At 44.2% G+C, this 72089-nt stretch overlaps 2 protein-coding genes, 2 long non-coding RNA genes and 1 other non-coding gene across 5 annotated transcripts; 4 read left to right on the forward strand and 1 right to left on the reverse strand.

Moving 5' to 3' along the window:
* The first annotated feature begins 3376 nt into the window (after positions 1-3376).
* Positions 3377-12221, forward strand: LOC121046027. Its single transcript, XR_006077936.1, has 3 exons — positions 3377-3452; positions 6123-6403; positions 11806-12221. It is a non-coding gene; the product is annotated as an uncharacterized LOC121046027 (long non-coding RNA).
* Positions 12222-23738: 11517 nt separating this feature from the next.
* Positions 23739-31087, reverse strand: LOC115333151. Its single transcript, XR_005714916.2, has 4 exons — positions 31039-31087; positions 29179-29347; positions 24405-24591; positions 23739-23824 (listed from the first exon to the last, which is right to left on the reverse strand). It is a non-coding gene; the product is annotated as an uncharacterized LOC115333151 (transcript).
* A 1682-nt stretch (positions 31088-32769) lies between these two features.
* Positions 32770-44766, forward strand: LOC115333136. Its single transcript, XR_006077937.1, has 4 exons — positions 32770-33264; positions 39342-39495; positions 42206-42320; positions 44699-44766. It is a non-coding gene; the product is annotated as an uncharacterized LOC115333136 (long non-coding RNA).
* A 5710-nt stretch (positions 44767-50476) lies between these two features.
* Positions 50477-50920, forward strand: LOC121836333 (TATA-binding protein-associated factor 2N-like). Its single transcript, XM_042291210.1, has one exon. It carries the CDS (start codon positions 50477-50479, stop codon positions 50918-50920), a length of 444 nt encoding a protein of 147 aa, XP_042147144.1.
* A 12447-nt stretch (positions 50921-63367) lies between these two features.
* On the forward strand, positions 63368-64408 carry LOC115333135. The gene is made up of 2 exons (XM_040206931.2): positions 63368-63386; positions 63536-64408. Exons 1-2 carry the CDS (start codon positions 63368-63370, stop codon positions 64159-64161), a joined length of 645 nt encoding a protein of 214 aa, XP_040062865.2. The 3' UTR covers positions 64162-64408.
* The last annotated feature ends 7681 nt before the right edge of the window (positions 64409-72089 follow it).

Below are 72089 nucleotides of genomic sequence, written 5' to 3' on the forward strand. Positions count from 1 at the left end.
TGAATCACCCTGTATAATTTAGCCACGTGCCCTATTTGATTGCCCATCATCACCAGTCAAAACATTTCTATTCAACTGTTTAGAAAGAAAAAAAAGACAGTATAATAAAGTGGAAGAAAAACTGCAGTGCTAATGTTTCCGTAAAACAACATGCATCCTTTTGATATTTTAAAGAGTGGTTACCTCGATGGCTGAGCACAGTCGTCGACTGCGATAAGAGGTATGTGAATACTCGAATTCTAGTACGTGAATACTCGAATTCGAGTATGTGAATACTCGAATTTTCAAATAGTAGTTTCGAATAACACGCTATTCGATATTCGCTTCAAGGTGAACTGTAAATTTTCGTAGTTTCCGAGGTATTCGCCGCAGGTTAGCCCCGCTGAGCGCGCTTCTTGACCGAGCACAGGAGCACTGCAAAGAAGCAACACCCGCGGAGCTCTTTTCCACGGGTATTTCTTCGCAGAGCTCCGGTGCTCGGTGATAAGCCCACTCGACGTCGTTACCCCGCCACGGCCAACACTTCAACAAATACAAACATCGCAGCCTCGCGGGCGCCTGGTGCATTTATAAAGAAACGAGAATGTTGTGAATGTTAATTGATATCTACATTGCAGTAAAGTATTTAAAAAGTAAATTGTGACTAATATGCGCCAGTATATGTTAAGCAGAGATGCTCTTGACAATCTGTGCTAATCATTCGTGATCGTATTACTTTTAAATTCTAGATTGAAGGAAAGATATGTGCATATAGCAAGAATATGTATAAATCCCCTCGATTAGGTTTATCTGCTGGAACTTCGATATGTTTAATTTTATGTCAAACCCGTCGTCTACTTGCATCCCGATGAAGGCATTGGACTTTCCGAGGCTAGAGCTTCGAAATATAGGTAGAATAAAATTAACTTGGCCTAGAAATGAACAAGTGGAAGATTGCAAACAACCTTCACGAGTTTAGCTGGGTTTCCTTTTAAGCATGGTGCAAAACTGAAGGGCTTAGGGAATTTATACGGTATTCAAAAATATTTGTTCAAAACCGCTATTCGCTTCGAACTTGGACTCCACCATTCGAGCATGTAAAAGGGCAATGTCCCCCTCTCTCATGCCCCTCCACGCCTTCCCTCCATCACCACCTCCCCGTTTTTGCTCTTGAGCAGAATGCTGGTGTAAATTAATCACTCTACATACTTACACTTCTCTAAGCAATAAGTGTCTATTACAGGGTGTACATAATTTACGTTATGTTCTGACAGTGAAACAAGTTCGCTAGACTCAATCTCGCTATCAAAGAAGTGGATACTAATAAGCAAAGATAACAACGATCGTAATCCAACCTATTGATATTTGTTCGCCTGGGGGTGAAAAACGGAATATGTTCTCAACAAATTAAATGTTAACATGAAACGTTCTTTGGTTATGTGTTCGCCCAGATAAAAGCGTTTCCGCGAGGCTTAAGCTAGACTGATTGGTTTTGCGTGGGGGGAAAAGGGGGGGGGGGGAGGGGGGGGGAGGCAATCGCAGTAAAAAAAAAGCGTTTGCGCCAGGCGGGAATAATCGAACCTAGACCATTTAGATTATTTCGCGGTGTCTTTCCAGCATGTCACGACAACTCTTTTTTTTTCTTTGTTGCATGTTACGACACAGCGCCGTGAGTTGAGGCGCTATTTGGCGGGAAACGCCGGCGGGGCATCCGCTCTGCGTCCGTCAGATAGCAACTTGACACCCGGTCACACGTCCTAACGGGAAACGTTCTTGGGCTAGGTATTCGGCATTCGGTGAAGTCTAGATAAAAGCGAGGCTCGACACCGATTGGTTGACGGGTGGGAGAGGAGGAGTGAGGTGCTCGACGCTGATTGGTTAACGGGAAGGTCATGTGACCAGAGGTGTAGGCGAGGAGGAGCGCGACCACCTGTGCGCAGTGATGTAGAGGAGCTAGAGGGTATGGAAGATCGCCAGCTTTATCATCCCGACTAGCGGTATATAGTATCGCTTCATTTTCGGAACAACTATCAAGTGTGCACATGCCACGCGTTAAATTACTCGATGAAGAGCGCCGTGAACGTAGGCCTCTGGCGTCGCTAAACGTTTGTGGCAAGAGCGTTTCACGTATCCAACGCAAGTGCCTGAAAATTTGCCATAAACTTTTTGTTTTAGATTTTTGTTACAATAATCGATGAAGATCGGCAAAAATTGCTACTGGTTCACTCGTATACGCGTAGGAACTGAGGGAGAGAAGGAGGCGAGAGGGTGGGGGGACATTAGAACCTACGGAAGGAATGTTAAGTCCCCGTTCGAAAGCGAATGCCGGACGCCGGCGTTCGGCGTTCGAACGCGTTCGAACAGTGAGCACAGACAAAGGCTAAGCTTTGCGTCTACCCGCATTATCATTTCAACCAGAGCCGGGTGCTCCGATGTCGCCCCACGCTCTCGCCTCCTCCTCTTCCTCAGGTTGTATCCGTTATGCGGCGGAACAAAGTTTGAATTTGTACAGAAGTGAATATCGAACGAAACGTGCCAAACCAGCCATAGCAAAAAAAAAAAAAAAAAAAAAAAAGTTAAAAATTATATATTTTTGGAAGCGTCACTTTGTGAGGTTAACTCACGATAAGCACTTCTATAGGCGTACGTCGTGCAGAAAATAACAAAGACCTACACGAGACTTCATCGGGAAACAACAAGAATATAATTCGGTATTCACAACATGACAGAATCTCTGGGTAGAATAAAAAAATGTCTTGCAGTGTTGGGTTTTTTTAATGTCGAAAATTCCCTATCACGCCTCTCTCTTGTCGTATTTTGTGTTACTCCGTTGTACGTGCTTACCTTTACTGCGGCCTGCCGAATCACCGCGATCTCACTATAGGCGGTTGCTTGTCGGGTTTTTTCGGTACTCTACACCCAACACCGGAAGAATATTGCGAGGTGTCCGGACTCCGCATCCCGTCTCGTGAAAACATCTCCGGCGACGTCACCGACGCATCGCCGAGTCCTGGCAAGTGAAGACGTCGGTTGCCCTTCCCCTCCCCGTTCCATACCACCTCAATAACCAGGTGCAAACCGAACCAGCAAGCATCGCTTACCAGAACGGACAGGCCGCGGCCACCGAACAGCGTCTTCGTAACCTCAGCCGTAAGTTGGCGTCACGTTCATTGTCCTCCCTCTAGACGGAAACACCCTGGTCGTGTGTCGCTACGCGATATGGCTGGAAGAAGTTAGCCTTGAAACGTAAGCGCTCTCTAAACAGCGCCTCCCGACTCGAACAGAATGCGTGAGTCTGTGCTCCGCGTGTTTCAGATGCGAGTGATCGCGACTCGTAGCGAGCTGCTTTCGGCCTTGTCGTCCGTGCTTGACTCTGTGTGTTCTCTAGGCTCATCTCGAAGGACGACGCTTGCCCTCCTTGCTAGATCACGGGAGTGACGAAAAGCTACTCAAGGACAAGGAGGGTTCGCGAGGTGAGCCGATTCGCTACGCTTTCTATATAAACTTTATGCGGGTTTGTTTATACAACCGCGCCCGTTTTAGTACGCAGAGAAACGTCCGAACGCTAGGAACCTCCTACAGCCTGTTTTGTTCTTAAGGATTCGATGAAATTCAAAATGTTAACAAGTCTGTTTTTCTTCCTTGTGTCCGCGTGCGCGTTTTGAAGTGTCCTTCGGAATGGCAAAGCAGGCTCTCCGATCACGTTTCGTTCTCGATACTAATCTCATTGTAAGTGAACATGACCTATAACGAACGTCACTCACTCTCATTGTGCTGATGAAGTTACTAGCAGGTCTAGATAAGCGCAGTACTGTAAAATGGATGTTACTGCCGAGCTCAAAAACCCCTACAAATATGGTATTTAATAAAAAGAAAGAAAAAGAAACTCCTTTCGCGAACAAATCGCCAGTCACGGCGGACGTCAGGGATACCAGAAGACACGCTAATTAGCAAATTAATTACCTAAAGTTTATTAATTAACTTATTTCAATACGTGAAAATTAACATGTGGTTCCTGTCGGAAACAGGCTGAGCGTCATCCGAAACCCCGAAAGCAGTCAGTTTTAGGACTTGAAGCACGGGGGTGCGCTAAAGTTCGCCCTCGTGCAGCAGGCGCGAAGCCTCGTTTTCGCATCGCCAGCCTTTCGCTGTGTTGCACGCACTTTATTGCACCCCCGCGCTTTCCACGCGCTTCAAGTCCTAAAACTGACCGCTTAAAGGGGCGGTGAAACGATATTCAATAGGAATATTTTTCACTTTACACGAGCTTACTGGCACTATAGTGCCAGTAAGCTCGTGTAAAGTGAAAATGGCGTTGCGTGCGAGTATCCTTGAGTCCCACTATAGTGGGACTCAAGGATACTCGCACGCAACGCCATTGACAAGAAACTTCTTTGTTGCGCTGTAATTTCGAGGACAAAACCGAGTGTTTTCATTCAATCTCTCCTTCGCAAAACCTGATGACGTAGCTCGGCGGTAGCAGTACCGCCCAGTGACGATATTTGAATGCGGCTCATAGATTGGACCCGAGCATTGCGTCGGCACTCGATTTGGGCTCGTGATAATCGCTAGCTCGAGAAGCATTCGGGTGGTGTCCTGTGTCCAATCGCTGCAATGACGGCAACAGTCGAACCATAACAATGTCTAGAACTCAGCGCGTGTCCTGCCAACCTTAGCGCATGGCTATGATCAACATTGGCGCCATATAATCGGCTGCCGATCACGTGGCCGCTTGTTCTGGCTGCGAGTTGAGGGGGTGAACTCTGCTCGGTTTTTCTTAATTTTTTCTGCGACTTCGATTGCGTGTGGTAAAAACCAACGGGTATTTCACAGGTGATTAACGTCAGGGATCCGTCCTAAGCGGTATTTGCGCAAAATACAAAAATCGTTGCATCGCCCCTTTAAGGGGTTTTCCATGATGCGTATACCAAGTTTCCAATTAAAACCATACGTTTATTTTAACTAATAAATAATTTAACCGTAAAATTTTAGGTAATTAATTTGTCAATCAGTGCGTTTTTGCTACCCCCGATGTCCGCCGTGACCTGCAATCGATTCTCGAAAAGAGTTTTTTTTTTTTTTTTTTCTATTACCTTTTTTGTAGAGAATTTGGAAAGTCTTTGCAGTTTGTAGCTGCGGTGTCGCAACTCAGAAACCTACGAGACTGCCGCACGCACGATCACCGATCGATATATGTATGCGTGTGCTCGGCGGAAACTGGTACAGCGTGTTCCTGTTTGATAAGTACTTGAACACTCACTCGACGGATGCAGTCTGCAACGTTTAAAACACGAAGAAGCGAGCCCTAATGGTGTATACAGCTAGCTCACCGTACGTAGTCCGCGCCTTTCAAAATTAGCTTCTTCTGATTTCGCAGTCTTCAAAACTCATCAATCAAAAAATGATAATAATAATAATAATTTTAAAATTTAGTTTAACGCAGAACCTCGTTTTTTTTTTTGTTTGTTTTTTCTATTTTTTTACTTTTTCTGTGAAGGGCGAACGTCGATTTTAAAGAACTACGTGCCTATAGTAACCAACACTGTTGGAGCGTCGCGTCGCGTCGAGCTTTTGGTACGAACTATACCAACGCCCCTTATCTAAAAGTATCGCTTCCTTGCTCAGTAGAATTTCTACATTTGCATGTTTCAGCGAGAAAAGAGGGTGAAGGGTGAGTTCACCCCACATCTGAAGCGCTGCGACCTCGAAGAAGCCAACAAACGGCGCGTATACCGCGTGGCATCTGTCGCTCGACCACCAACTCGTTGTCACACCAAGAAAAAAAAAAAAAATTTTGCGCATTACTTAAGCGTTGCGCGAAATAGTTCTCACGAGATTTGGTTGTCAAAGTAAGAAACGATGCCTTTTAACCTTTGACACGTGTACTTCTCGTGAAGATAAAACAAAACTGACCTGAAATGCACCGATATGTACATTAATTTGTAACATAAAGAAAGTACGCTTCCGTGAAAAACGTACTTTCTCTTTTTATTTTTTTTTTACTACCGTTTTTTAGGTGAGCACGAATATAGACTGCTTGTGTTTCAATTCCTGTTGACTGCGCTGTAAAAGAGAGTATAATTTAGGGCGCCCCGTCACGGTCCGTGCTGGTATCACATTCCTTCGCTGTCTCTGGATTCTAGCATTCGCCGACGTGCAGCCATTCTCTCGTGGACCAGATGTCATGACCCATTCCGAAGTCTTCCTCGACCCGATCCAGCCTCCCCAGCTGCCCCGGGAAACTGTTGCAATGTAGAATAGCGATGGACTACAACGTGCAAGTCGCCATCATTGTGAGCTGCGTTCTTCTGCTCCTGGCGATCCTCGTGGGCACGTTGTGTTACTTCTGCCGGCGCACTTCAGTCGGAGTGCCCTTGGTCGAAGTCTCCAGCAGCATCTTGGAGGTCTTAACGAGTATAACCCAGTGAGAAGCCATTCTTCCCGGTAGGACCAAGGCAGCATTTCTTCTCGTATCTGGGGCCCTAATCGGGACATTTGGCGAAAAAGTCGGCGAGAAATCTGGCGGGCCATGATTGGCCGGCGCCAAGGTCAATTGCGGCGTTGGCCAATCACGGCCGACAGATTTCTTTCCGACTTCTTCGCCGAGTGTCCAGATTGGGGCCCCCTTCCTAGCCTGCCGCCATCTTTGTTCATCGTGAGAAACCGATTTTCCTCGCGAACTGTCCTATCACAGCAGTCCCCAAAGACCAAACAAATGAAAACAAAAATATGTGTCATCATGGTGTTTGTCATCTTTCTGTAGATGTTCTATCACCGCTGAACCAATCATAAACAGGAAAGGCCTAATGAGTTGCGCTTTGAATGCTGTTTGATTGGTCCGGGGTGCCGGAGGGGTCTAAATGCATATGTATATCAAAGGGGAGCTCAAGCGGTTCTGTATTTGAGTAAAATCACTTTATTCGTCTTCATTTGGCCTCGAGGATCACGAATATCGAGATTGTTTTTAAATTCGGTGCACGGAGGCTGCAGATAATTATTTTCAAGGTACGGCGGAAGCCCCTTCTTGCCGAAACGTGACATCGTAATAGGAGATTTCGTAATGTCTGCTCTCGCGCATCTTCAGCGCCTATCAAAGCTTTCCGGGCACACTAATGATAAAAAAAAAAAAAAAAATCAGAAAAAGACGTCACATTTGGTGTCAGTGCGAAGGAATAAAATTGCGGTGGCTGAGCTCGGCCATGCCAGGATATACGTATAGCTTATGCGCACAAAATGAAAGGCGCTATCAAGCGGCTCCGGTGCAGCGTCAGACTTGGCTACTGCGCAACGGAGGCGCACAGCTGGGCACGCGGCAGCGCCAGTGCGTCTGCTGCGGCTATGACGTCACTCTTCTGGAATGCGCAGACCGTCGAGGCGCGCGCGGCGGCGGCTCCGGCGCGCCGGCTGTGCGCCGTGAGACGTCACTGCTCCTCGCGCATGCGCAGCACGGCTCATTATGCGAGCCACGCGAAACTGCTCAACCTCGGCCAGTGTAGCGCACGCTACAATACCTGTAAAGCTTGCAGTCGCACGCGCTGCCCACACGAGCGTCACGAGCTTGGCAGCCGAAAGATCCCGTCAAACTCTTGACACGATGTAACGACTGGTCGGAGGTTTTTCGTGTTTTCTCGCGTTTTATTACACATTCGGGCAAAACGAAAGTGATATTCAGATTCACGGGACAAAAATACTCTAAATACCACCTCTCACTCATGCTTTTTTTTTTTTTTTTTTTTTTTTATTCAGCTTCCATTAAGAGGTATATGGTTTCGTGTTTTCAGTCAATACCGATGAACCCCGATAAATAACCCCCGAAGTGGTTTTCTCGGAGTTTCTTTTTTTCTTTTTTCTTTTTTGCAAAAAAAGATTTTTTTTTTTTTTTTTTTTTTAACTTGAGGTTTGAAAACATTTTGAACTGTCCTTGAGGTTGCTATTTCCTTTGGGAACCACGTCCCTTGTCCCGTCTCCTTGTGTTCTCGATACCGGGATGACGTTTTCAAGCATTTGGCTCACAGGCGTAAGTGCCATGGACTCTAGAAGAAAAGAAGACACCGCGGGGTCATTTAAGGTCACGCATTTATAGATATACAGCCGTTTTAAAACATGAACCCTAATACCCCCCCCCCCCCCCCCCCCCCCTCCCCGTTTCGGGGCACTTAAAATAAACAGCGAAAAACACGAATTTTAAGAGAAATAAACCCGGAAAACACAATAATATATATATATATTTTTTTTTTCTTGGGGGGGGGGGGGGGGGGGGGGGGAGGGGGGGGGAGGGTCTCAAGCCCCAAAGGCTCCCATAACGATGTGCACAGGACTGGTGTCCGAAGAGCCTTGCTAAGAGGGTGAGGGAGTCCTATTTTTTTTTTTTTTTTTTCAAATGGGGGCAACAATTCTGGGGCGTAGCACTCGAATCCCAAATGAGGGTGCAACTATGGCGGCTATATAGTGCAACTGCACCGCCCATGCACCGAAAGCCCTTTCATGTTCCAAAAGTAGCACAAGGGGCGTCGATGCACGTCCAACGTGCAGCCCTTGGGAAGATTATGGCGGCACAGCGCACCACTCAGCTAGATTTCAGACGCTATGTTCTTCCCAGAAGTGGCGCGCGGCACGTGTCTCGAGCACTTCCAAAACAATGGATGGCGCCACTTTTCCCAGGATAGAGGGGCTTTACGTGCAATTCGCTCCGGGCGCCATCTTAAGCAGACAATTAGCTTTCCCGATGCGATCAAGGTTGCTATGTTCTTGACGCTCTAATGACCGTCTAGAACTCGAACCTTCGCTTTCCTATTCGTTTCTATCCCATTTTCATTACACGTACGGGGCCTACAGTTGTCAAAGGCATTTTCGCCACTAGGTGGTCGCCGTGATCAGGGAGAGCACGCTCCATGGCAGGTGTATCTGAATCCAGACTCCCCTATAAAAATGATTTCTGGCTTTTTATTGAAAACCTGTTGACTTCTTGTTGACTCTGACTTTCTTTTGACTTTCACTTTCTGTTGACATGGCACTACTGCGTGGTGCACGTTAAAGACCCCAGGCTAGCGGTTGTACTGCACTGGCTAAATTGCTCATCTACAGCGTGTGACTCGTCGCAAATTTAATGGCTGACCAACTACACGCTGTATAAATATCCCCATAACCCAATTTTTTTTCAACAGAAAGTTTGTTAACTTACTGTTGAAACTTTTCTGATAATTTTCTTCAGCCTGATTCAAAAGATAAGCTGTTGACTTTCTATAACTTTTTGTTGATTTTTTTTTTTTCTGTTGAATTTCTGTTGATATGGTCAGCAGAAAGTTTGTTGATTTTCAGTTGCAAACTTTTCTGATAAGTTTTATTAGCCTGTGTCAAAAGAAAAACCGTTGACTTTTTATTAAGTTTATGTTGATTTTTTTTCTGATGACAGTGTCATCAGAATGACTGCAAACGTTTTGTATACTTCGATTTGAAAAATTTCAATTGACTCTCTGTAGCCAGTGTCAATAGGAAAGCTACAGGCTTTCTGTTGACTTTTTATTGAACATTGTAAACCCCGACTAGATGTCAAAAGTTGGTAAGTTTCTCAATGACAAGCTGAGAACGGGAAGCAGCTTCAGTTGTCCCGCCTCCTGCACGAGCCTACTACACTTGACAACGCTTCGGCGTTCGTGCACCTCGAGCTTGCGCGTGCAGTGAAAGCACGACGGAAGACATAAAGCGCGTGCTGGAGTCCAGGCGTGCGAAAGGCATGCCCTACCGTTCTGACGTTGAAAGTGACTTTAATGACCACATGAAATAGTTAACCAGTAAAGAAAATCAGAATAACTATTTGAAATAACTATTTGAAAGTGAAGAAACTGCCTTTACTCGCTTCGTCCCGAGTCGTGATATGCAGAGAAGCGATAATACTTCTCCCAGGAGCAGTTTTTTTATGTGGTTTAGCATCTGCGCCGTATTATTATTAGTTGTATACCAATGAATTTTAGTAAGAGATATCGTCCACGAACTTAGAAACACTGTTTTCCCTTTGACAGAATCCCGAGTAGAAGATCAAATACTTGAAACCTTAATAAGTGCTGAGGTGATCACCGGCCAAATGATTACCTTCAATATGTATGCTATATAAGGCTCTGGAGCAGTTAATTTGAGTGTGATTCAGGTGTTCAGTGCTTCATGGTGTTTGTGTTCGTTTCTAATATGTAGTTGTGTGATACGTGTGCCTTAAATACCACAGTATTTACTAACATTTACTAATTTAGAAACATACTAACAAAATATGTAAAAAATCGCGTTTTTGTACGTTACTTTGCTGCAGCCAATTTGGAGGAAAGTGGAAAGCCACGCTTTCGAAACTTTGTTGAATGAATAGCTATGCTGTAAAGCATTTTTTTTTCCTTTTAATCCTTTTTCAATTGGAAAGCTGCAGAAGAAGCATCTGGGAGGCTACAGAAAGTCTGTTGACTGTCCTATTACAAAGTGCGCCAATATTCAAAAGAAGTCAACTGAAACGCTAGAGAAAGTCAGATGAAAAACTGCTGACATTTTATATCCTCTGATAATTTTTTTTTTTCAACAGCCTTTCAACAGATAAGCATCACAGTTTCTTGTAAGGGCTGGCTCTTTGGACGCTTTCTGTACAACGGGCGGCGGGATTGGCATGGCGTTCTGGCTTTCGAGCTAAAGCTACAATTTGCATAGTGCGTATTCAAGCTGGGACAAAATCGTTGAGTGGTTCAGAATTGTGAGTTTACATTCCATTCCTTATGCGTTCGTCAAACATAGCGAAAGGCGCAGTAATTTGGTTATTTGGTGGTTAAATAACATTCTCTAAAGAACTTACTGAGATCAGACTATTGAGGCTACTGAGGCCTAAAGCCCCTGCATGGTGCATAAGAATAAAGCGATTCATTCTTCATAATTTTTCTCCTCACCGGCACTTTTGCTCAAAAATGACGTCGTGCACCCATGGTGAGATGCTGGTGAGAGCGAAGCGCGCCAGACAATCACGGCGTCACGTGAGAGCACGTCGTTTTGTTAGGCTGGGGTTCCTTTTCCGCCTAAAAAAACTGTCCAAACAGGACGCTTTCTGGAGTTCACAGCATTTGCTGCACCGGAAGTGGAGGTTTTCCTCCGGTTCCAAATTGCTTTAAAGACGAGGAGAACAGCCGCACGTTTTTCATGGTTGACGTCCTCACTGAAAACGTATCGTACGCGCCGCAACGTTCACGTTCTTTTTGTTGTTGTTTTTATTTGCAGTGCACGAACATTTGTTGTGTGGGCTGTCCACACATATCACGCTTTCTGCTGTGCACAGCATTTGCTGGATGGAAGCGGAGGTTCTGCCTCCGCTTCTGGCGCTATAGCGTCGTTGGGCAGAGCCTTGGAGCATGCTCATGACGCAGGACGTGGCTATTCACATGTACACTCTGCTGGCTGTCGTCAAGGCTTCCGCTGTTATTGTCAGTCCCCAATTTCCCGAAAGCAAAAAAAGGGGAGGGGACGACAGCGAGGAGGTAAGAAGGAAAACCGTACCAAATACTTTACTGGGACCGTGCTGTTTTCGTGGTTGAAGCCCTCATTGAAAACATACGCGCACTCCACGCTTATCAATAGCGTTCAGACTGTTTTTGCCTTGCACAGCAGAAAGCGTTTCCCCTGTCACGTTCAAAACCCATTCCGTACGTTCAGTGCATGTGGGTGGAGGGAGTGGAGCCCGGACTCGCCAACTGTTAATTATTTCTTTGTTTTATATTTCATTGAGCTAGGTGGCTACATGGATGCAGTGGCGACAATAACGTTAGCGCTTGTCGTAACATTATTTCTGTTATACCGTCCTTCCAGGTAGCCATTTCACATCACCCGTCACAGCTTCGCGCCATGCAGATGCTCTGGGCCTGGTCCCTGATTGTGTCGATAGCCACCGTGGTCGCGTTCATTCTCTTCTGCTACGTCTGCTGGACTGTTTGCGGGAACGGGAAGACGCACCAGAGCCCCGAAAAGCAGTGTGACAAGAACTTCATCAAGCATGGTTTCAGGAGCCTTCCAGGGGGCTGGACATCGGACGCTGAAAGTGGTTGAAGTGTTGGTAACAGAGGTGCGTCGAACACAGACCTTGGGAACCACCTTGGAAGGTAACGTTTCGACAGTGGACGATAGTGTGTTGGAGTTTAGTAACAGCAACAGTTGCGGAGATTTTCGCAGTCGCGCGATTGTGAAAACTCCCGGTTTGCAACGAATAAAGATCACAGTGCACTCTACCACTCGGAGTTTCAACTTGCCTTCCTAGCCAGTGATCAGAATGGGAGCAGCGAAAATAGCGAGCGTATTTTATGTATCTACTGTTTAGAATTCTCTTCTGCAGTGCTATGTCGATCTTCGCAAAGGTCTTGCATGAAACATCTATTACGTAAATCGTCGTTGTACGGAGTATTTACGTTATTTGTATGTATACGAGAAACTAACGTCTGGCTTGACGCTAGACAAAAAAAAACAAAAAAAAAAAAAAAAAAAATCCGTCCAAAGGGAATATGTTCACGTCTGTCCGTGCCTCTCCTGATTTCCCCTCTTGGACCACACGGAGGCAAGGCTTGTGTTTTAAGCCGGGGTCACACTGCTCATACCATCGTATACAAAAGACAGTCTACAAACACGAGTCACCGCAATATCCGTGGTTCGAATGCCGCGTGCCGAGTTTCTCTTTGAACTCATTGCCATGCGGCATTCGAAGCACAGATCCTGTTTTTTCTGTTTGTCTTAAATGTTCATCTTTCGTTATCGTAAACTCGCGGTGACTCGCGTTCGAATTTGTAAGCAGACTGTCTTTTAAACTTCGGCTTTACGCGTTCCCCGCAAAAAAAAAAAAAAAAGCAACTAAACACCGTTACTTGTTGCTTAATCATAAAATAGCTGAACATTTTTCATCTTTGCAAAGGTGCGAGGTCGCTACTACGTTACCAGAAGGGTAAGGAGCACTTACACGTATATGCGTCGCCAAGGGCAGATGCAGGAATTTCCTAAGGGGGGGTCAGGCGTTGGTCAGCGTACCACATGTTTAGAAACCCCCTCCCCCTCTCCCATGTTTCACGCCCTAAATTTCACACATGCAAAAACCAAGAGGGGGTCAAGACATCCGGACCCCCCCCCCCCCCCCCCCCCTCTCTAAATCTGCCCCTGTGCATCTCATATACGGTTTCATTCGGGCCCTGGGTTCTCGACCGAAGCAGGTCTTCGGCTGTCTCTCGTCGATGCTGACTAGAAAGTGTCCGTCGGAGACCCTTTTTGAGAAGTTCCCGGAAGGTCATCGTCGTTTCGTGGCTTTTATACCAGTGCCGCGCCATTCCTTCAAGGGAAAAACAGACTTTCTGCAGGTACTGCTCTAGCGTCCATCCATTATGACGAGCCACTCCTTCACACCGTTGGATCCAGTCGTCGACGCCTTTGCAGATATCGCCGCCGAATGGAGCAGATGTCCGAGGGGCAACGGGCAGGTAGGTAGACAATGGGGGCACCGGCAGGGGCCTGCAGCGGTTGGTGGCTCATCGTCGGTTTCGTCGAAGGGTGGGGCTTCTCCGACAGTAGACTGAATTCCGGGGGCAAACCTTGAACACGGCAGCTTCCTCGGGCCTCGTTCGTTTCCATGAAGGGTCTTCGTCAGTTGGGGTGTGGACTTGCGCTGCGAGGCGTCGGAGGGGTATGCTTCGTGGGCTGCGTTACCCCACACCTCCATGAAAAATGTCACGAATGAATAGAGCAGAAGAGGCGAAAGTCCCGTTTCAAACTTGTGCCGAACAAAATAGAGGACGAGTGTCGAGACAGCACAAAAGCGAGCGGCGTAAGAGCAAGCGAGAGCGAGACTGACTCGACAAGGTCACGTGCAGCTCCTTATCTAGTGTGAGTCAGCATCTCGATAATTCGGCCCAGATTCCAGAAGGTTCGAGTGTCGAGCGTTCAGGGTGAGAATGAACAGGAACTTTCGAGAACAAGAAAGTGGGACGTAATGATAGAAGTTACGTCCCGAGTAAAGCCTGGTTCAGACAGTTGCGTTTGACTGCGTTTGACTGCGTTGCGGCAGCGAGAAACCAGGACATCCCTGCTACTTATATCGCGTGCCAAGATGATTTCTTGGATTGGATTCCATGCTTCATACGAAGCACAGATGTGCCGGTGACTAGCTTTCCGCACTCGACGCAACGCAGTCAAACGCACTCAAACGCAAGTGTCTGAACCGGCCTTAAGGATAAACAAGAATCTTCTAGAAGCCCGTGACCAAGCGTTGCTTGATCGGCCCCGCGCGGAGCAATATCCGGTATGGGCGACGAGAAAATAATAAAACATTTCAACCTGCAAATAGTAAAAGATTAGAGAGGAGACAAAACGATAATGGGCGACGGTTACGCTTATACCCTAAATGTATTGTATTGGCGTGGTGACGGCACGCTATGTCAAAGCATGGAGTGGCTCTGTTAGTTCGCTTCTATGCCGATTAAAAACGGTTTATTTATTAAAGAAACACGTATGACGTTTTCTGTGAGTGATCTAGGAATAACAGCGCCTCGAAGTTGCTCTTTCTAGCTGTGCACGCGCGCACAGTTGTGTCGCAAAGCGCCGCACACTTCTTTTAGCCACATTGAGCTTGCCTATACCGACTCTTCTACTCAAGTGTGACTCGACAGTTGCTGACGCTTAACTCCTTTCGCATCGAATACGTGGCAAAGAAGTTCATCACATCGCGACTGCTCGAAAGAAAAGCAGTCATTTTCATAAATTCTTAAATTGTCGGAAATGGCGCGGCAAATTCAGGCAAATGATTAATTTGCTCTATCAAAATTTTTACCAAGAACAGTTTACAAATTTAAAACTAGGGATGCCGCGAACTTTTTTCGAACCGAAGTTTCGACTATCGATTCAAGCGGTTCGAAAGATTTCGAATTTCCGAACTTTCTATATTGTAAAATTCGACGGAAGTCGAATATGTTCAACTAAGTTCGACGCGTTTCGAACCGTCGAACTTATGACGCTAAAAAATTCGATCCTTTTCGAACTTATTACGCTGCAAAATTCGATGCTTGTCGAATTTTCGAACTTGATATACCAAAAAATTCGATGACTTAAGCACTTTCGAACTTCTTGCACTAAAAAATTCGAAGCTTTTCGAACTTTCGATTTTCTACGCTAAGGAATTCGATAATTTTCGAACTTATTTATCAAGAAAAATCGAAGTTTCGAATCCTGACATGTCAAAAGTTCGATTAACTTCGAACTTTTAGGGTAAACCGGCGGACGGTTTCATTTGAATTCAAATGGTGAGGTACATTCGTAATTCTTTTTTTCTCGAATTTTTACACGCGGTGCTGCGTTCCTTACGAAAGACAATGCCGTTTATTTCACTGTTCTAGCAGGCTTAGTTTTAAAGAAATAAATTACCGAAGGGGCGAGGAAGGACGACAGTTTTTTACGATTGTCGTTTGTGCCATATTTGAAGCGCGCTATAGCCGAAGCTATTTATGGTAGAGATGTTAAACTTTTTAAGAATGATCTATGTATAGCCTAAGTAAGAGTGGTCTTAAGATGTGATTATTGTTATTTAAGATAAGTTTCGAAGAAATGTCCAAACATGTATCTACGGGTAATTATGCACTAAATTTGGTATTTTGTTTTGGTCTAAGTTGTTTGAGGTATTGGATTTAAATTAACACTACAGACAGTACATATCATTGCCATCTGCAGAATACAAAATGTATTGTTTTTTCACGTTCAGGAATAAATTAACTCATGGGAGAAGATATATAATATTCTTCAAGTTCAGCACGTCATTAAAAAATAAACATTTGTTTTTTCGCTTCACGTTCTTGGGACGTGTTTCTTTTAGCCTGCACACATTTCGGTAGGAGAAACTTGTTTCGAAGTTCTGAGCTTCTGAATATGCAGGAATACAACACTTCCGGCGAATTCTTGATAGTTTTTTTTTTTCTCCAGCTTTTTATCCCCGCATTTACTGTTATGTTTATTTTTTTTTTTATTTTTTTTTTTTTTTTATTAATGGCAAAGTTATTCAGGTCGAAAAGACAGCTGTGAACTTCCGAACCACTAAACATGTGACAAGTAGTGCCTTCTGACAACGAGTTTTCAAGAATGACCATCTACTCGATCTTTTATGCAGTGAAGAGCGACAGTAGCTGTCGTATATGCATAAATAATTTATAACTTATATGCATATAAACAAATAAAAATAACTTATATGCATAAATAATTTCAGATTAAAATAACCTCAACCACGCCCTCTTTCCCCGTATTGTTTTCTTTAACAGACCGGAATATCTGGAAGGGGGAAAAGGGGCTGCAGCCCCCCTTCCTTCCCCCCCCCCCCCCCCTCCCGTTTTTCTTCTTCCGACGCCACTTGTATGGTAGAACGCTCCTCGACCTCGAGTTGTGTCGGCTTCTGTGCTTTTTGCGAGGCGTTTCCTCCGTCCCGGAAAATAAACCTCCAGGACAATTACAAACTTAATTTACTATATGTCAGCGTCACTCGGGCGGTGTTCGATCGGATTACTACCAGCGTGCAAGGGGTAGGGAGGTAGTTTGCCACGTCGCTTCAAGGTTTTTCTGAGCTTCAACCTCCTGCCCGCCCCTAGATTTTTGAACTGGATGAGTATCGTAAAACAGTGCGTTTGTGTGATCACTATTGTGTGATGCACGCTAAACCCCCCCCCCCCCCCCCCCCCCCCCCCCCGCGGGGCTGGCGGTCGCAATTACTGATCTATTGTCACACGTCACTCTGCATCTGCACTAGCAAATATTCCAGCACATCCGGGACACTCGTCGTCTCATTTAATTGCCTGGCCGAACTTCGCGGAGTCTAAATATCACACCCTAGCTTTTCTAAACCTGATTTCATGAAAAACAGTGAGTCGTGAAAACATTATTTGAAACTGAAACTGTGGAGGAACATGAACACCGGACTTCGAACTTTGAAAACTTGGACCTAAAAGAAATTCGAAATCTTCGAGAATTTTTTTTTTCTTTTTTTAGTTTAGCGTTAAAAGAGAATCGAAACCTTTGAAATTTTAGAACTTTATGCAGAAAGAAGGTCGAAATATTCGAATTTTCGAACTTTATATTTATACAAATGCAAAGCGTCAGAATATTTCGAATTTTATATCCAAAAAAATTCGAAAATCTTCGAAATTTTCGATTTTCAGATTCGCGGAAATTCGAAATTTTCGAATATCTCGAATTTCAAGGTAGGAAAGTTCCAAAACTTCGATCTATCGAACCTCAAGTAAAAAATTATTCATACATTCGAACCCGAAGTTTTATAAACCATGAAAGCTTCGAACTTTTCGAATTCGAAACTCCACTGTGATCGAAAGTTGCGAATTTTTTCAAATTCGAACCTTGGTCGGTACGAAAATATCGATATTTTTCGAATTCGAACCTCAGTTCGCTTCGAAACCTTTCGATATCGCACCTAGGCTGGTTCGCGACATCCCTATTTAAAACCGCACGCTGAAAAGCGCGTCACGCATTATGCGCCATTTGGGTCCGCAGAATTAAACATACGAACGGTAGTGATTCATGTCAGCTGTATGCATCATCTTTAGGGACGCTGAAGTGCCACCGACTTAATAAGATTTAAGACGGGGATCGCGAAGGGGGCTCGCACGTTTCGCGTCAACCGGGTGAATATCAGATATTTATATACAAGGACACGCTTACACTAAAGTGTTTACTACACACGCGAGTGGTTCTCAAATTTTGCTTTCCTATTTTCAATTTGGTGAGACATTCCTTTCTGAGTTTTATTTTGTCCGAATCATAATAAAAATACACCCTATTCGCCGCAGTAAATAGGTAAAGCACTGGATATTCTATTTTCATCATCCAGCTTTTTGAATACTGTAGTAGAGAACAACACACCACCATCCCAGCGCCTTACTATTTGCGCTGGGCGTAGTCGTGCGTTGTTAGCACGACTACGCGTGCCACGCTTTCAAGCTTTAATAAAATGTCCCACTACAAATATCACTTCACTAAATAAACACAACGCGTGAAACAGACTTTGCCGCGCGTCACCCGCATGAAGTGAGCTGACGAGCCGAGGGATCCAAAATCTGCGGGATTTGACCCAGTCCGTCCTACCCGTGACGTCTAAAACGATGATGATGATAGCTAGATAAGCGCCCTCTGTAGTTCGCGCACGCCGCCAATATATTTAGTGATGTTGAATAAGTTATCATTAATCTTCTATCTTCGGAACCCGTTCTGTAGCTCTCCTAGAATGTTTTCTGTACATTCTTCCATTCTGCTTTTTACTACCTGCAACGATGAGACATGAGGCGAAAGCCCTATGTATCATCGTTCAGTCCACCTTCAAAGTCCTTGAGCGAAAACACGTCGAAGACACGAAAGGTACCAAAACGTCGTCGACACGAAACGTACCAAAAGCCACGGTTCGTCACTGGATCACGAGATGGCGTTACTCGTGCCAGAATCGGCAGAGGCGCGCGCGCGGCAAAAACCCAGCGGGAGAGGACACTGAGGACACTCTCGCTCGGGCAGCAATGAAGAGCGGGCGTGCGACATGTCGTGAGATTAGGGAGTTATAGTAGACCGCGTTTACTCCTCCGCTACCCGGAACTCTACAACAAAGGCCATCGGCACGCAGGCGCAGTGGCGGTTTCTTTGTTGCGGAGGCTTAGCGGAGGGGGAAACACGGTGTAGAGAGCGTGCTGTCTTCGGCACCGGGATCGACCGTTTCGGCTTTCGCCTTCAAGTCGTGTTAGGGATAACGTAAGAGACCCTGTGGATTTTCCCTTTGCCATTATATAGTAATCTCATTCTGCTTAGTTTCCAAGTGTTAAGTAGCTCCCCCCCCCCCCCCCCCCCCCCCATTATTTGGTCAGTTGCCTGTCTTAACTTTAATTTGCTTTTTGTTCCTAGTGAGATTAAAATTGAGACCCCGCAACGTACAGTGCATCTGGGAGTTGGACGATTCAAATTAGAGGGGAAGGAACCGTATGCTTGGCGGCAAAATACGAGGTTCAGAAAATCGGTGCCTGCGGGCATTTGGGGCGACAATCACCAAGAACTGTCCACCGCGAAAAGCATTTGCTTCCTCCACCGGACGAAAAGAGAAACACTTTAGAGATGCCGCGCTTTGTTAGATCTGCGTGTCGGGTTCGTACACAAACGTCCCCATCATCCCAGTTGGCGAAACCACTTAGCGAAGCAGGGTCACCCCAAAATTTAGTTTCTTTTTATTATTCTCTCGAGCTCCAGACGGTTTCTGCAGCAGTTTTTGCTTTGCCCTTCCCGTATCAGGACTTCGGACTCCCTCACGAGTTGCGAGACGATTTGGCGGTCGTGTTTGCAATATTTTTGCACATAAATCTGAGAAGTAACTGTACTGACGTTACTCTTTACAGTTACGTTCGAGAAATGGTAACCCTGTTACAGTTACAAGTCATTTTCACTAAGCAGTAACGAGTTACAGTTACTGAAAGAAGTAACTAGTTTCTGGTGACGGGTTACTAGAAACTAGTTGCTGCCCAAGACTGGAAAGCCGCCCGAGTGCATAATAGGGTACCCGCTTGAACATAGCAGGCTGGCTCGCCAAGAACCAAATGGTGTGTCGAAAACCAGACACAGATCGAAATACAGGCGCAAATGCCGCGATTCTTTAATGTCTTCGACGACCACTTCAACACAGACTGCAGTGCGATCTCTCCCTTGAAAAAAACTGTCGCCTGCTAAGGCCTCCCCTTTCCTTGGGAGTTGGGATACTTTATTCATTCAGCTTGCTACATCCGTAGGCAGTGCCTCGTTCAAGAAAGGCTTTCGTCTCGCGCAGACCATCTCCTTGCCTCGCGCTTCGGCTCTCCCCACGGAAGCAATTACACGACCCTCGTGGTTACTCAAACCGCCAAAACAACAACAACAAAAAAACAAATGCTAGAAGAATCTTTTTAGGTTTTTTGGGAAACGTCATTGCTCAAAATATAAGCAAAACGAAGACGGCTGGGTGGGCGGACAAAAACAATGCGCTGCCGCGTTCCCCCGCATGGCCAAGCCGCGAGTGCCGTATGGGAGAGCCCCAGGAAAATGACCGAGGACGGGAAGATAAGAGGTCACCCCGACTGCTATGCAAACCGCAAGCGCCGGCTTTTTTTTTTTTTTTTTTTTTTTTAAAAAGGTGTTGCGTTGTTTGCGGTTTACTGACACTTCGCTTTACTTTGTAATTTCTTTTTGTAATTTCGCGGGTGAGGGTTTAACCGCGATTTGGTGAATAACCAGCCGTAACAAAAACAGCCACATGGAGCTGAGCAACAACGGGAACACGGAGGGAAGGGGGGAGGGGCAGGTGTGCTGGCATTGTTCAGTTGGTGTGGAGCCAAACGCACGGGGGCTCAGCATACTGTCCAGCATTCCTGGAAAATGTCAGTGGGTACTCAAGCCTCCGTTGCCCCCCGGTTCCGGGGTCCCTGCTTCATTTGTGCATTCCTAAGCAAGCTCCAGTGCCTGATACCACATGCTTGTTCATGTGCATATAGTGCATTAATTTAAATTTGCTTTTCTTAACGTTGCAGTTGTGCTTAAAATAAATTGATAATATTGTTGTTTTATTGATTTCATAACGCTTCTGTGATCTATTTCAAGCCAAAATAAAGACATTTTTAGCTACTTCACTGAGCCCCTGAGAATGCTACATGGGACGGCTGGGGTTGGGCTGGAGTGCAAAGACCACTGTGAAAACTTCACTGCCCAGCTACTCAGCTTCTTTATAGAAATGCGTATGCACTTCTACGCGAGACCCAATCGAAAGTCAGAGATGACGGAGAAGTTGGCAGTAGCAAATAAGAAAGTCTGGCTCCTGTGATTGTCAACTACAGGTATTTTTAGTCTTGGTATTTTGCATTCTGGGTGCTATTTTTTCGTGGAAAAAAAGAAATAAACATTGCACAGTGTTTATCTACAATTTTAGCCTTGCCAAAGATTTGTTGTTGCAACAAATAAGAGGCAAAAATGTTTTCTTGTGACAAATAAGTGAGGGCGTTTATCGAGAACTGGATACGGTGCTGAGAGTGCATGCTAGCTCCTAATTGTGGATGCTGGTCATAGACGAATATGAGAGACATCAGCTATGAGGTAGATAGCATTTTACTTTAATATTTCATGAGCAGAAAATCGCGCTCGGATGCTCGACCCAAAGCTAGGCACCAACGGTCCCATCCATTCCACATACCGTCTAAATATTGAAGAAATCGTAAGCGTGCATATTTACAATCATGTGGCCACAGCAAAATCTACTTGCAGAGCCAATTTCTGAAAAAGAAGTGCGCAAGGGCCATTGACGTGCCATCAACCACCTGATTTTGCAATGAAAAACCAGCGTCCCAAGCTTGCCCAAAGCTTGGCCAGCCTTGAGGATCGGACAGGCTGCGACGACGGCTAATGCGCAGCTTGTCAACTGAGCCGATCTAGTAACGTTTGGGTCAGAGAGAGTTGAATAATTGATGGTGCCTAGTTTTCCCAATCCGAGATTTGTAGACAGCTACCAAGTCTACCTCGGAAGGTCTAGGTTGCACCCTGGCAATCATGGGTGGAGAAGGGCGAGGAGTTGACAACTAGGAAGCGGCCTCCCTGAAAGACGGCAGAAGCTCGGGACGTTCCAGCACGTTGGTCATCAATGTACTGACATACTCTGCAAAGAGAAGATTTCAGTGGTATTGGTGACCATACCTCGGCAAACCTCACTCATGAGGGCCCTCACTCACCCTCACTCACCCTCATCTTCACAGGTGAGGTGAGGGTGAGTGACTTTCTGAACCAAGAAAATTCATGAGTGTGAGGGTGAGTGAGGGCCGTGAGGGCGGTGAGGGCCATAAGGGCGGTGAGGGCCGCGAAGGCGGTGGGGGCCGTGAGGGCCGTGAGGGCGGTGAGGGCTGTGAGGGCGGTGAGGGCCGTGAGGGCGGTGAGGGCGGTGAGGGCGGTGAGGGCGGTGAGGGCGGTGAGGGCGGTGAGGGCCGTGAGGGCCATGAGTGCGTGAGGGGCGTGAGGGCGGTGAGTGGCGTGAGGGTCATGAGTGCGTGAGTGGTGTGAGGGCGGTGAGTGCTTGAGGGGTGTGAGGGCCATGAGTGCGCGAGGGCAGTGAGTGGCATGAGAGGCGTGAGGGCCGTGAGGGCCGTGACGGCAGTGAGTGCGTGAGGCCTCCTTCAGATCGAGCATCTTTCTCAGCAATTTTGGTGTTTATGGCGGATTGTTCTCTAGCTTTCCCTAGATCGACACGAATTGCTGAGATTGGGTCCGGCTCGAAATAAGCAAGCAACTCGGAGCAATTCGAATACGTTTGAAGCGGCTGCATCCAATCAGGGACGCAAAATTTTCACGTGATACATCGTGCCGGTGATGATGACACCGAAAGACTTGGTTCTGGTTTGAAATCGATCGTTTTTTTTGGAAATAAACTGTTTCAGAAAGGTGCATTAGTATTCTTAACGAGGTTTAAATGCATCAAAACACGTTTATAACGCGTAATTATGTCTGAATAGTGCAAGAAAAATAAAATTTTTATGATGACGATGGCAAATTGCAGTAATTGGTTGCTGCGTGTGATCGCGGGCGGCCTGTGTTGCTGGTGTTGCGACGTAAAGTTTCTGGGCAAAATTGCCCCATCTGAAGCTGGCCTGAGTGGCGTGAGGGCCATCAGTGCGTGAGGGGCGTGAGGGGTGTGAGGGCCGCAAGGGCGGTGAGGGGCGTGAGTGCGGTGAGTGGCGTGAGGGCGGTGAGTGATGTGAGGGCGGTGAGTGGCGTGAGGGCCGTGAGGGGCGTGAGGGCTATGAGTGCGTGAGGGCCGTGAGGGCGGTGAGGACCGTGAGGACCGTGAGGGCGGTGAGGGCCGTGAGGGACGTGAGGGCCGTGAGGGGCGTGAGGGGCGTGAGGGCGGTGAGAGCGTGAGGGCAATGAGGTTCAGTGAGGGTGAGTGAAGGGCTGAAGGTGAGTGTGACTGTGAGGGTGAGTGAGGGGCTGAAGGTGAGTGTAGCTGTGAGGGTGAGGGTGAATGAGGGGCTTAGGTGAGTGTGGCTGTGAGGGTGAGGGTGAGTGAGGGCGACCTAAAATGCCGACCTCTGTTGGTGACACAATGAGTGAAAGCGAGATTCTGTGCACGTTTACCGAATTTCGTCCCTTCTCCCATTTGGAATGCCGTCAGGTGGTCCCTTCCTTGATGTCGAAGCTTTCACCTTATACCTGTCCTGGTTGTTCTTGATTGTGGTCAGCAGGTGTTCTGCATTTGCATTAAAATGGAGCACATCCAGTAAGGTTCTGGAAGATTTATAGACAGTCAGATCAGTGCTTAGATGAGCAATGTGGTGTAGCATACCGGGCACGCATCCAGTAGCACGTGATTATGACAGACTTCTGTGAGAATCCGATCAGCACACTGTGAAATGCCTCCAAGCTGTACATTTGAAAGGAAGGCAAAAGCTGCCTTATGTCTCGAAGCAGCAGTGGGGCGACTGGAACCTTCAGGAAAGCCTGATACGCTGTTGAGTCTTTCGTATATTCACCAAGAAAAGAAAAACGACATCTGTTAGTTGTCATCTCAGCTTCTGAACAGTTTCTAGAAAGAACCCACCTGCGTTGAGCCACGACTTGTGTAACAGTCCATGCACACATCTTGAGAGGGAGACCTCGTGCTCATCATGAATGCTGAATATGTGGCACACGATTGTCTTCCACGAATCAACCACCACTTGACCATTACCATTCCCAATCATCAGTACAAATCATTCGTCACTTTTTGTATCCTTTTTTTAGATCTTTGTTTTGAGGGCGGCGTTTGCTCGCTGCTTGTTTGTGATGCCTGTAATGGATGGACATATTGAAGAAACGCTATAAATTTTGTCTGTTTGGAACTAAGGAGTTGTATTCTTATGTGCCTTTTTATGCTTTCGAGCAAGGACAATAAGATATTATGCAAGAGGCAACATCCAGAATACAACAGGGTAGACTGAAACAATGAGAAATGTAATTAGAACTCCAAGTAGTATCTGACTGGTGAGCTTTTCCCTGCACGAGGGTAAAGTAAATGCCATGCTTGTAAGGCCCTACCAAATTTTTCTTTTTGAAAATAGTATTTCCCTGAATATTGGTAACTCTAACAGCCCCCCCTGCTTCTTTATCCAACCTGCTATGTAGAACATTTTTTTATACATTTTAAACTTGACAGGCACTTTTGGTTCACACTCAATTGCACATACAGGCTTTCCCCAAGAAGACACATCTTATGATATCAGTTTTACGAAGATACCATCCAGCCCTCAACTGCAACACCCCAATTATCCACATCTGATGTGCTAGCAACAAAGTTTATTATATACCAGCATCCACCAGTTTTATTTTCTGTGGTAGCTGCAGGTGTTCAGAGCTCTGCTATCTCATACCCTTTGCGAAGTGCCACACATTGAAGTAGTGGTTGACATCTGGGTGATTAGATGCCATCCCTTTCATGATGGACACATGCCGATCTGTGGTGAATGATAACACATCTATGTTGTTTACTTACAGGTAAGTGAAGCCTCTTGCGAAGCCAACCTTCTCCATGTGCGAGCTTGTCTGCACTGCGTCATTCTAGTAAAGAAAGCAAAAAAAGCAAAAGAGCTGAACACAAGTGGCAAGGACCTCTCCTAATGTGCACCCCAGTTGAAAACGAAACCAAAATAAATGACTGGTATCGCTTTGGTAGCACGAAATATGATATCAGCGGAAATATTACGTCGAAGTCAAGCCGCGTTCTCCACTAAAACTGATTTTAAAGATGCGACCAGCTGCTCTTTAGCAGGCAGCAAGCGGGTTAGCTTTTAGTCAAGGAACACTGGTGCAGCACCCTTGTGACAGCAAATCGCGGTGGAGCTGCAGTCGATTGGTTGTGCAGGTTGTACGGCATACTGCAGCACCTTTGTGACGTCACGTCGCAACTGGATGGATGGATGAATGATATTGGCTGTAACTGGCAATAGCTTGCGCCACCTAGCCTGAGAAAATGCTTTCCTCCCCCCCTTAAGTACCCAATTTTTTTCTCTCTACATCCCTGCAACTATCACCGGGCCGGAAGAATGAACCACCAGGCTGACCTTTGGGAGATCGGGCAAATACAAAATAAAAAGAAAAAAGGAAAACGCACCCCCGCCTTCTCTCTCTGGCGAGGGAGTCGCCAATCTTCCTCTGGTCAACCCTGTTGGGGCTCTTTCCAAAACCCAGACCCACTGAAACACAGGGTTGAGACTTTGGGCCGGAGTCACGCGGGAGGGAGTCCCAATTTTCCTCTGTCCCCCCTGTCTCCAGTTGTGCTAGTTGCTTTTACCAATTTCAGTTTTCCCTAGTCTCCTTCCACCAATGCTCTAACCTCCTTTTCCTTACCTCAAGCCTTTTATAATCCACCTTTCCATCTTCTCCACCCAAACCCAGGGCCTCCTCTACGTCTGTTCTCCCCTCAGGGAGGGCAGGTTTAAGCTTCTTGCACCTCAAAACCTGGCGTTCCATAGTTTCGCTCTCTATTCCACATGATGTTCCATTCCAGTTTCACTCTCCAATCGAACACTGATCAGTGTTGCCATTTTTCTAGCAGATAGTTTCGGTTTTGCTGTAGACGCCCGAAACCAAACTTTGAGCCGTGATATTTATAAAACTCCACGCAATATTGAAAAAGAAAATAAAAAAAATAATATACCTTGTAATGTAGGGACACCGCCTTAGCTGAAAACATTTGTAATCCCAAATTAAAATATATTGATCGTAGTTGCCCTTTTTTTAACCCATTTGTTACCGCATGCAGCGTGCACGGCTGGGCCCTCCGTACGACAAGCTATACCACCTAGAACTGAGCTACTCTTTGCACAAATCTTTTGCTTCTATAACATGCTTTTCAGCAAGCATAAATGAAAAGAAAACAAAATAAGGAAATGTGTTTATTACAACCTAGACCACTTGGCTCATTCCTCGTCTAGTGACTCTTCCGACGATGACGCGTTACAGTTATGAGTACTATCTTTCGGTAACTCTGACTTGCAAGTCCTTTCGAAGTCTATTTTCTTGTTGGCAGAATTCTCCAAAAAGTCGCTATCATCACGAGGCTTCCCATCGTCGTTGTTTTTAAAAAGGAATGTCTAGGTCTTTATGATTTCATCGTTGGGAAGACTATGCCGGCTGCTCGTCGCTGCAATCTCTTCTTGTAATAAACAACAAACCACCCAAAAAACACGCAGACTGTTGATATCAGAACAAAACGTAAGGGTGCAAGTAAGGTGGTGACATCAGTCGGTACACTACAAGTTTCTGTAAAATGCAACCTATTTAGGTTTAGAAAAACGGTGAGTCGATCGTATCAACTGCCCCATTACACAAGAATGCATCATTCGTAACATTTTGGTAGACAGCTATGTCTCATTAACATTGACACCTTGTTATATCAACATTTTCCGGGGACTGCTCTAAACCCACAAAGTTCTGTCCCATTAAAAGGTTTGGGAGCTGGGTTGATAGCTGCATTTTCGTCTCGTTATTGTAGACACTGGTTCTCTAAAAGCGTTCACAAAGGTCAGAAGACAAAAAGTACTAGTGAAAGCCCCAGCACACAGAGTATATCCACAGCTTTAGCATTGCCCATCTTGTCATGAAAGTGCGTAACACGGTAGGCTCGTTTTGGTTCCTTTTGGCACGATGCGCAGGCAGAGTGGAAGGATAGAGCAGGTGTCTCAATTACATGGGCTCGCAACGGAGCGAGCCTGGCGAAGGTGTGCTCGCATGTCCTTCACGCACCATGAGATGGCGCAGCAGTTCTCGGGTCCGTACGGGCTGGCAGCGTTGAAGGGCCATGCGGAAAAGTCCGCCGGCCCAGCTCGCAGACCGGGCTCGGACTTCAGAACTGCAATTTGAAAGGCACAGGCTGGGCTGGCCTTTGCATTTGTGCCTACAAGGCAGGCCTGGTATTGCATGAATGCCTTGCAAAACTGTTCAAAACAAGAGAAGCAAAAAAAGAAAAAAGAAAAAGGGTTGTGCTAAAAAGAGTTTTTTTTTTTTTTTTGCTTCTTTTTTCCCCTTTCTTTTTTTTTTTTTTTTTTTTAAAGATGGTGTGTTTACGGGCAGGAGGCTTTTAGAAGCGTGTGTATCGTCGAGCGACACAATGGTCATTTTTGTTGCTGGTGGTGCCGCCATTGTGTAGCAAAAGCTTCTTTCACAAGCACAAATGCACAAAGGCACACCTTCGGATGGAAACACTATCCGCGCACATGAGTGCGAGCGCATCTGCATTATGGGCAAAGAGATTCCACTTTATTGTCTTCAAGACCACTTTCTTTCAAAGCATGGTTCTCGTCAACCCCGACAAAACGGGCTTGAGCGAATTCGTAAAAATTAGCGTCGAGCGGGCAGTGTGCTAGATCGACCGTCGAAAATGGACAGCGGACTGCGGGCGGGGGGGGGGGGGGGGGGGGGGCAAAGTGACAGCGGGTCTGTCTGGACCGGGCTGTTTACTATTGGCATGTTCACACCCCTAGGCTGTGAGGAGCGTTTGTTGCACCGGAAGCATGGGTCGGGGGCCACAAAACTATCTTCTGTGCCGTGTTTTGCTGCCAAGATGAGCATATGTGCCGAGTTCCTTTCGGGATGATTCTTCGTTAGGTTTGGTAACAGGGAAGAAGTGTTTTGTACCCCGGTGCTCAACAGCAGTGTACAGGTTCTGCCACGAAAAGTTTTCGCTGTTTTTTGTGCCTAAAGATAGGAACGGCTGTTCCTATGCGACAAAATGCTATTCCAATCGGGTTGTGTCCTACATGTGTCGGACTAGGTCTGCGAGGCATTTGAAGCCTAATCTTGTTTCTAAAACCTGGACGATGGCATACAGTGTAAATGTCCCGATCAGGGTTTTTATGTTTGAAATAAATTATATAATAAGTACCACAAGTTATCTGTTCAAGATGTAGATATCGGGAATCAATAACCTATGGTCCACACTCTCATATTAGCCCTCTCAAGGGTTACCTACGAATTATACACCAGAATTACAAAATAAACAAAACGAATGCAAAAATAGATGCACAAAACCTACAATGCTTTGCATAATTTAAAGCAAAACTTGTGTCCGACTCTTGCAAAGGAGTGGGCAAAAAGCTATCGAGGTGCGCCCAGTTTTTCGGCAGCCGCCAGCACGGACAGGTATATTTGAAGTTTCCACATCACAAATTACCAGACGCTAATAATAGACTTCTTGCCACATGTGGTATTGCATAAAAAAGGCTCCAATATCTCGCCTTTGCACAAGAGTTGAGTGCAAGTGAACCACTGGTTTCGGTGAATAGTGCTTCTCATGTAGCACATTCAATTAAGGCAAAAGGAAAAAAAAAGTAATTTGGTTAATTGTGAGAAAGTTTTGAAATGGGCCCCCCAAAACAAAACCAAGCAATTATACTTGTGTAACATGCGCATTTGGGGTATGTTAATGTTGGAGCTCTGATACGCCAGCACGTATACGAAGCCCCTTGTGCCGAGAGAAGTGCGCAAAGAACTGCAACTGTCAATGCCACCTGCCGGGAGATGCGCAAAGCGCGAGCATAAGTTTGCTGCCGTGGAGCACTTCTTTCCGACAAACCGCGTCTATTCTTCCACCGTATGCACGGACATTGGTTACCGTAGCAACCTGTACCTGTAACTCGTTGCAAGCAGCTGTAACCGGTCGTATCACAGTCCGTTGTAACAAAATGAAAATTTGTGAACCTGCCTTTCTTAGCTGAAAGTTTTGGTTGTTACCGCTCACGCTTATCCATGCCATAAGCCATGCCATTGTAAATTGGATGCGGGACGGGTTTATAGAAACCTTCACTATTTCCAAAATTCCTCCTTGCTGGAATAGTGTTCCTTTATGCATGTTCACCACAACATTTTATTCCATGTGTACCTCTTTTTCTTAGAATGTGTCTAATAACTTAGTGTGTTCCATTTCTTGAGTTGTTTTCTGTTACTGTTGGTGACAGTGTTGAGTGTTTGTTTCTTTTTCCTAACTGTGGCAACTTGATCATTTTATTTTTTATCACTGCCTGGACTGCAGCATTGGTCCTATATGAACAAATACTTAAGAGTAGTGATAATTTAAACTTTCAGCTAACATGAAGGCTGATTTTCCTTACATTGGTATAGCACAGATTAAAGAATAAAACTGCTCACCTCACCAACTTGTACTTGCCCTGTGTGCACATTCTTGTTCAGGGTGTTGGAGTAAACGCTGTATGTGCCATACTTCGTGCTAAATCCGAGAGTCGCAACGTCCATCACCCGATGGGCCCCCTGTGCTTCTCATCTCTTCAAAGAGTCATTTCTGCTCGGCGTTCCAGACCTGCACGATATGAACCATGTAGTTAGGTATTTGTTTCTACAATATAAGTAACAAAATTTCACATTGAGAGCTTGTGACCGAGCACAACAGAAAGGAAGACAAACAGCAAGCGGTTGCATTAAAATGGCGAAGACGATGAGAACGGTACTGCCATGTCGACGTTCCCTGGTTACTCTGCAATCGGCTACACTACACCTAGTTCGTTCATTATCATGTACAAAGTGCCGAAATTACACAGGGACAATAAAAAAGGATTCGAAACTACACAAGGACAATACGAAATTTCCTACTGATTTATGTAAAAACCCAACCTCTTATATATTTATAGCAGAATATACAGTCACACCCACGTCCGGCGTAACATCTTTCGCAAAAAAACTGACTCTTTTGCTGATAATGACACAGATGTGTCACTAATACAATTCATACCCTTTTCTGTTATATCAAAGGCCTCGTGCAGCTCCCTAGATATCCGATCGGGATACGACGGTGTACAGGAGCAGTGGCTGCAACGTGAGGCAAAGTGTCCTGAGGGGGCTGTCCGTGTAGCCGCTGCATGTTCGCGCTTGCGATTAATAATATGTCTGCCCGTCTGGCCGACGTATGACGATCCGCATGACATGGGAATTTCATATACCAGTCCCGTGGCGCATCCTGTGAACCTGTTGCAGTGCTTCGTATCCCAAGGATTTGTGGACGCTCCGACGGTAGCCCGGTTTCTGCAGCCGACACAAACAACAGATAGGTAGCGTGGTTGCAGAAACCGTGTTACCGTCAGACCTGGTAAGGTTTTTCAACAGGTACGTATACACGAATAATCATAACATGGGAAGCAGAAACTACCAAACGAGCAGCAATAAAGAGAGGGCTAACATGGGAAGCAGAAACTACCGAACGAGCAGCAATAAAGAGAGGGCTTAGGCAGGGTTGCCTACTGTCACCCCTGCTCTTTATGATATACCCGAGTGGAATGGAAAAGTGATTAGAACAGAGCAATTTGGCCTTTGATGTGACTTATATGGAGGGAGGGAGAAAAGTAAAACAATTGATACCAGGACTTATGTATGCGGACAATATAGTACTCTTAGCAGATAGCCATGATATTATGCAACAGCTTATGGAAATATGCGGGAGGGAGGGTGACAGTCTGGGTCTAAATTTCAGTCGCGAGTAGTCTGGGGTAACGGTTTTTATTGGGGACAAAAGGGACTCCCTGAAAATACAAAACTTATATAATAGACTTTGTAGGCACATTTAAAATACTTGGGGGTTTGGATGAACGAGGGAAGGAAATACTTGGAAGAGCACGAGGGAATCACTAAAAAAGGGAGAAAAGAAACTCGGCAATTATGAAACAGAGAGCTGTGGACGTACAAGGTATGAAGAAGTGAATGGTATTTTGAAAGGAGTTATGGTACCGCTTCGGTAATGCGATACTGTGCATGAGATCTGAGGTGCAGTCAAGTTTAGAGATCCGACAGAGAAGCGTGGGCAGCGCGTGGGAGCACGGTACAGGGATATGGGCTTCATTTGAGGCTAGGGAAACTATCAGCAAACAAATTCGAACAAAGGCTGAACGAATGGAAAACTCCCGGTAGGCAGGGAAGGTGTACAAGTACTTATACATGAAGAGCTTGAACACAAAATGGACAAATCGAACACGAAAGCTAAAATTCAAATCAAATACCTACAGACTCAAGTGGCCAAGCAGAGCGTGGCAGGGGTGGCAGGGCAGGCAGGGCACCACTGTGGAAAGGGAAGTAAAGGAGACAGGAAGGAAAATGTGGGAGGAGAGGATGTAGCCTCGATATGCAGATCGCTTAAACGGGGGAAAAAGTAAAGAACAACTCTTATTTGATAACTCACTGGGGAGCTCTCTGCTATTTGAGCCTAGGACAGGGGTTTTTAATTGGCCAAATTTTCAGATACTGACATATGCTCTTCCGGAGGGATGAGGGCAGATTTGGCAGGAGCGCCGGAGCGCTGGGTTTTGTTGATGGGAGTGGGAGGATAGAAGAAAAAAAAATAATTACAACAAAGAAAAGTTTAGAAGTTTGGTGGAAAACATCCAGGGAAGTGTGATATTTCGCAAAATTGTGGGGTTAGAGCGGTTAGAGCACTGATCTCAATCAGGTGGGTTAAGGCGCATTCACACTGAGCAAAAAACGCGCGTTGCGGTCGACGTCGACGCCGGCGTCGTAAAATACGAAGCAGTCACACAGGACCACCCCACGGCGGCGTCGTCTCGGGGAATCTCACGTTTGTCGAGAGAACACGGAATTTATTTATTCGTCTGCTTCGCATGATTGTTGTTGCCTTGCCTTCGCGATTGCATATGCGGTGGGAGACAACCGTCTTCACTGAATGGACAGCGGTGATGATTATATATACGTTTACACTCCAGTTATATGCAGCATTGGCGAAAGGCACGGACTCGAACGGGCAGCTTCAGGTGCTCTTTTGCCGCGTTTTTGTGCAAACAAAGCACGGTGCTACGCCGGCGCGTCCCAGAGCCTTCGCGTCCGTACCTTTAACACTGCACGCAGCCTGTGCGAAAGTGTTTTCGATGGAGGACTGTTGTATTCCGTAGTGATGGGTGTACACAAAACTACACAACACATTGGGAGTGATCGCTCCCGCACAGTCGGAGGTCGGAACACACCGCGAACTTTGGTGGCAGCTTTCGCGGCAGCTTCGCGCAAACCGATGAAAAGTTGCTTCACGGCGTCCTACACGCACATAAAACACTGCTCACTGTCAGATGTTCCAATCGGCTTGCTTCTTTCCACGCTGAAATGCTTCCGGCCACGTTTGGCGGCGAGTGCACGAACGCACGAATCCCCCGAGCTCTCTGCCTTTTCGCCTTCATTGTGAGTCGAAAATAAAAAAAACAGCAAAAACATGTCCTAACCGGAAAAGGGCGTACGTCACGTCCGGACGCTCGCTGATTGGCTCAAGCGCGCGCGTCGAGGGAGAAATTGGGTTCCGAAGCGTCGTCTCCCTGCGTCGTCCTCCTCGGCGCGCGACTTTTTTCAATACAAAAATAAGCAAAAAATTCCCCCCACGACGCGCGTCTTTCCGCTGTGTGAATGCGCCTTTAGAGGTACGACCAAGTACGACCGTACGGCACTAGGGACTAGGACGCAAGAGGCCTGCGCCGTACGGATCGTACCTTTTAAGAAGAATATCTAGATATATAACTTGGCGAAATGTGCATTAATGAGAGACGAAATTTAATTCGAAAGTTTAAAAAGTTTAAAATGGGGATCTAAACTAGGCTAGATAGCGCTAGCTACCATCCAATATAAATGGTACAGTCAATATTTATCTATTCATCTACCCAAAAGGATTGGCGAGGAGGAAAAGAAAGAGGCGAGCGGTGTGTTGGCTTGGGAAAGCTGCGTGACTGACGTCATGCGGTCATGCCTCCCCGTCTCCCCGTCTCCCCGTGGCCAAAACATCAAAGCAACAAGGAGTCTTTCTCCTCATCTCTCATCCTCACATAGAGATCATACATCATCCTCATCAACGATGCCCATCATGTAACGTAGTTCCACACGTGCTTGCAGCAGGTATCTGGCGTGCCTGTCACACTTCCCCTGCCGTCATAGCGCGAAAGGATATGGCAATATATCCGGAAAGAGTGCTCGAGGCGTAGCGTGCGTACAGTTTCTCTTGCTTTGCGCAAAATGCGGAAAGCAGCTAATCTTGAGCCTTGAGGTGCAACGCTGGTGTAAGCGTTGTAAAGCGGAGGTGAAGGCTCGACGCTCGACTAGTTTGCCGGACTTGGTAGCCTTATGGTCGTGAGGAGTGCCGTAAAAATGTTCCTCTCGGTGAAGCACGAAAATGATACCTCTGTTGATGTGTGATCACCAGCACCGTCGCGAGAAAGCAAGACAGGGATAGGCCAGTTCGTGGTAAGTACTTGTGACTCCCGTGTCGCCTAGGGCAGAAAGAATTGCTGGATTTAAAAGCAAAGCGCGCTAGAGCGTTATAACTTGGCAGCGCGGTAACTTATCTAAATCTTCACATTCACCCATCCTGCAGAACAGCGCATGACATGACAGCATGGGACAGAACAAAACGGTCGAAAGGGCATGCGTCGAAGCAGGAAAACACGCACAGCTTTAGATAAGAACACGGCGACAGCGATCCGCACGCGTTCATGCAGAATTCACTTACTACATTAGAAGAATGTCTGCTGAATTCTTGTTGTACCTAACAAAGAACTAAGGATTTGTAAGCAGTGATAGAGTGCAGGCAAGCCGGTAATCAATCCAGATCTTGTAAACCCTGAGATGGGGAACGATAAAAAAAAAAAAACGGACGAACACAACAAAATCACAATCATTGTGTTGTGTTCGTCCGTTTTTTTTATCGTTCCCCATCTCAGGGTTTACAAGATGTCGAACCAATGCTATGGTAAAAAGGTCGAAGAAGAGCACGTCTTTTACCGCTAGTTTTCTATGCATTTTCTGAAGATTTTGGAAGTTCCATTCCACAAGTTGAACTGAGGGATCACTTGATAACCCCTGACTGTTAAGAACATATGCAATTCCACCAGTCGATAACTGCAGCATACCTGTGGATATGTGGCACCCTCTTGGAGCTAAGATTATCTAAACCAGCGGTGGGATCAGTGGTTGTACAGCACTTTCTCGTAGTGCACTCCTGAATAGGCAGGGCACTCTCCATGTTTTGCAAATAGTCTAGTGTCGCACCGTATTGGTGTATCTTTTGTTTTAATTTAAGCTTTCTTAATGCTTTAGTTAAGATATGTTTCTAAGAGTCGGTCCAATATGTCTCAATAGACGTGTGGTAATAGCTTGGCACCTGAAGTCTCGGTGTAAGGAATTCTAATATACCGTAGACCAGTGGTTCTCAACCATTAATATTTTGTGGACCCCTTGTGGATCGGCGGGGACGATGGAGGACCCTGTTCATAGTAAGGGGAGGGAAGGGGTAGGTTAATTATGACAATGATTTAATAAATAAGCACAACTAAGGGCTAGTTTGAAGTAGACTTCACGCATGGACATGCATTGGAGAAAATTCACCTGAAAATTGGAACATTTCTTCTGAATCTGAAAAAAGACACCTTTTCTTGCCGAGCTTGACTGATGAGAGAGGGCTTTGCAGACCCCTAGAATGCCTTCGCGAACCCCCATTTGAGAACCGCTGCCATAGAGAATTGAACATCCAGTCATGTAAAAACCAAGTTGTGCAGCATCATCAAAGAGCTAATTTGAGAATCACTGTGTTTATGTCAACACAACTTATAAGAATTTATTAACACATAAGGTTTTTCATTAGAGCCTTCTTTTTTTGCTGATCTTTTTTGGATGTTTTGCTGGATTGATGCATATTTGTTTGGCTGTTATAGTTCATCACATTTTCCTTGTCATGTTCTAATAGATGTCGATGTCATTGCATCACAAATACTAAGTAAAGGCATTAATGACATACTACATAAATATTTTACAAGTTTCCACGTGCAATGCTTCCTGGCATTACATTTTGGCACCAGATGGCTCTTTTCAAAGAGGTATGTTTACCTGACTCTGCCTGTCTACTATTTTAATGAATCATCACGGAAAGGCAAGAGACATGCACAGTAAAAAGCCAGGCACATCATACAACACTTCAAAAAGATGGCAGAATCCAAAAGAATTCAGCATGGTCACATTTGCTATCTTTCCAACATGTGGTACAACCCGCCTGACGTTTGTTATGTGTATGTATCATTTGCATAATAGAGAAGAGAGTTTTGCTAATGAGAAAAACTACACACTTCATACCATATTTGGTTTACTTAAGAACCTTTGTCTAGTTTTCTGTAGTGAGCTACCATTGATGTTTCCATCGAATTTTGTTCTTACAAATTCCATAAAATCCACGTTAAAAATATCCATAAATTAGTTGGGAACTTGTCTGTACAACCTAGGGCTTGAAAGTCAACTTTTTGCAAGTGTCATTCTTGTGAGCTTGACTAACGGTGCACAGTAACACAAGATCAACCGAATGACAAAAGAACATAGTCACTCGTCCTGGGCACTACATGAAAGATGGAACTTGCATAGTAATTGACTAAAATATGGCAGAAACTAAAAATTGCTCACCTGAAAAAAATGTTTAACTCTTGTGGATAGAACCAGCTGAACATACAGAGGAAGGCAAGGAAACTGAGAGAATTAGGTGGGTGTCTAGTTCTTTGTTTCTTTGCCTTTTTGTCTGTTTTCAGCTGATTACGTCCACAAACATGGCCCAGCTCGCTCAGCTAAAACCCGTCATTTATCAGTCTTGCCTGTGAAACTGCAACTTCCCATTTCCTCTTGTTCCCTTCCGTTACATAAGATATTGACCTTTTCTGTCTTTTTTCGTCCCATCTTTCTCCTTACCACTCTCTATTAAAACGAGTTGGCCTTCTTCTCGTACACACTGCGAAGTCTGACACTGACCCTAATATTACCTTTCCTCGGAGCTTTATGAAAATTAACTTCGACGGAAGCTGACTAGACGTTTGTTCTTCACCCGTCCAGTTGCCTTTGCCTTGGTCCAGCTGGCGTACGGCATGAGCCAGGCTAGCCATGGAGACGGACATGCAGGCGGCCCTAATTGCATCCTGCACCCTTCTGCTCCTGGTGGCCCTTGTGGGCATGTTCTGCTGCTTGTGCAGACGCACCGGAGCCACCGTTCCGACAGCGGTGCTCTCTGACACCATCTCGGGAGCCTTAACCAGGGCCCTCTTGTGAGCTAGCATTGTCTTGGTAGGACCCCAAGTCACGTTGAGCATGCGGCACCGTTTCCTCCTATGGCTTTTTTGGTGGCTCAGCAGCTGGTCTGACTTTGGTAGTGGTGCGGCTTCTTTCTTTGCCGTCTTTACCTATCACACTGGGTTGGTTCCCTATGCTTACGGCACTTCCTTGTCCACCTTTACCTATCTCGCTGGATCGGTTCCCCAAGCTTATAACACTTCCTTGGCCACCTTCACATATCTTGCTGGATTGGTTCCCCATGCTAACAATACTTTCTTTGCCATCTTGACTTAACAGTTTGGATCGCTTCTTCATGCTTAGGGAATGGCGTGTCACCTGGCGACAAACCACGGCTTCATTTCTTTCTCACTTGTGCCGTGTGCTTCCCTTCTGTGACTGCTTTTGTGTCTTGCGTCGCTGCACCTTTTGTCCATGTGAGCTCTCGAAGAACGCACCGCTGGCGTTACGTTTGTCTTGTTTTCACACTAAAAGTTTAAGCCTTAAGGGGCGACGGGCAAGCAGCCTGGCAGGAAACCCTTCCTCCTTCTCCTCCTGTCCATTCCTTCTTGCACCTATCCCTCCTTCTTTTTCAAAAGGATTGCACCTGGAAGCTACTTTTCAGAAAAAGACAAAGGGGATTCCTCCTCTCTGGTTGCGTGTCGGCCTTTAGGTCAGTCTGTCTCTTGGGAACAAAATAACCAATTAGAATAGACCAAACTGATTCTCTACAGGAGTGTGATTGATCAGGGAACAGCACCATATGCTTCCTTATAAGGCATTACCTTTTGCCGTCAGTATAAGTTGCCCCCAGAAATATTTTAAGGTTTTCTTTTCCTGACAAAAATGAACTATGCATTGCAGAACACTCACTCTCCTCCCAAACGTAGCGTGTGCAATTTGAACCAGATGTCAAAGTTTAAGGACTAACCGTTATCGTATGCAAATGTTATAAGTGATACATATTCAAAAATTTTCAGTGAGAAAATCGTGGCTAGGAGCTTTGAATACATGGAGCTGAATTGGACCAGTTACCAAAAATTTTCCCATTGAAAATTTCAGAAAAACTTTTGGATGAGGCAGCGGTTAGTTCTGAAACTTTTGCACCTGGTTCGGATCACTAGCACTACATTTGGGCTGAGAATGAGCGTTCGGCGATGCATATAGTTCATTTGTGCAGCAAAAAAAAACAAAAACAAAAAAGAACATTACATTTTTGGGGGAAATGCTATAGAGGGACCACCACCATAAGCACTTACGATTGTAAACTGATATTTTTTGGAGGCATACTGGGGTGTGTCTGCTGTCCAACCTCCCCTAACTGTCTTAAAGGGGCACTCAATTGCTTTCTGTAGATGCTTGTTTTTGATGGTATGTTGTTTGTTGGGCTTTTAGTCAATAGAAATAACCAGTTCTAGACAGCAAGGCAGCCTAGTGAACTCGCAGCCATAGAAATACACGGGCACTATTTTCTCTTGGTGGGAGCCATCCTCGCGTCCCCACCACTTCCATAGAATTTGACCAATGAAAATGGCTAATTGCGGAGAGATTCCGGACATTACCATTATTAGTCTTTATAAGTGCATTGTGCATTACATTTTGGCAGAAATGTCGGATCTTTGGGCTAGGAGACGTAATACAAAAATTATTGTTTTAAAACGCCGTCCGACAGCGCTTCCTGGTGTCTGCTGCAGGGTGCATGAAGAGGGGCATGTCACGATCTTTGATTAGATATTTAGTAGAGAAGTTGGCCACCCATTAGTGTAATTGCGAGTGTTCTTAGGATGCTTAGAGCCCATAGATTGAGTTATCACCAGAAATAGACAATCTCAAAATCCACTAGGTTAGCATGCAGTAACATACATTTGAGAAAAATTTCAAGCAGCACGTCTTGTCACCCTCTGTTGATGCCGTTTTTGTGACTCCTAACATTTGAGACGAAATCCCCCGAAGTACCTTAGAATGACAGCTAATATTTTGTCTGGAATATTTGGCTTCATCAGCAAAAAAGTGGCTACCATTTCAAGCTTCTCATAGTGTTTTTTTTTTTTTTCTTAGCTTCTTTCTCTACTACCTGCATGGTAGTAGCGTTTGGTTAAAACAGCTTGATTTAAAATCATGGGTCGGGCAGAGACGCAAACAAAATGAAACATTGTGTCTGCAGGTTTTCTCTTTTCATCTTCATTTTTGTTTCTGTCTTGCATTTTGCCATTTATCATGACATGCTATGTCACTAGTTTCATCTTTCCATGGAATCTTTATATCAAATTGAACATTTTTTCATAAAAGTTTTCTAACAAAGGTTTAAAACATCTGCGCTAAAATACCTTTGTTCCTACCACTGGCAAAAAAAAAAAAAAAAAAGTGCTTACCGTAAAATCTGCCCCAAATCCCGAAAGATAGCCCACCCCTATTTTTGGCTCAATTTGCTTTGTTTTTTTAAACACCGAAAGATAGCCCACTCCTTATAATGGTAGTGTTGGTATCCATGATGGCCTCCGCTTAAATGCGGCTAGTTCGGTATGGTGGAATATAAGCGAACGTTGCTGACTGGGAAGTACAGTTATCTTTGCTTTGTTGCCCCTCGCCACCATAATGAGCTTGGAAAAAACACAACCTAAAAATTGCAATTTTTTTAACTTTTCTTGATTGTACACCGAAAGTTAGCCGACTCAATATTTTCAGCCGATTTGCTCTTGATGTTAGGTGGGCTATCTGTCGGGATTTCATGGTACACAGTTTTTTTTTTATTACAAATGTTTTGTGTTCTTTTAGTCATCGAATTATCAAAGAAATTAGGCAAAGAAGGCTTCCTTTGATGTTCTGTATAAAGAAATATTGATTCTTAGACTGAGATATCACCGGCTTTCGACTGTTGAGACAATTTATGAACAAAGCTATTTTCCTTGTTTCACAAATTGCATGTTAGACAATTAAAATTGCTCTGGTATTAGAAACTTTTGAAGTCATTGCGATTTAAAAAGATATCTAGGCCATGTTAACCAGCTACCCTGTCCAAAGCACCCATAGACGGTTTTTCACCTCTACTGCTTGTCGGATTGGCATATTAGAGTCTTGTTGCATTCGTCATCGTAAAAACAGACCACGTGCCGATAAACAATATGTGGTGTCCACTGGCAACCATAGCCGAACCCTTTGGTGCTAATCACAAGCTAGTGGTGAACTTCTGCAATGCTTCCGCAACTCACGCTCCACAACATTAAAATTATCATTCTTTGCAGACAATAAGCGGGAGCTCATTCCAAGCCTGCGCTGTGAACAATGCGCTCAAGTGAAGTGCATGGCTGAATACCTCCGATACATCCAGAGTTGCTGCCTCTTTGATCCTATGGCATTCAGTATGTGGGACGACGTCAAGTGAGCTGCTCGTGACTTGTAAGTAAACTGCACTCTCCGCTTTGGGTTCAGCGGTTGCTTGGATGGCAGACCTTTTTCTGCCGTGCTCATGCTCATATTTGCGAGGTGCTCTGTGCTTGACATCCTCTCTGTCTTCCTCTTTCTTTGTCAGTCTCTTCCTCTTGACGCATTATGACGTAAAGCCGACTCCCTTCCCATGGAGGAGCTCTATCTTATCGTCTTCATCGGGGTTGCTGCTTTCATGATGCTCCTCCTGCTGGGTTGCTTGTGTTGCAACTTTGCGGAGGCGCCCAAGTATCTGGGCGACAGCGAGGGACACGGAGGTGCCGTGTACTTTGAGCCGAGCATCTTGATTGGTGCGGGACATGGGGGCCAGCTTGCTGTTGCCGCCGACTGCGATGTTGGTGGGGGTGACTTTGGGGATGGTGGTGGCGGTGGCTACGGTGGTGGTGACTGTGGTGCCTGTGGCGACTAGTGAGATGAACTCACTCTACCCTGGGTACTTTCTCCCGTCCTGTTGCCTGCTGCATGTGCCTGCTCTAACCGTGGTTTATGTTTTGCTGTTCTTTGGACACTTTTACTTGTCTTCGAAGCAGCCCCAGACATCAGTATGCTTGGTTAGGTTTGCCAGGAACGCCAACCAACAGCAACAGAGTTATATGACACTACCCAAAGTCGCAGCTGAGGTGCCTGCATCCTCTCGGAGCTTTATTGCGGAAAAGGGGACGCTTAACCGAGCTTTCGGTTGCGCGTCAAAAGATCCCCAGGTGGTTCGATGGTCCACTGGGGCGTGCCGATGCCCTTCGTTGGTTTGACACGTAAAACCCCCAAAGTCGACTTTGACATACTCAATGGTCGCCGACCGATCGTTTGGATTCGATCGGGATCACGCAGAACTCTGAATAAACAAGCAGTCCAAAAAAAGTGAATTCAGCCAAAAATACATCAGTATTGGCACTTTTTATGCTGGGTGTAAGGTTTTATATTTGTTGTGTTCCGCAACAAAAATAGAAATTTGTCCTTTGTCCCTCTCGTTCCCCTTCTCCAGGGATTATTTTCATCATTCTTGTCCAGCTCGCTTGCACCTTTGCATTTAATTGCATTCTAATTATAACCTTAAATTGCAAGCTTCACCCTTGTTGGTGTTAGACTGGTGGCAGCTGATAAAACCCGTTTGCTCTACTGATGTCTGACCCCTGGTTAGCTCAATTGGTAGAGCGCTCCACCTGTAATGGAGAGGTCCCGGGTTCGATACCCGGACCAGGCGGATTTTTTCGGTCGCGCACCAGTCACCTAGCTGTGTTTGGAGATTTGTGTTTGTCCTTTGTCCCTCTCGTTCCCCTTCTCCAGGGATTATTTTCATCATTCTTGTCCAGCTCGCTTGCACCTTTGCATTTAATTGCATTCTAATTAGAAATTTACCTAATTTGCGCCCCTCTTGAGTCATTTGGGGGACCATAGCATGCTCGGTTCCCCCGCTGTGCACGTTGTGGAACACAATGCCGGCGGTTTAGTTCACGCTGACTGCTAGAAAGTCCGAAAAATCTAGAAATGAGGCATACATTGTCCACATTTTCAGTCACTGCTATACATTAGCTCTATGGGGCGACTGATGGCTCCATAAATTGTCCAAATAATGGGGCATGTCTGAAATTTTGGCGTCCAAAAAATCGCTTGGTGACTGTATACCTGCATATTTGAAAACTCACTTCATTTGGAAAGTTGAAATGCCTAAATACGCTATAATGGCAGTTAGCCTACCTGATAGTGGCCTTAATTATAGCTGTAATGAATGTATTAATTTAATGCAGTCAGACTCCAAGTTTTGATCTGATGGTAAGGTGATTGTGTTACTTTCCTAGAATTTGGGCTTAAATCTGTACCGCACAAACATTCTTACGTTGCATGCTGCTCACACTACAAGCTACTTAGAATCTAGCATCTCTTTAGGCCTGATACAGGGCATGTGCAACAGCAGCACATTGTTTTCATTGTGGTGCAGGTACTTTAAACTTTAGTAAGGTGGCACATCATTTCACATTGCTGAATCTTGCACGTCAACATGGAGCCTTTGCTGTACAGGACTATGAACAATTAAAGCTAAACAATTGAAATTTATCAGCAGCCAATGCCCCGTTGAAGTCGGGATTTTTCTAGGAGGTGGCTGCCTTGTGATCTGGACTCCTGAGCCTATCAGCAATCACTGTTAATTGATAATGAGCATAACCGTTTTGTCTATGCCTGATGTTACTGGCATTACTGGCTGATGTTACTGGCTGAGAAACCAAATAAAACATGTTATGGCTTATATATAATCAAAATAGTATATAAATTTTACAACTCCATAGTGACACCTATAAGTACTCTATATTTTTAGTAAAGCGTTAATGACAAGGAATGGATTTTGAGAGAGTGGCAATAATAACTGTGGAACTAGGGTTTTATTAAAAAAATCTTTCTGTATATTTTTTTAACCTGCATTTTTTGCTGTAGTGTGTTCCTACTTTGTTTACTTTTTGTATAACTTTGTACGGACGACCAATGTTCTGCTTCATTGTGTCGCATATGTACAAAATCTAGAGGCTGCTGGCAAATTCTATTCAGCTGTAAAAAAAAAAAAAGTAACAAGCCAGGGGATGCAGTACAATGAAATTTATCACACTCAAAATTCTTGAGTGTAGGTGTGTGGAAATAAAATGCAAGAGAAGTAATACATGTTACTTCACAGGAAGAAAACCAAGAAGAAAAAAACAAGTTGGGGCTGCTGCTCACAGATTGCACCACACGGAATGAAAACTTGAAAGCTTTGAGACGAATACCGATTGCAGGTCCAGAAGATCCATGTATGTAGTAGTGCCATTTGTGAATAGCAACATAATTCAAGCAGTTTCTTTTTGTTTTTTTTCTTTGTGCATAGAAATAAGATGTTTATCCTTTGCATTTTTTTCTAGAAACCTACACTTCTGAAATTAAAGTGACGAAGTGTGACAAATGCACCACCTGAAGGCTCCTTTGTGAAAGCTTTAATGCAATTTGTTCATTCCCTTATTTATACAATCATTACGACTCTGTAGTGCTCACATATACCTCGTAGTAGTGAAATATGTTCTACTCCTGTTAAAGGGGTACTCCGGCGTTTTTTGAGCTACCTCAACTAACTCTATTTTCTGACTCCCCGGCCTTTACCCTTTCCGGTATGCTATTTCATATTGCGAAATTCATAATAGTTAATGCGCAATCGGCAAATGAAAATGGTGCCAAAACCAACATTCAAATATACCCACACTTTTCAGTGCCGTGACGTCGGTGGAAGGTAAGCTTGCCAGTCGAGCGAGCAGTCTAAATAATAGAATATGCCAGTCATTCGTTCCGTGCTGGAGCGCGGGGACTGGAGCGAGCTTCGAAAGCATTCATTTGACACCATGAAACTGCTTCGAATCAGTTGGGAACAAATTCTACAGTCCAAAGAGTGAACCCCTACACTTCCACTGACGTCACTTTTTCGTTGTTGCCAGTAGAGACTTTCACTTTGAAAAACACGGTGAGGACCAAAATTGTAAATTCAATAACTTTGTGAAAAAAATTTATTTTGACCTAATATTTGGGATACTATTTTGGCGATGTTGTTTGGCGAGTTTAGCAAAATTTCAAGCAAATCGGGGACCATGAAGAAATCGCCGGAGTACCCCTTTAAAGGGCTACTCCACCGATTTTTTCATTGTCTCCGATTTGCTTGAAATTCTGCTAAACTAACCAACAAACATCGCGAAAATAGTATCCCAAATATTAGGTCAAAATATTGTTTTTTCGCAAAGTTATTGAATTTACAGTTTTGGTCCTCACCGTGTTTTTCAAGCTCGAAGTCTCTACTGGCAACAGTGAAAAAGTGACATCAGTGGAAGGCAGGGGTTCACTCTTTGGGCTGTAGATTTTGTTTTAAACTGATTCAAAGCAGTTTCATGGTGTCAAATGAATGCTTGGGAAGCTCGCTGCAGTACCCGCGCTCCAGCACGGAGCAAATGATCGGCATATTCTATTTTTTGGCTGCTTGCTCGACTGGCAAGCCTGCCTGCCACTGACGTCACGGCCCTGAAAAGCGCGCGTATATTTGAATGTTGGTTTTTGCATCATTTTCATTTGTCGATTTTGCAATAACTATTATGAATTTCGCGATTCTGAATAGCATACCGGAGAGAGTAAAGGCCGGGGAGTCAGAAAATATAGTTAGTTGAGGTAGCTCAAAAAATCGGTGGAGTACCCCTTTAAGGGAAGACATGGGCCTAAATTTCAAATTTTTGTGAAAAAACTCATTTTTCAATTTTGAGGTTTTTGGTTTTAGAAATCAATCATACACCCTTACACTAAATTTGAGAATCATACTCCCAATAGTTATGTTGATATAAAATATTTTCAACATCTTGAGAGGCAGTAACAGAGTAAAGGAGTTCAATCTTTGAATGCATTTTTCCCAGTTCCACTTTTTGCTGTAAATTTCATACAGAGGAATCTTTTGTACGAAGGTAAAAGTATTCTGATACCACAATCAACATGTTTCTGAACTGAAATTTACTGGGGAATCGGGCTATCTACTTTATTTTGTTTTAAGGTGAAGTCCTCATTGAGAAAAAATTAAGTTTTCAAAAATTGACATAGGACAGATATGCATCTCATATTTTGAGGTAATAACTCTTCCTGAAATATTTACATGTGAGTTATTAAAACTAGATTTCCCAAAGTCCCATATCCCCCACTTTATATTCAGGCAGTCGAAATGGTGTTTAATAGCTTTATTTGTATATCATAGATTTCTTAATGAAGAGTGACACGTCAACTTATGCAGGTATGTAAATTTGTCCTAGAGAGCTGAAAGTTTGCACAGTACACCTACGTCTGAAGTTTAATTTCCCCTGCAAATTTCATTCCGATCACTTGAGTAGTCCAGAAGTTCCACCTCTAGCCATTGTCCCCCCTTAAGTATTTATAAGTAGGATATATAATTATCATGACAATCATATTTACCTAACTCGGGGCAGTCGAGACGCTGCAGAAAGACAAAGACGCCTGCAGCCATGTGCTCGTGGCATTGCATCAGTAGGATACTTGGTGGTACTGCAGTTGCAACTTTATTTACGCCACCAACCTTGTGTGCCACGATAGGACCAATACATCCATACAATATTTTGGTGCCGTGCATGACAATTCGGTGCTGCTTTTGTTTCAGATAACCGTCTTGGCCGGCATCCGCAGTTCCACCACCACGAGCTACAAAGTTGAAAGCATCATCGGGTATGTGATTGCGGCACTTTTCTGCTGCAATAATCTGCGTCGTCTGTATTTGCATCTGCATGAAGAAACCTGCCGATGACGGCGGCACGCAAAAGTGCGGCTGTAACAAACTTCGCCATCCGGGCTCCGCTTGTTCTGACCATGACGCTGCCGGTGACTGTACGTTAGGTGGTGAAGGCCATTGCGAAGTTGGGGATAGTGATGGCGGCAGTTTTCGCGACAAGTGGGGTGGTAACACCGGTGGTGGTGGTGACTATAGTGGAGGGGGTGGCAGCAGAAGGGGTGAAGGCTGGGTTTGGTTACCCTCTTTTAGGTTTCTGCAAAAGATTTGCTCATAAAGGTACAGAACACGGACAGCACATCTTGTGCTGTCCGTGCTTTGTCCTTTATGTGTAATTCTTTTGTAATTTTTTAGTCCAGACCAATGCACTCGCCTCAATACAGTGTACTCTAGCTTTGTTACGCTTTTGCCATTGGGTGATGGGAGAATCGCCTCGGGAAAATTCGCAGTGAAATTTGGCCTTGCCAAGCAGTTTTCTGTTGAAGTTGTGGACCAAAAACATTTGACTATCTTTATGCGAACAGGCTGTATAGAGCAGGGGTCTCAAGCACGCGGCCCGCAACATCCCACATCTGCTAATCCCCATTCCAATGTCCCGAGCGCTGCCGCAGCATGCACCATATTGGGCTCTTGTCGTCGATTAATTTTTGCTGGAAACGTAGCTCTGCTCTGTTGTGTTCAGAATATTTGCACTATTTTGTTTACAAATGTTCACAACTTTTGCTTTATTTTGCACTATGTTTCGTCTTAATAATTGCTTCCAAGCCCCTTCTCATCTTTATCGCAGAAAGTCTAAACTGCTTTGCCATTGCTGGTTTCTTCTTTTTTTTTCTTTTTTCCCCAAAACACGTTTTTTCCTTTCCTCACTGGTTGGCCCTTATGGGGGGTGGGTTATCTGGCCCCCATACTGGAATGAGTTTGAGACCCCTGGTATGGAGTGCTTTAGCAAAGTGACTGCTACGCTAATGATTTTGAGAGACATTGACCGCTGGCATATATTCTTTGAAACAAGGCACATTTATTTTAAAGAGGAAATTGTCTCAATTCTCAGCATTAAAACATTATCATTGTGCATGCATTTTTTTTTATTGTTTGTACGTTCTGGCCAATGAATCAAACAAATTTCTCTAACGAATTTGCGTCATATACATCACATTTTGGGGACATTAGAAACTCTGGAGTGTCTGAACCGTCATTAGTTTTTTATTCAGATGTTTACTGCAGAACATCGTAAACTTCCCACCATTGGATATTTGCAAAAAAAATATGGGGGTCAGTGCCTGTTAGAGCTGAAGTGACGGATGCTTTATACCTACATTCTAGCCAGTTTTGAAGTCTACAAAAATGGGATGTGTGCTCTCACAGCATGGATGCATACTAATTGATCCAAAACTAATGCATTGTAACCCATTAACATATACTTAGGATATGCTATGTTGAGTAGAATTCTTAACGTCTGTTAAGGGCTAACAGTGAGCGACTAACTTCCTGACAGCTACACCACTTGTTTTTTAAGGAATTACTTGTCAACTTAGGATTGATACCAAGCTAAACGAAGTTGTGTTTTGCCACTTCATGGTGACATTGCTTCATGAATGGCAGCTTGGACAGCTTTGGCAGGAGTTTATCTTGTGGTTAGTGCTAATCCGTGTTGCTACCTCTAACAGACATGACATGACTCACATTTTGCATATGTTGTTTGCAACTATTTATATAAAATACAGCACTGAAATCATCTTCCCACTAAACATAGTACAGGATATGAAAAGTTGCCATAGGCAGAGAAGAAGAACACCTTTGGAGAGTTTCATATATTTGGATCTTCTTGACGAGAAGTAACTCCTTTTATTGTTTGTTGAAAATATCAGCATGCAAATCTTTCATCTCAATATTATTGAGCACTTTTTTCTTGTGGGAGTTTATGCAACCTCCCCTTCATGTTGAGAATATCTTGTACTAGAGTCCCTCTGCGTTTGCCTAACTTACCGTAGAATACTGCGCATCCGCCTATTCCACATTAAGTGCCCATTACTAAATTTGTAAGATCTGAAAAAATATGCACAGTACATTTATATGTAAAATTGAAGACCAGACAAGCGCCCATCCCCCATTTTTTTGCGATTATCTCCAAAGTTTTAGTGGGCGCTTGCCCGGTATTTTATGGTAAGTGCCTTGCTTAGCACACTTTTTCAGTCTTTTCTACATCTGTGCTGTTTTTGTTACTTGACTTAATTGCTCATTCAAAGTTATAGGGGCAGAAACATATTTTGTGAAACGTACTCTACAGAAGCATACCATGAAGTTAAGAGAGTTCGCCCATCCCATTTTGCTGGCTGAATATATGCAACATAAAAATTTTACAACATCGCCCATCCTCGATTCCCGTCGGACGTCATGCTGCCGCGCAATTTGCTGTACTGACACATCTGACAAGCGAGTTCATAGCGGGTTCTCATGTTCGTGTCCGCCATCTGCGCGCACAATATCAGGTCCCGTAACACGCGAGTTGTTCCCGCGTGTATGTTGCACCGTGAAATTCGAATCTGCTGTATCTGCCATCTGCAGTGTCCATTCTCGTGACATAGTTTGTTGCAGATTTCTGCTTTCCGTGTTTTTCTCTGCAATTGGCACGCGCGATACTGGTCTTTGTGGCAGGCAAGTTTGTAGCAGGTTTCCACCTGTCTATTGCACCAAAAAAAACTTGAATCTGCCGCCTCCGCAATTTGCGGTGTTAGTTCCCTTGAGATCCGAGTTCTCAGCGGATTTCTGCGGATCGTTCACACCTTGAAACACGAATCTGCTGCGTCCGCAACCTGCGGTATCCTTGCCCATGACACGAGTTCATAGCAAATTCCCACGTGCTTTTCGCATCGTGTAATGCGAATTTGCTGTGTCCGAGATATGCGGTTTCAGTTCCCGCGTCACGTGGTTTGTAGCCGGTGCCAGGGTGTTTATCATTAATTTTTGATAAAGCTTCGCTGTGGTATCCCCAAAGATAGCCCACCCCATGTTTTTCACCATTTATCTCTCCATTTTGGGTGGGCATTCTTTCGGAACTTTGCGGTAGTTGTACATAAAAATCCTACAGATTAGGTTGACTTCATAACCCTTAGAATGCAAAATTTTTTCTGAATGGTAGTGTGAGCACACACTATGATTCAATTTTCACATTATGCTCATCACTGCTTGAGCTACAGGCCCTGAAGGGTTCTGTAGATTGAATACTGACAGACAGTCTCAAACCCCACTACACAAACAAATAATTATCAGCATAAACTCGTAAAGAAGGAAACTGAAGTCATAACCCATATCAAGTTCAAACCAGGCACAGGAAAGCAGCAGCAAGTGCTTATGGTGACACAAACCTAATGCTGGCACAAGGTCAACTTGAGTGAAACAAAACTGCAAATTCACAAAGAATATAGTCGAAAAATATGAAACACAGTACATAAAACAGAAATGATGCCATTACCCACCCGAAGGTGAACTAGATATCGCAATTTTCAGGGTGTGACTCGTGTTTTGAGGCTTTTGAAGATTAGTGAGCTGTTGTCGATGGATTGGTAGAACGTCATAGAGATGTCATGCAATCTGTGGAAATACATGTGGTAATTAATCTGTTTATGATTTTCATCATACCCATGTTCCGTTTGTCTTGGAAGAAAAACCGTCCTGTCCCAATCGCGGTGTTTACGCTGGTGTTGATAGAAAGTGCCACTTTTTGGCTTGTTTTTCTCTCCTCTTTTTGTCGTCCTCTTTTTTTCTTAGTCTCTTTCTCTTGACACACTCTCACATAAGGCTAACACTCTTTGCACTGCCCTATGCTGTCATCCTCATTGGGGTTGCTGCTTTGTTGACACTCCCTCTTGTGGGTTGCTTGCACTGCAATGTTGCGGAGGCTGGGGACAAGAAGTGACACGGATGTGCTGTGTGCTTTGAGCCGAGCTTCTTAATCAGAGTGGTACACGGGGGCCAACTCGTCGCTACAGACTGCAATGCCACGGTGACAGCTGCAGAGATGGCAACGGTGGCACTTGCAGTGCTGGTGATCGCTGAGAAGATGAGCTCTCCATCAAGGGTACTTGCCCTGTCCTGCTTCGTTAAGAAATGCCTTGCTTGCTACTTGCTGCATGTGCTTGCTTCAACCATGACTTGTCTGTAATATTACCTCTTTCAAAAGGTACAAGGGGCATTTAAAACATTCTGCACGCTGCTTTTGCATAGCCAGATGGATGATGGATCCGCTCTAATTGCTGCTCCTGTTAGGAGCCAGACTCCAGTCTAGAATGGTGTGTACATTTGCTGCTAGATTACAGGTTCCTGTTGTGAGAAAATCGACCTTGAAGTGGGAGAAGATTAGGACGGTCAGATTCCATGCAGTGACCTGCATTCCCACATTAAAATTTAAACCTTGCGATAAAAAGCCCTTATCAAAATTCATAATGCTTCGCTTGGAAACATTGTGTCCGAGAGGACCATTGTAATACAGGATACGACTAAAGGTTTCTGCAAGTCGTTTTGCGCCAAAAGATATGCCAAAGAAGGCCCGATATGCCAGCAGCTGACGTCTTCATTTTGCATGACGTGAGGCTGCATGTGGCCCATGCAGTCAAGAAGCCACATATCAGTTTTTTTTATATGTGGTTGGTCATGTTAATTCGTTAGACCAAGGCAACATCAATTGAAATGTGCACTTTCATTATTGCAACTTTCATTACTACAAACATTTCATGAGCTGCCTGAAGTTTGCTTTTGTTGCTGAGGAACTGTTTTCTCCAGGTGACTAAAATCCTCACTCTGGTTTTAATTTTTTTTTTTTTTCTGATATTGAACACACACCTATATTCCATTGCAACTCAGGAAGGTAGGGCGAGGGAAAGGAAGGGTGTGGAGGAGGAAGTAGACAGAATGCCGAAGAGAGGAGGAAATTCCCCCTCTCCCCTCCAGCGTTCCGTCTGTTTCCTCCTTCCTTCCCTCACCCTACCTTCTTGAATTGCAATGGACTAAAATAATTTAGTTTTTCTTTTTCATTGCAGACTGAGTTATGCTAGTAAGCATAATGAGTCTTGCTTACTCTTTCTAGTATAAGTAGTTTGTTTATAACGTCAAAAACATGAAACAGGCTTTTTTGAAAACCTTACCTTTGTTTATAAACATGTTTTGCACTTTCACAGGCACTCAGAAATGAATCCACTGCTCCAAAAACCTGCAGTGATTTATAGTCATGCAAATTTTTGTTTCGTATCTGCATTTTTTTTTAATTTTCCTAGTCATTTTTTTTTGCTTGTTTATGTAATATGAACTGACATCTCTGCATTTATTTTTGTTTTGCATGGGCAAAGTATATTTGTGGAATGAATTTCACTCCTGTATTTGTCCTGATTTGGAGTTTGGTTTTTGGGAACATGAAATAAATAGGGGTCCTGATTTAACTTAGAAAGGTTCATATGCTGCTAGAATGCAACAGACCCAGAACTGTTGGCCTGCAATATAGTATGAGTTTCTTTGCGGCACTGCAATTGCATGACCGCACACAGCAGCTACAATTTTCTTCTATGAGTGACACCTACACTCGTATGTGCAACACATATTTATGCTAGTCTTTTTTTTTCTTCAGATAATCGTTTTGGCTGCATTCACTTTTCTGGCACCATGGGTGGCTACGAAAGTGTAAGCATCTTCGTCTACGTGCTGGGCGGAGTGGTTGCTGCAATATTTGTCGTCATATGCCTTTGCATCTGCAAAACCCAATGTTGTGCAAACAGCAGCACAAAGAAACGTGGCTACAAGAAGCGTTCCCGTCCGGATTTCTTCGGCTATCACCACGACCCTTCTTTTGGCTGGACGACGGACATTGAAGGCGGTTATGGGAGCAGCCATTCTGATGGCAGCTTTCACGACACTGTTGGCAATGGTGGCGGAGATTGTGACAGCGGTGGAGTTGGTGACAGTGGTGGAGGGGGTTGTGACAGTGGCGGAGGGGGTTGCGACAGTGGCGGAGGGGGTTGTGACAGTGGGGGAGGGGGTTGTGACAGTGGGGGAGGTGGCTGTGACAGCGGCGGAGGTGGCTGTGACAGCGGCGGAGGCTGCGACTGATTACTTGGCTTTTTCCTGTTTTGATGCATACCTGACATTGTTTGGCAAAGTTTGACCACTTTGCGGCTGCAGAACTTTTCTCAGGGAAAATCAAGCGAAGTTTGCTGTTGCCTCACAGTTGACATATTTTAGGTCATTGCTGGATCATAGACCAATATAAGAATTTCTGGTAGGACCAGGGCACTGTGCTGCAGTATTAAAAAAAAAATGCTCCTACTTTGATTCTATTTATTTGTAGTTACTGGTGAAGTGTACATAAAAGAAGAATACAGCAGATTTCATTTAAAAAGAGAATTATCTCGATCATCTTCAGCATTTGTGGTGGCAACTTATATTTATATTTCTAGCAGCCACATTGGTCAAGCCAACAAAAGTACCGAGTTCAAAGTGTAAACCCTGCATTCTGTCCAGTGGTTGAACTGAGATCAGTTTTTTTCTATTCTGGGGCCTTCATAAAACACTGTTTGATAGGCCATTGAAGTATGCCTAGGAGAGGCCATTTCCAGTAGAAATGGTTGTTAGCTACAGTGGATAACGATTGCCAAATAACTTCCTAACAGATAATCAATTAACCGATAAGCATTTCTTAAAATAATTCCAACTCTATTATTGCTGCTGGACAAAACCAAGCAATATGATAGGGTTGCGTGGGGAAATAGAACTTTCTTGATGGTGTTTTAAAGTGCGTAAAGTGTCTTTTCAAACTAAATACCCACGCCACTATATCGGCATCGCTAGCAAGCATGAAATTAAAAGTCTGCCAAGGGGGGGGGGGGGGGGGGGAGTAGAGTAGAGAACGGTAACTTCAAAAATAATGTATCCCTCCTGAAAAAAAAAAAAAAAAAGTTTTTTTGTTTTATTTTATTTATCATTTTTTATAGGAATACTTATTTATGGGTCAGATTTTTTTTTTTTTTTTTTTTTTGTGGTACATTTTTATATCTGCTGAAGGGGCCTTTTTGAGTGCACTTTCCAGGCTGTGCCACTTTGCTGCCTTGTTTGAACTTGTTGAGTTATATCTTACTATAGGTAAATACTTTGAAGACATATACTCAACATGAACATACGGGTACGAAATATTTCAAAATGTCTAGCTTGACTTCTGACAGCAAAATCATGGTTTATGAAAGCAGCTGGAATGTTTCTTGGCTCTGACGTCACTCCGCTGCGGTGGCGCTGCTGTCTGCATGGCACATGCGCAGACGCTTCACACGAATCTCGTTTCTGCGCATGGAGAGTGGCCACGCCTGGAGAGGGCATTCGGGGATTTGTTGTTCGCAAGCAACGTGTGAGTGTATGCTACTTGCCCGTGCTTGATTTACACGCTTCATATTTGTTTCTGCAATCTGTCAGCCAGAATTTCCAGACAGTTTGTCTTTTTTAGACAAAATATGGTCCAAGTCTTGCGTTGGTGTTGCACCGTGAAATGCTCATTTAAATCTGCTATTCCAATTTTTTCTCTCTTACGTTTCGTATGTATTTAAACTGACGTGATTGTTCTCTCTTGTGTACCTTAGGCATTTGTCTCCTGCTCATCGCTGGCTCCCTAATTGTCTCGGGTTTTAGCTTGGTGATTGTGTTCTCGTCTTCGTTGTTGAGCCATCTTAACTAAATGGACACCTACTACAAAGCTTGTAACAAGTGCAGTGATGTACACGTAATTGACGGAGTTTGTCTCGTGACAAAGAACCGAAACCATATTTCTGAAATGGCAACGATGCGTAACTTGACGTCATTCGTGGTGTCAGTTACTTTGAATATGCGTGCAGCACTGGAACAAATCATTTTCAAACTCTGCAGTTCCACTCAAAGTGTGAATATTTTTATAGTGTTCAACGTATATTTGTAATAAAAATCACCCTCTACAATGACTTTGGCTCTGTTTCTCTGGTCGAGCTCTGAGTCTGTCGCTTGAAAGGTCAAGCATGCTTTTTCCTTTGCTCTGGTTTCTCACAATTCTGAGAGCGGACGCATATTTCTAAAGGTCATTCACGAAATTTGAGACAGCACCGCAGCAGTGCATTAAAAGGCAACTCCACTCAAAAAGTCGACCCTATAGAACTGGCCGATATCACTTAGGGGGATCAAAATACAGTCGTACCCAAATTAACACGTCAAATCGACGCCGCATTCCCGATTACAACCAATATTAAAAATGTTCTACCAGCTGGGTTAGCGGCCCGACAGCAGGTGAGCAAAACTGGCACCGGGTGAGCTAGTGAAGCAACACTGGGCAATGACGTAGGTTTCGTCTTATGCTCGTACGGATGCTGTGCACACTTCGTTTCCCGTGGCATTTTGCGATTCCACTGATGGCAAGAGGTGCTTACTGCGTTATCCTGTGTTCTATTTCTATTTGTGTCCTGGTATTTTATTTAACAGCTACCGCGACCGTGCAGAAGAGAGCAAAGCGGTGCTGCTCGCTCATGCGCGTGTCGTGGAGCCGGACTCTCATTGGGCAATGCCAAGCATGAATTGTAGTGCTGTGGGTTGCATCACCAAATCCGGTGCGCAACCTGGAGCTGCGGTTCCACCAATGCCCAAGAGACTGGAAGAGTCACAAGGTGTAAGTCGGTGCCGTTTGCCGGATAGACTTCGAAAGACAGTTGACTCCGAGCTCCAACGTGAAGCTCTGCTCCCAGCAATTTATGCCAGACAGCTATACGCGGTATCTGCGGCTGCTGACTGCTGCGAGTTTCTCACGAAACACTCGTCTTTGAAGAACGATGCAGTGTTGTCGCTGTTCGCATACTGTCTGCCAACTGCTCCAGCACGAGCGGCCCATTCAGATAAAGGCACCTTAGCTTTAACAGTGGATACCATCTGTCCATCTGTCTCCCATTATTTCTTTTCTCTTGGTCTGCGAGCAAGAAACAAATACAGTCACTCTGTGCCGGCACTGACCGCATCATTTATAGCAGTCGAATTTGCTCTTTGGCCGGCAAGTTTATAAATACTAACATTTACTACATTTGGTGCATATTTATGAAGCGCAGGGGCAAAAAGATTCAGAGGACACCTAGGCAGTTCTTATGAGTTGCGAACGCGAAAGCATGAAAAGTGAACTCAGGATGGATTTAGCTATGTTGCCTTGTTTCAATGGCTACTCTGCCATTGAAACATATTTGTGGAACGAGGCGCGAAGTATCGCCGCTGTGTTTACTGCGGAAACAACTGAGCGCTTTATGTTTTTTTAGAGGGGTTCTTGAGTTTTCTGAAGTAGGGCAAAAAGATTGTTGCCAGCAATAAGGAAAATATTTAATGTAAACGACTTTATTTAAGCGGGTTAAATATTTTGCAAATTTTGGCAATTGTGGATTTTTTAACTTTTTGTGATATAGAGTGGTATGCCACGGAATCTGCTACAGGGTAGTATACATTCGCGTGATCTATTTTTCGCGGTATTTTGCGAATGGTGAAATATGTTTCAAAGCCTAAAAACATAACGTATATAAAAAAAAAAATGCAGAAAGCGGTATTTTGCAAAGCTAACCTATAGGCCTAAGAAGGAGAAATAAATCTTGTGCGAAACATCATTTATGCCTACCTCTAGTTCTTTAAATACTTGACATAGGAAACGGCGTGTAAACAAAAAAACAGCAAGTGTTCCCTCGGCAAGACTATTTTTTGAGTTTAAATAAAATATGCTTGTAATGATTGCAGCCAAAATGTTGCACATGTTTAACAATGAAGATTTATTGCTCCTGCAATTTCCCTTACACGATCCACAGCAACCGCCTCATTACTACGTCCACACGCTTCGTGGCATCCTAGGGATATACTATTTGCTTTTACTACAAGGGGCACTAATTTTCCTCAAGTACCTTGTTATTTCATCGTGTTCAGTAAAAAAAGTCTAGTTATTCCTACTTGCTCGACACACAAGCCCCTTACTATCACTATGCCATCCATCCACGCGATCTTGCGTGTGGCTGCTGAGTTAGCAATAATTTAATTGACAATCTTACCTACATATAAGAATTATATGCGTATGGCGAAAGGATGGATCAGATCGAGCAACGTCGTGGCGTTGTGGAGCAGGTTACCGCCCCTGGTGCCATTGATCCTAAAGCACTAATGACAAGCAATGAATTTTGAGAGAGTGGTAATGATAATTGCGGCGTTATGTTTTTATTGAGAAGGTCTTTCTGAACAATTTTTTTTATTTGAATGTTTGCACCTCTGTTGTGTTGTGTCCCTACCTTGTTTCCTTTTTGTATAACTTTGTACGGACGACTAATGTTCTGCTTCATTGTGTCGTGCGTGTACAAAATCTAGAGGTTGTTTGCAAATTCTATTCAGTTGTAAAAAAAAAAATTGAATAAATCAGAGGACGCAGTACAATGAAATTTATCATACTCAAAATCCTTAAGTGTAGGTATGTGAAAAAAAAATGGAAGAAAAGAAAAACATGTTACTTCGCAGGGGAAAAAAAAACAAAAAACAAACAAACATAAGTTGTGGCTGCTGCTTACAGATTGCACCACACGGAACGGAAACTTGAAAGCTTCTTTAAAGTGAATACCCAATGCAGGTCCAGAAGATCCATGTATGTAGTAGTACCATCTGTGAATAGCAACGTAATAGAAGCAGTTTATTTCTGTTTTTCTCTATGTGCATGAAAATATCATGTTTATCCTTTGCATTTTTTTTTTCTAGAAACCTACATTTAGGAAATTAAAGTGACGAAGTGTGGCAAATGCACCACCTAAAGGCACCTCCGTGAAAAGCTTTAATGCAATTTGTTCATTCCCTTATGTATACAATCATTACGACTCACTAGTTCTTACCTACACCCTGCAGGTGTAAAATATGTTTTACTCCTGTTAAGTATTTATAAGTAGGATATGTAACTATGATGACAATTATATTTACCTAACTCGGGGTAGTCAAGATGCTGCAGAAATACAGGAGGCCTGCAGCCATGTGCTCTTGGCATTGCATGGGTAGGATACTTGGTGGTACTGCAGTTGCAACTTTATTTGTGCCACCAACCTCGTGTGCCACAGTAGGACCCCTACATCCGTACAATATTTTGGTGCAGTGCATGACTATTTGGTGCTGCCTTTGTTTCAGATAACCGTCTTGGCTGGCATCCGCAGTTCCACCACCATGGGCTACAAAGTTGAAAGCATCATAGGGTATGTGATTGCGGCACTGGCCGCTGCAATAATCTGCGTCTTCTGGATTTGCATCTGCGTGAAGGAACCTGCCGATGGCGACAGCACGCAAAAGTGCGGCTGTAACAAACGTTGCTGTACAGGCTCCGCTTGCTGTGACCATGACGCTGCCAGTGACTGCACGTTAGACGGTGAAGGCCGTCGCAAAGTCAAGAATAGTGACGGCGGCAGTTTTCGCGACATGTGGGGTGGCAACACTGGTGATAATGGTGACTATGGTGGAAAGGGTGGCAGCAAAAAGGGGTGGAGGCTGTACTTGATCACTCTTTTCGGTTTCTGCAAATGACTCTAGCTTTAAAAACTTGCGAAAGAATTGCTTGTAAAAGGACAGAACACGGACAGCACATTTCGTGCTGCTCATTCTTTGTTCTTCTATGTGTAACTCTTTTGCAAGTTTTTAGTCCATATCAATACACTCGCCTCAATGCAGGGTACTCTAGCTTTGTTACGCTTTTGCTGTAGGGTATAGAGCAGGGCTCTCACACGCGGCCCGCAACATCCCGCATCTGCTATAGTCTGTTGCAACTCAAGAAGGTAGGGCGAGGAAAAGAAAGGCCGGGAAGGTAGAAGCACACGGGACGCTGGAGAGAAGAGTGGGCAACCTCCTCTCTCCAGCTTTCCGTCTGCTTCCTCCTCCGCCACCTTCCTTTCCCTCGCCCTACCTTCTTTAGTTGCAACAGTTTATAGTCTCCGTTCCAATATCTCGAGCGCTGCCGCAGAATCAAGGGGCTCCAGCCCCCTTCTCCCCTTCCTCCCAGATGTTTTGGACTGTTAAAGAAAACAATACAGGGAAAGAGGGCGTGGTCGAGCTTATTTTAAGCTGAAATTATTTACGCATATGTATAGCTACTGTCGCTCTTCCCTGCATAATAGATCGCATAGATGGTCATTGTCGGAAACTCATCAGAAGGCACTACTCGTCACTTGCTTAGTGGTTCGGAAGTTCAAAGTTATGTCTTTTCGACCTAAATAACTGTGCCATTGGTAAAAAAAGAAAATGAAACATAACAATAAATGCAAGATTAAAAAACTGGAGAGAAAAAGAAACAAGAACTTGTTGGAAGTGTTTTATTCTTGCATATTCAGAGACTCCGAACTTCGAAACAAGGTTCTCCTACCAAAATGTGTACAGGCTAAAAGAAACACGTCCCAGAAACGTGAAGCGAGAAAAAAAATTAAAGATGGCTCTTTTTTAATGATGTGCTGAACTTGAACAATACTAGATATCTTCCCCCATAAGTTAATTTATTCCTCAACGTGAAAAAATAATAAATACATTATTTTGTATTCTGCAGATGGCAATGATGGGTACTGTCTGTAGTGTTCATTTAAATGCGATACCTCAAACAATGTCGACGAAACGAATTACCAAGTTTAGGGCATCATTGCCTATACGTAGATACATGTTTGGACATTTTTTCAAAACTGATCTTGAATAATAATAATCATATCTTAAGACAACACTTACCTAGGCTATACATAGATCATTCTTTAAAAATTTAACATCTCTACCATAAATAGCTTTGGCCATAGCGCGCTTCAAATATGGCACAAATGACAATCGTCAAAAACCCGTCATCCTTCTTTGCTCCTTCGGGAATTTATTTCTTTAAAACTGAGCAGGCCAGAATATTGAAATAGACAGCATTGTCTTTCGCAAGGAATGCAACACCGCATGTAAAAATTTGAGAAAAAGAAATTACGAATGTACCTCACTGCTTGAATCCAAATGAAACCGCGCGCCAATCTTTCGAAGTTCGACAAACTTTTGAGGTTTTGAAAGTTAAAAAATTTTCAAAATCTCTAGATAAATAATGTAGATGGTTGAGCGTGTTGGTTTCTAATTTACGATAAGGAAAAAGGTATATTGAAGACAAAGAGGCTGTCTTGTCTGTTTTTTAGTCGAGATAAAAAATATAAGTGTCGCGAACCGTTCGAATTATGTATAAAAGTAGTTTATAACCAGTCTCGACAGTAGTGGGATGAGGCGCCGACGAACGGCGAGCGTAGAAAGGTCCCGGATGTACATGGCGGCGCTGCAGTCGTATACCGGGTCGAGGATCCTACCGGTTCCGAGCGTTCCGAAGGCTTTTGGCGCGGTCTTGACTGGCGATTTTGCCATTTGACGGTATGGCAGCGTGAAGTGGCTCCCGTTCTGAACTGATATTTAGCCCGTGTTTGCTGTCGTTTGTGGCCAATAGAGTGTTATGCCGAACTAGTCTTTAATCGTGCAGCAAATGCAATGCGAGCCGCCCTCGCCACCCACTTCATACAGCCTATCCAACACGTGCTTTAGTGGCGCCCTCTCGAGCCGTCGACACTGAGTGCGGCAGCCGTGAGCGCTTGATGAGCTCACTACCCCTCCTCCATTTCACGGCCACTCAAGCCAGGACCTACGACGTCATGAAGGAGGTTATTTTTTGCTTGTTTTTGTAATTCTAAATTGCCTATAACTTTTAAAATAAAGTAAAAATTAAGAAAAGAGATGTTTCATTAAGTAACTACGTTCAGTGCGCTCAGGATCGGTGCAACTTAAAGACCAGCCAAAAAGTTGTTGCAGGGCCCCTTTAAAGGGATACTTCAACGAAATTTGAAATATTCCCGTCGTGTTCAAAAATAGGTTGAATATGATCCACAATATCCGTAAATGACAATCGCATGTTTGTATTTTGATCCTGGTGGCTGTATTTTTCGTTATAAACGGCCCACTCTGGCAAGCGCTCGGAGAAGGCCCAGCCTAGAGCACGTGACATCCAACGCAATCGTGACGTAGGTCGTCTCAAGACGAGCAAAGCTACGGCGAGGCTGACGTCGAAAGGATGGCCTAGTCGTTCCAGCCACCGAAGCGGCTGCTTTTGTACGAATTTTGAGTGATGGGTTAATCTTCTATAATCTTCTAGGGGGACAATAGCGACTTCTTCGACACACAAAAGGGATTCTCGGGAAGAGGGGAGTTCCTCCTTCCCCCCTTCTCTCGTCGTGGCCGAAGACGAGACAACCTCCGTAACTAGCTGTCAAGGTTCCTAGACGAGCATTACAAACGAGGCGTTAGCGACATCCACCAGGTGCTCTTTGCTAATCGTTTAATTTGTTTTAAAATTCCTTTTCGAGACTTTTTTAACAAGATATTGGTATGTTCCATGTGATACTGCTCTTTTGAACACATATAGACCAAAAAATGAGCGCCGAAATTTCGTTGTAGTATCCCTTTAAGTAACTTCCTTTTTAGCACACTTTTTCAGTCTTTGCCAACTCTGTGTTTTTTTTTGGACTTACATAAATATGTTACTCGACTTAAAGGGATAATGAACCAAATTTCGAGCTCACAAATGAAGGCTGGACGGATAGGCAAGATGCTGCAAAACCCAAAACCATCACTCATACAGCGATATCTCTAACGGATCGCCATATTTTTGGAAAAGAGGTACGCTATTGAACACTGCCGACGAGGCCACCATTCTCATTCCATCTCCTCCTCGCTACGTCCCTGTGAGCTGGTGAACCAAAGCGAGAAAAAGAGAAGTGAGGCCACTTCCCCTCATTCTCAAATGTTCCAGGAGGACAGTGACGTCATTAGCCTCGCTTAATTGCACCCTTCTTTTCTAAAAGTATGGCAATCGGTTCGAGATATTGATGTACGAGTGATGTTTTGGAGTTTGCAGCGTCCCGCTCAATGCTTCTGCAGCCCTATTTTCCGAAATCGAAATTTCAGTTCGGTATCCCTTTAACTGCTCATTCAATGTTATATGGGCAGAAACATGTTTTGTGAAACATACTCTACAGAAGCATACTCTAAGGTTCCGACAGAACGCTTGCCCCCAATGGATCGCCCATCCCGTTTTTCTGACTGAATATCTGTAACATAAAAATTAATAAACATCGCCCACCCCCGATTTTCTTTGTATGTTGCGCAACGTCCGACCGGTATCGCATCAACCGCACAATTTGCTGTACCGGCACGTCTGACAAGCGAGTTCATAGGGGATTCCCACGTTTTTGTCCGTGATCTGCACGCACAATATCGGCTCCCGTAACACGATACTTGTTCCTGCATGTATGTTGCACCATAAAATGCAAATCTGCTGCATCTGCAATCTGCGGTATCCATTCCCACGACATAGTTTGTAGCGGATTCCCGCGTTTTTGGCCGCGATCTGCATGGGCTACCTCAATTCCACGCAAGTTGTTCTCGCGTGTATATTGCATTGTGAATTCTGATTCTGCTGCGTTCGCATTCTGCGGTATTTGTTCCCGTAACATACAAATTTGTAGCGAGTTCCCGCGTTTTTGCCCACGATCTGCACGCGCGATATTGGTTTTCGTGACTTGCAAGTTTGTAGCGGAGTTCCTTGTGTTTATTACACCATAAAACTTGAATCTGCTGCGTCTGCGATTTTCGGTATTCATTCCCTTGAGTTGCGAGTTCCGAAACATCGCTCACCCTGATTTCTTTGCTTGAGTTGCTTGAGTTCTCGGCGGGTTTTTGCGGGTCCTTCGCACCATGAAACGCGAATCTGCTGCATCCGCTACCTGTCGTATCCTTTGCCGTGACACAGGGGTTCGTAGCGAATTCTCGCGTGTTTTTCGCATTATGAAACGCGAATATGCGGTGTCCGCGATCTGCGGTGTCAGTTCCTGCGTCACGTGGCTTGTAGCCGATGTTGGGGTGTTTATCGTTAATTTTTGATAATGTTTTTCTGGGGCATCCCCATGTTTTTCACCATCTATCTCTTCATTTTGGAAGGGCGTTCTTTCGGAACTTTTTAATAGTTATACATAAAAGTCCTACAGATTAGGTTGACTTCATGGCTCTTAGAATGCAAAATATTGTCTGTTTAATATTGTCTCTTAGAATGCAAATTCAACCACACTATGGTTGAATTTGCATGTTATGCTCAACACGGCTTGAGCTACAGGCCTCAAAGGGTTCTGTAGCCTGAATACATAACTTTGACATACAGTCTCGAACCCCACTGAGACTTCTACTCACACAAATAATGATTAGCATAAACTCGTAAAGAAGGAAACTAAAGTCATAACCCATATCAAGTTCAAACCAGCCACAGTAAACCAGCAGCAAGTGCTTAAAGTGGCACAAACCTAATACTGGCACAAGGTCAACTTGAGTGAAACAAAAGTGCAAATTCACTAAGAATTTAGTTGAACAATATGAAACATATAATAATGGTCACACAGTACAGAAAACATCAATTATGTCATTACCCACCCGAAAGTAAACCAGGTATTGCAATTTTCAGGGCGTGACTCTTGTTTTGAGGCTTTTGAAGATTACTGAGCTGTTGTCGATAAATTGGTAGAATGTCATAGAGACGTCGCAGAACATGTGGAAATACAAGTGGTAATTTTTTATGATTTTCATCATACGCATGTTCACAATCAGAACATGCGTATGATGAAAATCATACACATGTTCTGATTGTCTTGGAAGAAAAACCGTCTTGTCGCAATCACGGTGTTTACGCTGGTGTTCATAGAAAGTGACACTTTTTGGCTTGGTTTTCTCTCTTTTTTGTCCTCTTTTTTTCTTAGTATCTTTCTCTTGACACACTCTCACACAAGGCTAACACTCTTTGCACTGCCCTAAGCTGTTGTTTTCATTGGGGTTGCTGCTTTGTTGACACTCCCTGTTGTGGGTTGCTTGTACTGGAATGTTGTGGAGGCTGGGTACAGGCAGCGACACGGATGTACTGTGCGCTTTGAGCCAAGCTTCTTAATCGGTGTAAGACACGGGGACCAACTGTTCGCTATGGACTGTGATGCCTGATGACAGCTATAGAGGTGGAGGTGGTGGCACTTGCAGTGCTAATGATGCCTGAGAAGATGAGCTCTCCCTCAAGGGTACTTGCACCGCCCTGCTTCATTTTGAAATGCCTTGCTTGCTACTTGCTGCATGTGCTTGCTGCAACCATGACTTGTCTGTAATATTACCTCTTTCAAAATGTGCAAGGGGCATTTACAACGTTCTGCACGCTGCACATGCGCAGCCAGACGGATGATGCATTATTTCTGATTGTTGCTCCTGTTAGGAGCCAGACTCCAGTCTAGAATGGTGTGTGTACAATTGCTGCTGGATTACAGGTTCGTGTTGCGAGAAAATGGACCTTGATGTGGTAGAAGATTAGGACGGTCAGACCCCATGCAGTGACTTGCATTCGCTTGGAAACTTTGTGTCCGAGAGGACCTTTTTAAGAGAAGGATACGACTAAATGTTTCCGCAAGTCGTTTTGCGCCAAAAGATTTGCCAAGGAAGGCCCGATACGCCGCGTCTTCATTTTGCATGACGTGAGGCTCCATGTTGTCCGTCTAGTAAGTGAGATACATACTTGAAAAGTATGGATGGGAAGTGCTTCTCCACCCCTTATGCACACTCGATGTGAGCCTAGAAGACTTTGACTTGTTTTCAAAAGTCAAGGAGTCGCAAATCACCGTAACATACCGGCAAGCGCCCACTCAAAATTTAGAGATAATCGCGAAAAAATGGGGGATGGGCGCTGGTCCGGTCATCAACTTTACATATCAATGTACTGTGGATATTTTCTCAGATCTTGCAAATTTGTGAATGGGTGCTTAGTGTGGAATGGGCAGATGCGCAATATTCTGCGGCAGTTGTTTTTTATACGGTTGGTCATGTTAGGTATGTAGACCAAGGCAACCTCAATTGAATTGTGCACTTGCGTTGTTACGAACATCTCACGAGCTGCCTGAAATTTCCTTTTGTTGCAGTGGAGCTGGTTTCTCCAAGTGATTAAAATCCTTATTTTCGTTTTAATTTTTGTTTCTGATGCTGAACCCACACCTAGTAATTTAGCTTTTCTTTTTCATTGCAGACTGGATTATGCTAGTGAGCATAATCAGTCTGGCTTACTCTTTCTGGTATAAGTAGACTGTTTATTAAAAACATGAAGGAGGGTTTTTGAAAACCTTAACTTTGTTTATAAAGATGTTATGCACTTTCACAGGCACTTAGAAACGAATTTACTGCACCTAAAACCTGCAGTGATATATATAGCCATGCAATTGTTTCTTTCATATCTGCACTGTTTCTTTTTATATATTCCCAGTCTCTTTTATTTTTCCTGTTATGTAATATAAACTGACATCTCCGCATTTATTTACATTTTGCCTGGGCAAATTATATTTATGGGAGGAATTTCACTCTTGTATTTGGAATGATTTGGAGTTTTGTTTTTGGGAACATGAAATAAATAGGGATCCCTTAACTTAGAAAGGTTCATATGCTGCTAAAATGCAACAGACCCAGAACTGTTGGCCTGCAAATTGTATAATTTTCTTCTTTGCGGTACTGCATTTGCATCCCCACACACAGCAGCAGCTCTAATTTTCTGCTATGAGAGACACCTACACTTGTATGTATAACAAATTTTTATGCTCTTTTTTTTTTTTTTTTTTTCAGGTAATGGTTTGGGCTGCATTCACAGTTCTGGCATCATGAATGGCTTCGAAATTGTAAGCATCTTCGTCTACGTGCTGGGTGGAGTGGTGGCTGCAATATTAGTCGTCATATACCTTCGCATCTGCAAAAACAAATTTTGCGCAAACAGCAGCATGAAGAAGCGTGGCTACAAGAAGCGTAGCTACAAGAAGCGTAGCTACAAGAAGCGTGGCTACAAGAAGCGTGGCTACAAGAAGCGTGGCTACCAGAAGCGTGGCTACCAGAAGCGTACCACTGCGGTTTTGGTGTGCTCTCACCTTTGCCGTTCTGGCCGGACGACGGACATTGAAAGCGGTTACGGTGGCAGCCAATATGGTGGCAGCTTTTACAACACTGTTGGCAATGGTGGAGGAGATTGTAACAGCGGTGGAGGTAGTGGCAGTGGGGGAGGGGGTTGTGACAGTGGGGGAGGTGGCTGTGGCCAGAGTGTCGAACCAGAAGTTTCATCTGCTTTGTACGATTACGACATCTCGACTTTCCGTGTGGGGCCGCTTCAGTTCTCTGTAGAATGTTATAGACCTCTTTCACGGCAAACGCTACCAGGAGGTGTTCCAGGCATTGACATCCCAGGAACTTCCGGTTCATAAAAAGTATGAACAAACCCCACTCTAACACCACTGCTTAAAATGTCAATGAAACATTTAACCTCCAATTTTCCAGGTGAACGCCAAAAGAACGAAGAAGCGCGAGATATGTTAAATATATTTGAATATTCGTGTGAAACAACTTGCTTCCTCCAGGACGTTAAGTTGACCAGCCGAGGGCCCTCGTTAAATCTCCAACTTTGATGTGCATGTAGCATTTATGCTTTCTAGCACTGGTGACATGAGCATGCTCGACAGACTTGCAAAGACGGAGCGACCGGAAGTCACCTGGGAGGCAGGAGGCAGTTCATGTTTGTAAACATTGTAAACAGCAAAAAGGTTTATATGGTTTGAACCGCTAAAGTGGGCACACTGGTTTCAACACTAGGCACTATTTCCGTCATAAAACGAGTAATTGTATGGACCCGTTTCGCAGGGGCCCTGCCATATTGAATTGTCACTTCCAGCATGGGCGAAAACATTGTTTTGCCGTTGCCACGCCACTGACATTTAGGATATAAGCATAACTGTGGCACATTCTCGTTTTGCCTCCCCTCTATTTTTTTTTAAACTATTTACAGGTGGAAATGCTTTATTATCTTTTCGTCACCCATACCGGATACGCCTAGTATTGGGTGACTGGGGACGATTGTACACGAAAAAGGTCTATTTGTAATTGATACAATCCACTTTTATTTTCAGGCACCAAAAATAAGAAATCGCATTATTTAGTTTCGACACAACAGTAAAAGAAAAAATGCGTTAACACACAAAACATTGTGTGTTAATGTTAATGTTGTTAAACACACAAGATATGCATTAACACACAAAACAACATACATACTCTACACCTCTTTTAGAGGGCAGCTCTTAGGCGCCCGTTTCCGGCTTAAGCGACGTCGGCGTAACCGTGAAATCACGTGACCCCCCTCGAGGTCATGTGATCCCTCCCCTCCAGGGTCACGTGACACCCCCCCCCCCGAAAACACGTGACCCCTCCCCCAAAGGGGGAGGAGGGAGGAGGAGGGGAGGAGTAGTAGTAGGGAGGATGAGGTGGTGAGGACGAGGGAGGAGGGATATACCCTCCCCTCAGTACCCTTCCCTCTTCCTCCCCCTCAAGAGCTGCGTTCCAATTCGGTGTTACAGGGTGTTGTAAACGTCTTTCCCTTTTTTTACACCCGTGATTGGCACAACTTTGCGTCGCAGTATTAAAAGTTATCGTAGTTGTAGTCTTGAAGTAAGGTATTAATTACAATGCACAATATCATGGAATGGGCACCTGATTGCTATACATATTGTAAAATATGTTTACGAAATACGTTTTACAGTTTATACGATGACGACGCGACAGCTAAAAACAATAATATTTTCAAAATTCGGCAGACACTTAAGACTACTTACTTGTGGGAATGCGAAAGTATGACGCACACACTAGGCATAGCTTTAGTCAGCCGGAACCGTGGAGGCGCCAAGGAAGCATGCTCGTCTCGCACTCCGGAGGTCCGGGTTCGATTCCCACCCAGACTGAAATCTAAGAAATTTTCCTTTCAAATTTATTAGTTTACTTAGTTTACAGGAAGCTCCCTGAAAATTTTTTCGCAGCCAATCGGAATTTAGGTGCCATTTTCTCCGGCTTCATTTAATGGGGCAGTTTATGCTTTTGCATTAATATCTTGAGAAAGTTTTAGGACTAGCCCTTTCAGCCTTCATTTTATAGAAACGCTGGGCAGCAATCACAACGCTTGTTTTCCTTACCATGATTGTTTGCACTCAGTACCAGGATGCAAGCGAAGAATCATGCAGAAAGTAGTGATTGAAACTGTTCACTCTAATCTATAAGCAGCTTCATACTCTGATCGAATCTGGTCTAAACTAGCGCTTGCCCTACCAAACATTTCATTCTCTTACACAGGATGAACTGGTATAGCCTGGCTGTTGAGGTTTCTTGTTGACAAGATGCCAATCAATTCAATATGCAAATAAGCATCACCCTTGCTAATTTATTACTTTTTTTGTTAAATCGACGTAGTGTTTTGTGTTCTACTCGACATCGCTGCTACTTAATTGGTCGCTTTCTGACGGTCTGTGTGCGTAATTGGCATAGTTCCGCCATGCTCCACTGTATACTGTTTTGTCCAGCCCACAGACACCTAAAATTGCTGTTCATCACATAAAAGAAGCAATACCAGCTAGACTTCTATAGGTTTGAGGAGTTATGTATCCATCAGAGAAACATAGTTATTTAAATCAGATTTAAAATTAGCAATTTGTTTAAGGCTCTCCCAAATCAATTATACACTTGCCTATCAAGGATAGAAACGCCAGAAAAGATTTGCAGAGCATTATTTCCGGGTTTTGGTGGAATTGAAAGAATATGGATTATGCCCATTGCATTGCACATGGTTTGGCAGCTATCTCGATACTCGCCAAAATGAGGTTAGATTTTTTATCTGTGTGTCTGAGCCATTTGCATCCTTATCTAGCATGCTACAAGGCTCTATTCTGGGATCGCTTTTGTTTTTGGTGTTTGTAAGCGATTTACCGTCATGTATTAAAAACTTAAAGATGCTAATGTTCGCCGATGACTTAAAATTGTTCCGCAAGGTAGACAAAGAAATTTACGGTTTATTGGTACGAAATGACATCCCGTTTGCTGTCAATGGTGTTTGATTAATATGCTGCAACTGAACCTAAAAAAGACGATGGTAATATCTTTTACTACGAAGAAGGAGAGCCTAGCTTTCGGCTATTCTATTTTTTATGAAAAAATATGGCGAGTACTTCACGTGCGTAAACTTCAACTTCTGTACATCCTCCTCTCGCCCTGATGGCAGCTTCCGTTGATTAGGGTTTACACAAACTAGGTCCTTGCATCCGCGAAGAAGCTCGCTTGAAAGTCATTGGCATACTTTCAAAGCTAAACCAAAGGAGGCGTTTGAACTTGAGCACGGAAAAAAGTTCCGCCCTCAGGAAGCTAAAGGAAGACAACAGAATTGTAATTCTTCCTGCTGACAAAAGAAAATATTACAGTGGTATTGAACTGCACGGTCTATGAGAAAAAGGTGCACAAACGTTTGAACACCAAAGCGTACACAACGTTACAGAAAGACCCAACATTAAAAATCCAAGGAATCTTAAACAAAGCACTTTACGCCGTCTTCAATAAATATCCGGAGACTCTGGCCCTCTACCTGAACTTTGTCTGCCGAAACGGCTCGACACCTGTGTTCTACGGCTTGCCAAAAGTCCACAAGCCTAAAATCCTGCTTCGTCCCATAGTCGACTTCACGCCGTCACCATTATGAGCGCTGTCAAATTATCTCCATCGTCTGTTTCTTCCACTCATGGGAATGACCAACACTCATGTCGAGAACACCGCCCTCTTCATCAAACTCTCTTCGGACCTGCAATTAAACGATGGCGAGTCTTCTGATGTGGTATCCCTCTCCACAAGTATTCCCATCCGACTCGCGGCGTCTGTTATCAGAACGGCACTCACGTCAGACTCGACTCTACCTGAAAGAACCCACCTCTCGGTGAATGAGATATGCTGCCTACTAGAACTGTGCCTGACGGATACCTACTTTTCTTTTGCTGGTCGCTTCTACAAGCGAAGTAGTGGCACAGCCATGGATGCTGCTGTGTCCGTCATGGTAGCCAACCTCATAATCGAAGCCATTGAGCAAAAAGCCCTAAGCATGTCTTCCCTCATACCCACTCTGTTTCTAAGTTACGTGGATGATTGCTTCTGTGTTGTCAAGACCAGCGAAGTCGACCGCCTTCACAAACACCTCAGTCGCATCGATCCAGACATTCAATTCACAGTCGAGCGTAAGTCTAATGGTTGCCTTCCATTTCTGGATGTGTCCGTGGAAAAAACAGGTACCCATTTAGCAGTGGTGTCACTGGGGTCAGCGGCACCCGGGGCAATGGCCACGCGGCGACCCCCCCAACTCATTGGCCGCCTCCAACCCGCCCGCTTGTCGATCTCAGCTGCGACTGATCGCTTGGCTCTTCCCTGTTTTGATGCATACGTTATATCGTTTGGTAAAGCTTGAACACTGTGCAGCTGCAGAACTTGTCTCAGGGAATCTCAAGTGAAGTTTGCTCTTGCCTCGCAGTTCACATATTTTAGATCATCGCAGGAACGTAGACCAAAATATAAGAATTTATGCTATGATAAGGGCACTGTGCTGTTGTATTAAAAAAAATTCCTACATTGATTCTTTTTATTTGTAGTTACTGGTAAAGTGTTCATAAAAGAGGAATACAGCAGGTTTCATTTAAAAAGAAAATTGTCTCGATCACCTTCAGCATTTGTGGTGGCAACTTATATTTCTACCAGCCACATGGGTCAAGCCAACACAAGTACCAAGTTCAAAGTGTAAACCCTGCATTCTGTCCAGTGGTTCAACTGAGATCAGTTTTTTTTTTTTTTTTATTCTGGGGCCTTCATAAAACACTGTTTGATAAGCCACTGAAGTATGCCTAGAAAAGGCCATTTCCAGTAGAAATGGTTGTTAGCCACAGTGCGTAACGATTGCGAAATAACTTCCTAGCAGATAATAAATTAACCAATTAGCATTTCTTAAAATTATTCCAACTCTTACTGCTGCTGGACAAAACCAAGCAGTATGATAGGGTTGCATGTGGGGAAATAAAACTTCGTTGATACTGTTTTAAAGTGCATAATGTGTCTTTCCAAACTATATACCCATGCCACTATATCGGCATCGTGAAATGAAAAATCTGCGAAGGATAGAAAGCAGTAACTTAAAAAATCTCGTATTTAACTTGCCAAAAAAAAAAAAAACACTGATTTTATTGACCACTTTTTATAGTGATACTATTTTATATAATTATTCCTCTGGTCAGTTACGGGTCAGATTTTATTTCTATTGTGTGATATTTTTATATCTGCTTAAGGGGCATTTTTGAGTGCACTTTCCAGGCTGTGCCACTTTGTTGCCTCGTTTGAACTTGTTGAGTTATATCTTACTATAGGTAAATACTTCGAAGACAAACTCAACCTGAACATATTGGTACAAAATATTTCAAAATGTCTAGCTTGTCTTTTCACAGTGAGATCACGGTTTAGGAAAGCAAAATGTTCTAGAATGTTTATCAGCTCTGACGTCATCCTGCTGCGGTGGCGCTGCTGTCTGCATGGCACATGCGCAGACGCTTCACACAAATCTCCTTTCTGCGCATGGAGAGTGGCCACGGCTGGAGAGGGCAATCGGGGATTTGTTGTGTGTAACAAAGGTGTGATTGTACGCCACTTGCCCGTGCTTGATTTACACGCTTCGTATTTGTTTCTGTTTTAATTTGAAATTTGATTTGTATATGTTTCTGTGTGTCAGCCAGCATTTCCAGACAGTTTGTCTTTTTTGTACTAAATATGGCCCAAGTCTTGCATTGGGTGTTGCACAGTGGAGCGCTCATTAAACTTGTATTCTATTTTTTTTTATATGCATTTAATCTGATGTGATTGAACCTTGGCATTTGTCTCCTGCTCATCGCTGGCTCCCTATTTGTCTCGGGTTGTAGCTTGATGAGTGTTTTTTTCGTATTCGTTGTTGAGCCATCTTAACTGGATGGACACCTATAACAAAGATCTATAGCTTTTACTGTCAGGGATTGTAACAAGTGCAGTGATGTACACGTAATTGACGGAGCTTGTATCGTGACGATGAACCGAAACCGTATTTCTGTAATGACAACGATGTAACTTAACGTCATTCGTGGTTTTAGTTACTATGAATATGCATGCAGCACTGGAAGAAATCATTTTCACAACTTTGCAGAGCTACTCAAAGTGTGAATATTTTTATAGTGCTCAACGTACATTTGTAATAAAAATTGCCCACGATGGTGACTTCGGCCCTGTTATTATGGTCAGGCACTGAGCCTAGTGACTGAGCCTTTTGCGGCTCTGTTATTCTGGTCGAGCACTAACCCTGTTGCTTGAAAAGGCATATATGATTTTTCTTTGCTCTGGTTTCTCACAAAGACGCTTGGTGGCTCCGAGACAAAGCGACAGCCTAGGATCCCCAGGTGGCGGGCTCGAATCCTGGCCGAGGTGCCCGCAATCTGACGGAGGTTTATTGCAAAGAAGGCGCCGTGTAACCTATCCAGTGACTTTAGTGTAACCGAGCTTTCGGTTGCACGTCAGGAGATCCCCAGGTGGTCCAAATTATTCGTTAGTCCTCCGCTGGGGCATTCCAGATGCCTGTCGTTGGTTTGGCACGTAAAACCCCAAAATTTAATTTTTTTTACATGTTTTTTTTTTTTTTTTGCAAATCTGAGAGCGGACGTGACGCTTGACAACCCAGGCTTCGTATTTCTAAATGTCACCCGCGAAATTTGAGACATCACAGCAGTGCAACTAAAGAAAAAGCATGCAAAAGCGGTTACTCCTAGCAATGTGACGTCATCAACTCTCGTAGCCCGCCCGGAAGTGTTGTGTGTGTTTTTCCTTCACGAGATTCTCGCGGGAGTCTGGAACAGGAGTGCATTCGGGATAAATTTAGCTATGTTTCCTTGTTTCATTGGCTCCTATATATATGCTAATATTTCTCGAACGAGGCGCGAAGTATCGCCGCTGTAGTTACTGCGGAAACAACTGAGCGCTTTCTATGCTTTTTTGAGCGGGTACGGGGAAAGATAGTTGCTGACCGTAAGAAAAAATATTTATGTAAATTAGTTTATTTTCGCGGCTCAGTATATCACGAATTTTGGGAAGTTGGTTTTTGGAAGCATTTCACGATTGGGAATGGTATGCCATGCGTTCCTTACCACAGGGTAATATATATTCGCGTGATCTTTTTTTTGCGGTATTTTTGATGTCGCGAATTTCGCAAAAATTAAGTCCTCGCGAAAATTAAGTCGTTTGAAGTATATCGGTATTACGCTGAATGTTGAAATGTGTTTCGAAGTCTGGAAAGCATAAAAGCGTTATATATAAGAAGAAAATGCAGAAGGACAGTATTTCGTGAAGGATACCTTCAGAAGGAAATATAAATCTTGTACGAAATATAATCTGTGACTACCTGAAGTTCTTTAAATACATAACGCAATAAACGGCGCTAAAATAAGGAAAAAAAAAAAAGAACTTACCCTTTTTTGGCAACTTTATATTTCGAGTTTAAATAAAATATGCTTGTAATGATTGCGACCAAGATTTTGTACATGTTTAACCGTGAAGATTTATTGCTCCTGGAATTTCCCTTACACGATCCACAGCAGCCGGGTCGTTACTACGTCGATGCGCCTCGTCGCGCCCTATGGATATACTATTTGCTTTTGTTACGAGCCGTACTCATTTTCCTTAAGTACGTTGTTAGCTCATCATGTTGAATAATAAAAAAAAAAAAGGCTTGAGGTACACTTAAGCACAAAATCTGCTGCCGCCCAAGCGCGCCAGCCGATTCCTTTTGCCTGCGCGCGGGCACGCACCACCATGGGGTGGCGCTGATTGAAACTGTCACGCGGTGGCCTTCTTCGGCTTGATTTACTTACCGTTTTGCGCGGCTTCAAAGCTGGAATGCCTCAAATCGCGGCTTCACGAATTTATCTGCCGTTTGACCCGGCTGATGACGTCGGCTCGCTCCACGGGGCAGTTAATGCTTTCGCTTCAAAAGCTAATTCTTCCTATTTGCTCGACCCAAGACCTTCACAATCACTATACCATCAATCCGCGCGATCTTGCGTGTGGCCGCTGATTTGGCATTAATTTAATTGACAATCTTATCAACAAATAAGAATAAATGCGTATGGCGAAAGGATGGATAGGATCGAGCAGCGTTGTGGCGTTGTGGAAAGTTAACGATCAGTGCCTATCTGCGCCAAAATGGTCACCCTGCTACACTCTGATACATTTGACCGAAATGTGAGGATGTTGTGCCAACGCTATGCCAAAAAGCTCATTT

Source organism: Ixodes scapularis, unplaced genomic scaffold (assembly GCF_016920785.2).
Source record: "Ixodes scapularis isolate PalLabHiFi unplaced genomic scaffold, ASM1692078v2 PGA_scaffold2__306_contigs__length_199485367, whole genome shotgun sequence".
Lineage (NCBI taxonomy): Eukaryota > Metazoa > Arthropoda > Arachnida > Ixodida > Ixodidae > Ixodes > Ixodes scapularis.

What these genes read in the sequence shown, in the direction of transcription:
- LOC121836333 (XM_042291210.1), top strand. Translation starts at nt 50,477, where the DNA reads ATGGGTGGCTACGAAAGTGTAAGCATCTTCGTCTACGTGCTGGGCGGA.